Source organism: Gambusia affinis, linkage group LG03 (assembly GCF_019740435.1).
Source record: "Gambusia affinis linkage group LG03, SWU_Gaff_1.0, whole genome shotgun sequence".
NCBI lineage: Eukaryota > Metazoa > Chordata > Actinopteri > Cyprinodontiformes > Poeciliidae > Gambusia > Gambusia affinis.
The window spans coordinates 23,598,399-23,657,083 of record NC_057870.1 but is presented as its reverse complement, the minus strand read 5'-3'; the positions used below and the strand labels follow the sequence as shown (position 1 = coordinate 23,657,083).

At 36.7% G+C, this 58,685-nt stretch overlaps 1 protein-coding gene across 1 annotated transcript; it reads right to left on the bottom strand.

Annotated features, from left to right (window-relative positions):
* Positions 1 to 41,923: 41,923 nt before the first annotated feature.
* gas1a (growth arrest-specific 1a) lies at positions 41,924 to 43,931 on the bottom strand. The gene is made up of 2 exons (XM_044111429.1): positions 43,724 to 43,931; positions 41,924 to 43,627 (listed from the first exon to the last, which is right to left on the bottom strand). The coding sequence occupies exon 2, from the start codon at positions 43,382 to 43,384 to the stop codon at positions 42,599 to 42,601; it is 786 nt and encodes a 261-aa protein (XP_043967364.1). The 5' UTR covers positions 43,385 to 43,627; positions 43,724 to 43,931; the 3' UTR covers positions 41,924 to 42,598.
* Positions 43,932 to 58,685: the final 14,754 nt, after the last annotated feature.

The window sequence follows — 58,685 nt, the reverse complement described above, 5'->3', positions numbered from 1 at the left end:
CAACAAAAATCCAGATTTAAACGTAAACACAGAGACGTGTCAGCGATAAAAGTTTAAATGAGGTGGGCTATAACGCCCCTGTAGTGACTCAAGAATATATAACCTCTTAACTTAAGGGCCTGACATACCATGTTGCATCCTTGAATGTGAGTTGCTTGAACCTGACCAACAATCTCGAGGTCTCCATTTTAGTGGATCACAAAACCCAGGACTGCACAAGGACATTCACTGAGAGCCTTTATGACCCTATTTGGAGTTACAGAATATGAAATGTACAATACACAGGCTTTGCATAAGAACAGCCTCTAGACCCTTCCAACAGTTCCAAATAATGTTCTAATTTTTCATAAGCTGATGTGGAAATCAAAAGATCCCCCATTATTGTTTCTGGTTCCATACAAGCGAATGTTAGAACTGCTGCACAGCTAGATGCTACAGCAAGTTAGAAATGTGTCATTTTAAAACTGCTTTCAGGGAAAGATTATAAGTTTTCTAATTTTCTGTTTCATTTTCTAATCTTTTTTTTTCTTTTGCCTTATGGCAACCACTATGTCCTTTAGTGGTTGCCATAGGTTAATCATGAGCTAACAGTTGCTGTGGTTGCTGAAAAATTTACTGTAATATTGGTGATTAGGAGCTGTTCTATTTTTAAAAAATCATCACTGACAAAGTAGAAAGTTTTTTCCAAGGTAATAGTAGTCAGTGTTCAAATTAAGTGAATACCAATCTTTTTAGACTGAATATCTAAATTTTGGAACGTTGGACAATTTTTCCTGTGATTGAAATCTATATACTATCTTGTATTGGTTGATCATATGAAATCTAAATCAAAAAATTGTAGTCTGTGGTTGGAATGAGACAAAATTTATAAACCTCAACAGTTTATACTGTTGGTAAACTAAGAAGATAATCGTTTTCCTCTTCAGTTTTGCACAAATTTGTCAAAAACCAAAATCCAGCAGCAGTAGTAGCAGCATTCCGAGAACCTCACAATTAAAACAATTTGGATTGCACTATAAATCTATCAAACAGAACATTTCCTGCAAGTCTGTTGTAACTAATGTTATTTTACCAGCTTTTTAATGATGTCTGACATTCTCGACTTGCCGCTGGAGTAAAAATAATCAACTCTTGACACAGTCTTTTTGACAAATCTGAAGTCTTTCTTCCAAAGGCACCTTCACCATCACAGTAGCAGCTAATACAATTCTTATGTGACTGAATACTGTAAATCACCCACGTGCACAACCCACTTCTTTTCATTCCTATGTTTGTTGAAGTTGGCTCACAGCCACAGTTCTGCATCAATCTCACAACCTCATTACAACTGAGCAAAAAACCCATTACCTGCTCTGCCCACAGGGAGCAACACCTTTTTCTTCATCAAGCAGGGTATAAGTACTGTAGTTCACGTTTTACATTAGTTTGTACTGCACCAGGTGATGATAAATCTCCTATCACCGTATTGACTTTACTTTCAGCACGAGCATTAAAGTATTTGCACACATTTTGAAGTTAACTCTTGTACATAAGGCTAGCTTATCAAAAAGGCATTTTCTTTCTGCACAGTGATTCATAAATTATTTAGCAGTTTCAGCAATAAATTCCAGCTTTCACACCTTGCTCAACACTAAGCACAGTCTCTTTCTTATATGCAGCCATCCAGATGTTTAGGCTGGAAGTTCTCCACAGAAGAGGCCCCAGTGCTCTGCAAGGTTGCTATTTATCTAAATTCTACTTTTCTTTTTAACAGCTTTTTTTTCCCTCCTGTTCTCTCAGGGGTGGTTTACTTTAGCCCCAAAGTAGGAGGTGCAAAAAGGGTCGCTATTGCCAGCATACCCACAATTCACCAGTGGTTGACGGAGCTGATGAAGTTGAAGCTGACAGCTGCATAAATCACTGGCTTGTGGTACTAATAGGTGGCAGTGTAAAATCTAACGAAGGACCACCCATGCTGTAGGGATGGAGCAGGAGCATCAAGTCATATCTGCCGTGCGGTACAGTAGAGAAGCGCTTAACCCCCCTGTGGCCGCCCAGGCTGCTCCAGTCCAAGGGACTCTCTAAGCAACACAGGAAAGGCCCGTCTGGCATTTGCTTTGCAGTGATTCATATTTGGCACTTTCATAAAGGTTCCAAGCTGCTGGAGATTTTTTGGGCCCATTGTCGAATGTTTCACTCTCAATCGCCCCTTTTGGAAAAACCTATAAACATTTCAGGGGCAATCACTGAACAGAGCCTGCACTTTTTACTTCTTTTATATAAAGATCTCAGTACATTTTCTTCTCCTGCTTTTCACAGTGAAGAAAAAAGGCAACGCTTTCACCATTATGCCCTGATTTTTTTCTTTTGTTTCTATATTTTCCTTGTATGAAAAGAAGAGTGCTTAAGCTCACTCAGATTTAGAGGTGCTGCTAAGAGAAAGCCTCATTTTTGTGCAGTGGGAGTTGAAAAACCATCACACCATAAAGCAGAGGGAGGACCTTCAGTGAACAACAAAACATCATCTTTGGTGAAGGGGCCATAAAGTTAAACCTTGAAAAATGAATGCAAACCCAGAAACCTTATGACTGTTACATATGCCACAAATATCCCAGCAGTGTAATTATTTTAAAGAAATGTGCTCATCTGGAGTGGAGATTTTCATGTTTTATTAAATCAGAAAGTAGTTCTTCAAGATTTTACAACTTAAACCGTCACACTAGGGATGGTTTGCACTGCAAAAGTATAGGAACCCTTTGAAGATTTTCACATTTTGACATGTTACAATCAAAAGCTTCTATTTTATTCAGATTTTATGTCATAAATTGCATAATGCATAATTCTGCAATATAAGGAAAAAAATACGCAGGTTTCAGACTTTTTATGTGCATTTGTATTCATCCCCTCAGAGTCAATATTTTGAAGAAGCTCTGCTTTGCTGCAGTTACAGCTGCAATTAGTCTGGGTTTGTCTCCACAAGCTTCGCACATCTACAGAATAAATTATTTTCAGGTCTTGCATCAAATTCTTGATATTTACCCATCAATTGTAACTATCTTTTCTGTCATGATGAGAAAAACATTCCTACAGCATGATGCTGCTACCACTATGTCACACTGTAGAGATGGTGTGTTTAGGGCTATGTGGTGTTTTAGAGGGCATTTCAAATTTTAAATTCTGATTTGTACAAATTTTTGGGAAAACATTTATGATTTAATGCCATTGTATCTCAGGGTTGAAGATGATGTGTTCAGATTCATGTGCAGTGTTTGTTTGCATCTATACATACCACATTATATATATAAAACATCTTTAATTTACAGTAAAAAACCAGCAGCTGTGGTTGTCAGAATTTCTCTATATAAATACGGTCTTTACTGCATTAATAAAGCTCAATATGAAACAATCCTTATTGATACTGTAAAATTCTGGTGACCACAGGTGCTGGTATTTTACTATAGATTAGAGATATACATATATATATACATACATATATACATATATATATATATACACAAAATATATCAGCACAATATATATATATATATATATATATATATATATATATATATATATATATATATATTTTTTTTTTTTTTTTTTTTTTTGTGCTTTTTCCATGTAATGTTTGTCTCATCTGAGCACTGTCTTCCACATGTTTGCTGTGTCCTCTATGTGGTTGTGCATCTGTTTCTTGTCAAGGCACTGCACATAATTAACAACAACAACAACAACAACAAAACAGGTTTTAGTTTTTGACAATTTAACAAAGAATCAACTGACTCAACAAAAATATAGTCCAAATCATTGATAATGCAGCTAAAATTTTCTACTTAATTTATTGCTTCTCCAATTTTGCCACAATGAACCCGTGAGAAAGGAAAATACTGACACCCTGATACTCCTTAATGGAAAAATGTCTTGTATGATTCATCCATTACTGACAAACATGTCAGCTTCTCCCTCTTTGGTCCTGATGCACTTAAACTGCTGCAAGGTGTCCTTTATGGCTTGAGGTCATCTGTCATTAAACTAAAGTGTGCCACAAAATGGGTATGGGCTGTGTTTGCTCCAGACGATAAAAGCTGTTTTTTTTAATGGTGCCTGTCTTCACTTTTGCCAAATATCCAGGTGGGCTGACAGAATGTAAAGAAAACAAATTATGTCAGTTGTTATGTTTTTGAAAGATAAAGCTAATGCAGATTTCCAAATTTATAATTTTGTAATAGGATAAATAACTCAAAATCTCAATCTTTCCAAGAATTTATTTTTAATTGATGCTCTTTGGTAATATTTTTTTATGCTGAAGTGACTTTATATGATTACAAAAAATTGACAAAGAGTGATAATGACATGGGGATGGGAGGAAGGTGTGAGTTTGAGCAGAACGCTGTGAATTACCCATTGGATGAAAAGTGATCATAAGGAAAGTTGGGCAAAAAGTCAAACTTTTCAAGGCCAAACTAGATATTAAGCAAAAGAACTAAAACTCAAATTCAAAAACAAATTAATATCAACATGGGTTTTAATGGTGTTTGTCCCATCCAAAACTGACATCACACCATGATTCACACTGACTGTGGCTCTATTTCTTAATGTCATCATGGGAGAAGGTGGCTGCATTTACAGAGCCAAACAAAAGCCCTCTTTGTCCCTTCGTCCACATCTGTCCGGAATCACCCCCCTTAATAAGTGAGGTTAGTCTCTGGAGTTGACAGCATAAATATTAAACTGTCAGATTCTGTCTGCTGGCAGAACGTTGCAGCGTGAGTCACCTCTGAGGTCAGAGAAAAACAACTGTCTTTCTATTGAGTGGGTCAGACCAGAGAAAAAGCAAAGAAGCAGGTAACATGAATTCTTACCTGCTTGAGCCTCATCTTTCTTTTAATATTTGCTGATGCTTCTTTGCAACTATTATAGATTTATAGATTGGGCCAGCACATTGACATGCAACAAGTGGATTTTAGGCCTTCCCTCCAACTTATTTGCCAAGTGTCATGATGTGGATGTTTAGACAGGTTTTCCAGAGGTGACACATGCAAACAGAGGTTGGACTGTTTTGGAAATATGTGATTGTTTATAAAACTCTCATGAGATGTGATTCAGTCAGCAGAATTCTTGTCAAAACAATAAACCTCATCCAATGGCAACAGAGTCCATCAATCATAGTTTGTTATTTCAAAAGTGACAAAAGCTTAACAGGAAAATTATTAACCCAGCTGAACACCCTTTAAGCTTTTTCACATTTTCACATTAAAATCACAAACGCTGATATATGTCATAATGATTCCATATGACATACTAATACAATAAGGTAAATCGCTGTGAAGCAGAATGGAGTAACATAAAACTAATATTGGTTGGCTAATTAGCAGTTCTCTATTAACCAAAAAATGCTTTAAGCTTTTAAAGACTTTCGTTTTACTGTTGAGGTTTAGATTTAATTTGTATGAAAAGAGAAAAGGTCCAAAATTTGCTTTGGGAATTGTCTTTATTGCAAATATTGGTAAATGGACTGAATTTATATTGTTCTTTTCTAGTCATACCAACAATTCAAAGCATTTGTATATATACAACAGTCACATGCACCCAAAAACACTAACAAACACATTCACATATTAATCTGCATATCAGTAGGCCACTTTAGGTTATGTTCCTTGCCTTTGGACTCACTCACATGTGGAAGCTGGAATCAAATCCTCAGCTTTTGGTTTGCAAGACAACTACTCTTACCATTGAGTCAACTTGAGCAACTTCAGTTCTGCTCAACTGAAAAAGTTATATTTCAGTACGAAATGTATTTAAAAGTGTCTGTCTTTAGTATTCACATTTCAAGATGAAATCTTCTCGCTTAAATTTGGCAAGATAATACATTAGCTTATTCTCAGTATTTGTTACACACCACTAATAGCATATAATGATCATAAGAACTGGTAAATTGGAGGATTAGAAGTCCTTTTCTGCTGCAGTCACCCCACCTGATCCTGAGCACCTTTAGATAATCTCCTGCTGAAAAGTGAATCTACAGAGTTTGGGTAGCGCAAGAATGTTTTGGATGAAACGCTCTGTTAGGCCTAATGATTTTCCAGACAAAGCCTGAGGTTGTGTCTAAGGAAATGTTCTGTAAGCAAATCTATCACCGATGAACTTTTCAGATGTGGATGATACCTTGAGAAAGAGAAATACAGCTGTCCTGATGGGCATAAAACCTAAACAAACTCTGCTGACAAGATGGAGAGCTGTGCAAACAGAAGATTAGAGGGGAGATGAAAGAAAGTGGAAGCTGCATCAGTCAGCTGCTGCCAACACTCTGGGCTTTTTTAAGTTCCTGTATCCTGTGAATTTAGCAACTTGAACTCAGTAGAATCTGGCATCTAACATCATTCAGGAAAGTGTTGTTTATTAATTTATTTTATTTCCTTTTTTGTTTTGAAATTTCCATAAGAGACAGTAGAATTGGGCAAAAATGTTTAAAAATAAATTTCAGCATAGATTTTAAAGCATTCAAGCTCCATATGATTTGTAAGTGTTTCAGCTGTTTAACCACATTGTGACTCTGACGACCTTTGAGTCACTACAGATGCTGTTGCAGCTGGTGACACAGAAGCACAAATATTGGTTCATTTCTATTTGTATCTTTTCCAACTGATTGATTTCCATGCAAATGTGCAAATGTTACTGTATATTCTGTTTGCAATCACTGAAATAGTTATTTGCCAGTACAGTGAGGCAGTGATAGTAGTTTTTTATATTTTTTTTATTTGTTCTCCCTGGATGGTGGTTGAAAGAATGTTGATTGCATAAGCATGTGGTTTTCAGTCCAAGTCCTCAAGGTGTAATATCCTTAATGTTTTAGATGAATCTCTGCTGCAGCACAGCTTATTGAAGTAATTGCATTACCTTAGTGTGCCACCAAGTGCTGCTGATGTCTTTTAATCACCGATTAATTTAAATCAGGTGTGTAAATGCAGGGAAGTATCTAAAAATGCCGGACTGTGGCTTCTAAAGGATTGAGGCAGTAGACTCCACTGTTGGTAGGATTCGGTTGGACAAGCTTATCATTTATTTGTCTCCCCAGACATAATTCTCACTGGAAGTAGAAGGTTATGTTTCTCCAGGAAAAACTATTGGGACTTGAAAATCATTGTGAAGTAATGTGCTGACCAGACTAGCAATTCCACTCTCACTTGGTTCACAAATCACTTTCATCTGTTTCATTGTTGCCAGATTCTCCAAAAATCCAGAAAGTGTTCTCGCATCTGCCTCAAACATTTTGCAGCAGCTGTACACAAGTAAGCTCCTAAGAAGTAGAAATTTGACAAATAAAACCCCCTCCAGATGAATGTTTTTTTGGGGGAGGTTTTCTTTGGAGGAGGTGGAGAATTACAACTTAGTATGCATAAAAGCTCCTTGATAAGGTGCCTTCTGCGATGTCATCAGAGCTATGCAAGAAGCTTGATTTTTGTAAATAACTTTTTTTAACCTGAATGTGATGTATTGTTTTATATGGGACACGTAACATTAAATGTGTGTTTGTTTCTTTTTGTGAAGAATATCTGGAAGCTAAATGTGTAAGTTTTTAAATCTCTAAAATCAGACCCTATAACTTTTATTACCATACTTCCTTAGCATTTAAATATACCAAATCCAACTGTTTATCCAAAAGTAAAATAAAAAAAAAGATTCTAACCGTTTTTTTTATTTTTTAGCTGGCTGTTTAACTAGAACAGCCAGCAGTTGTCAACAGGTTCCAAGCCCTACCCAGTAAGTCCATACCTGGCCCTACCATTCCCAGTGCACTTTGCTTCCCACATCCCACCAAATACGCACCTAAAGGTACTTCAGTTTGTGTGACATCACCTCTACAGTTGCTTGTGAAAAAAAAACAAAAAAAAACAAAACAAAACAAAACTTGAAGTTGTGTACAGAGATCAAACTGGGTCCTCTCCTGAGGAGTTCAGGTTTGAGTGATTTATTAGCTCTCCTGATAACTCCTCTTCTTTCTTTAAGTGACAGAAGCTGCTTTCGTGTTGTTTGGTTAGTTATGCTGTAACCCCCATGTCCATGGCTGCATCACATAGCAGCCAAACACAAATGAACAAACAAAGGTGGTTGCTAAACAACCTCTGTAGGCATCCTCCAAGATGAGCAGTGCAGCCTCTGGTCTTCAGGACCCCTAGCTGTGCCATGGGCTGGCTATGCCCTGCCTGCAGAGAAGTGTGACAGAGGGACCTGTCAGCTCTGATGCCTTGCCCAAGAACACGCTGTGACCGTGGTATAATAGAAGCAGACTGAGTGGCCCCTGGCCTGCACAAACACCGCGGCTCCTGCTGAACAATTAGAAAGAGCTTTCCAACAAAGTGGGGCCAACAAAAAATCCATGTTAAATTAGGCATTTAATTCAACACTTGGTCACAAGGGCAAAATAATCAGAGGAAAATCTAAAAAAAAAACCATCATGAAAACAAGAAGAGACATAGCATCATGAACCTGACAGAGGTGAGCTAGATCAACACAGAGATCCAAAGAGAGGTTAATAAATGAAACTTTTATTTTGCAGCAGCAAACAAAAGTCCAAAATCTGATATGAACTTTCAACTGGAAACACGGATATGAGGAGATGGATAATTGCATTTGTCACGGATCTAAGGCTTAAAATTCCTCTGTGCACATCAGAGAGCGAAGCTGGATTTTCAAAATGTCCACTCTTGCTCCAGTTGCTCACTGCTCTCTGTGAAATTAAAAGCACAATTTAAAAGAACAGAGAAGCCAGCAGTACCAACAACAATGAGATAAAACAATAAACTGAGATTCTATTGTCTCAGTTTATTAGAACAGTCATTAGTCTAGTTTAAATAAAGCTCAAGTCCACAACTCTATGAATATGAAATCAGTACATTGTATTTAATTATAGCCCACTTTAGGTTACCCCTGACATTAGTGTGTCAGGGGTTTGATTACACCTTTCCAAGGAGCCCTAGACTGTATAAAGACGAGGATATTTATTTTAATTTTCATGGCATTCTTAGTTGAAATAGCTAACAAACTAACAAAAAGAATAATAAATACCATTCTGAATTAGAAATTGATATTTATGCATTGTTATAGAAAACAAATAAGCCAAGCCTAACTAACTAATAAAAACATAAATAGCAACCATACAAAAGGTACTGGCAAACTACACAGTGTTTATTGGGTAAAAGTTACATTCATTGTTAAAATCCTAATCTTTCATAGGAAAACAAAATCCAAATTCAGTCAGGTATCTGTTTAATTCTTAACAGCTTGTTGGTCTAATAGGGATTTTGAAGCATGGTAAACATGTTTAGAAGAGGAAAATCAAAAGGACTCAAAGTTTTGGAAGTTGTTTAGACATCATTCAAATAGGGAAAGAACTTAAGGAACAGCACAGAATGTGCTGTTCTGTTTATTTCATTGGAACTGTGTGTTTTTGCTCTGTGGTTCCTCTGCCTTTGCCCATCTAGCTGGAAGGAAAGTTAGTTGAGGTCTTAGGAAGAACCGGTATGCCAGGATGTCACCCTTATAAAGCCAACAAAGCTGGCCGCTATGTGACTTGGTTTGGGATGTCTGGAGGACCATCATTTTGATTTGGCACAAATTATGCTTTTTTGACAGTTTGAACATTTATAAAACAATTACATATCTTTACTCAAAATTAAGCAAGTTAGCATAATGGATGATGGTAAGCAAACAATTACTCCAACCACAGTCCACAGGATAATGAGTCCGTGGTTTAACGGTTTGGATCTGAAGTTTTTCTCTGATGAAAGCTTTCACATCTCTGAATAATATTGCACTCACTCTTTCACCTGGACCACACCAGTCAGGGGTCAACCAATCAGCAGCCAAATTAAGATATTTTATCCAGCCAATGAGTTAAGGAGAGGCTTCTGTAGATACTTAGCAAGAGATAAATAATTGACAAAATAAACATATTAAACATTCTTCTTTGTTTTTTCTAAGACACTGCTTGCTTGGAGTTGATTTGCACAATAAAGTAATTTTCAACACAGAAAATAATTTCACAGCATAAAAGCAGTAAAACTTTCACAAACTATGCTGGATAATTACTGTTTTAAATAAATTATAACATGGACAACCTTTACGGTCTTGTACTTAACTAAAGTCGAATTTAGTTACAAGTAGATTTAAATAAACATAAAAAAACAACAGAATAGCAGTTTTGAAACATCAGTAATGAAAGAGACTAGATTTGAGAAAGATTGTTTCTTTAGAGTTTAGTCATTGAGGGATTAGTTAAATTTAAACCATTTAAAATTGGTGGGCCATTAATGTTTGGAAGTAAATCATTACTGTTCAAAGGGAGCAACGAAAGCAAATTAAACTAAAACCTAAATTAAAACCTTAAAAGGCTGCAGTCTTTACCAGCTGATATTGGAAATATCAGAAACCTGAAATTTGTAATCTCCTAAAACCTGTTACATCACTCTGACACATAATAAGATGCCACCACAGGCTTGCATTTTGCTGTAGGTTTCAACATCTCTGCAACAAAAATATAATATATGACCTAACATTAAAATGTATCATCACTTAAATAATACGGCATGGATTCTTTCCCTTTTTTAAAAGGTTTGAAACCATCATTAAAAAAACTCTTAATTTGCAGTTCTGGTTGCTTTATAATTTAATTAAAGCTCTAAGGTATTACACAGGATTTAAGTAGAAAGAAGAGCAGCTCCAGCAGAGCTTGTTCAACATGGGATAATTACAATGGAGGGAAAACCTCGGCAGAGTCAAAGGAATTCTGTCTGATGTATTCAAGAGTGAAAGGATTGCTCGTAATCCTTAAATAAAATTTAATTGCAGTAAGATGTTTAACATAAGAGAGCCTCCGATTTCTATTTATTCAAGTCTCACTGAGTTGGAGGTTTTGAATAGATTACCCTAAACATGATCAAAAGAAAGAATCAGGAAGTCACGGGAGCACATACTGCCACAAAATGCCAAATTATACTGAGGAAGTCACAAAAGAACAGGTGATTTCTTTGACATGATAGATATGCTGTTAGATACACAATACAAGTCTACTTTGAACATTTAAGTTACTACCACAAAATTCTCTGTTTTTATAGGGATTTTCATTGCTGTACATACCTGGTTTCCAAAAAAAACATTCAAAGTGAATAACATGAGAAACCACTTTTCACTGCATTTACAGCTTCATGCCTTTCCCTCCTAAAGAATCATTGCCATTGTATGATGCTGCCACTTGCATGGTCCATGTTCAGTGCAAGTTGTAATTTTTTGCCACATGTTCTACTTTGTGGGACAAAAAAGGTCAATTTTGGTTAACGCTGGTGAGCTTCTATGTGGCTTATGGCAAACTGCAAGTGGAACTTGTAATGTTTTTCCTCTTTTTGCTATTTTTTCATAAAGACCAGATTTATAGGATAAAAAACTAATAGTTGTCCTGGCAACAGATTTTCCCATCTAAGCTAGAGATGATAATAAGCAATATATATATATATTTCAAATTATACACATATTTCAGATTATTATTTGTAAAACATTTTGAAATATGTGCACCCATGATTATACACTGCCTCAAGTCAAGATTACTACCTCAAGTCTTTCACAGGAATCTTTAATATAACACTATACATTGATGTTTGTAGCAGTAACTAGCAAAATGAAGGCACATAAATGCTTTTCCATGACACTTTGTCTATTGCAAAAAGAACAAAGAGGAAGTAAAAGAGATAAAACTTGATTGCCAGTCAGGAATGCATGTTTTCTATATCCTTTGGCAAAAACGAACACTCCTGCCCTTATGTCTCACTTGTCAAGTCACGTTGAGGCATTTATAGATTTTGATTTCTTAGCTTTATTTCCATATTGTATCCTCTAAATCTCCTGCTGCTTCAGCACATGAATTGCCTTTGTTTTAAATGCCCAGCTTAATGTATAAAACCTTTTATCCCACAGCTTTATTTACACTGTCATGTTGGCCAGGCAGCAACTAACTATTTGTTTACTGTTTGTAGGTTTTCTTTGCAAATTTCTTCCAGGTAAATTTCTTATCACATGTTTAGGATATTACATTGCATCTCTCCTTCACAGTATAAGAAGAAAAGTTGAAAAAAAATATCTTTGCATATGTCTGCAAGTGGAACTGACTTGAAACAAAAAGTTTCAAGTCAGTAAACTGAACCTTTCAGCTGTTAGACAGAGACAAATCTGTCCGCAGCATTCAATACTTAACCAGAAAAGTACAGAGCAGACAGAGAGGCATAAAAATGGATGTGTGGAGGAATGGAGGGATAGAAGAAAGGATGTGCTTCCTGCAAAATAAATCATAAATTTAATTTGTTTTGTGTACTTTATTTTACCTTTTCAATTTGCTTCCTTATGCTTTAATGCATCAATAAATTGTTTGTTCATACATTAGTTTTAACTCTTATAGTGCTGTTAAATGTAGATAGACATTTCCAACATTGTTTACATCCAATAAATTGCAATATAACTTCAATCTTTAAATCATAGGGGATGTTTGTGTGGGTGTGGGTGTGGGTGCGTGTGTGCGTGTGTGTGCGTGTGTGTGTGTGTGTTGTTTCATCATTACACAAGTCAAAACCTGCTTTATGCGTCTTAGGCCTTGAAGCTGGGAAGAATTGAGCCAAGGAATGTAAAGAATGAGTCTCTTGCTTTTGTCCTGGTTTTGATTCATCTCCTGTCCTGTATTTTAAAGTTTAATACAAGTATGGGCTTATCATTTTATGTTTGCTTCTACAAAAATTAGTTTCATTGTTTACATCTTAAATATTGTTAGCTTGATATTTCATGTTGTGTTTAGCTGAGTAAGACAAACTGAACAACAATAGTTTAAAGTAGTGTCATTATTAAAATTGTAGGTCATTATAAAAATTTTATTTGCTTACCTTAGATTAGAATATTATTTTAACTACTTATGCTTTTAGACTTGCTTTCACACTTACAGTGAGGCAATTTGCAGTACCTCCTGTACAAAGTTCTAATCAGCATGACACAATTTTTTCTTTAATGAGAAAATATATATTCCAACATTAACACCATTTGGAAGGTAACCTGGTTTCTTTATTCTGTAACAATGCAGATAAAGTTAGTAATTTCACATTTAACTAGCAAGTTTATGGCTAAAATATTTGGGGAAAAAACATGAAACAGTGATGGAATGAGAGGTTTATCATGTTAAAAATACAAAATGTATTTTAGTTAGCAGTAAGTGGTAGATGCTGCACAAAGTTTTGTCAGGTGTCTTTTTGACTAAGCAAAAACAAATATTAACCTTATACCCATAATCAGAACTAAACCGTGTCAGTGTGGTAGAAAGAGCAGCTTGTCAGGGGTTTGATCAAACACTACACTATGTAATAAAAAATGTAGTTCTTACAAACTTCATTAAGCAGGTTACATTTTCCTAAACAATTGACCAGGGAAACCATTTGCAAATTTTTGTCTCGCAGTTAATATGATGTAGTATGAATCTTGAAGGTGGATGAACTAAGGAAAAGGACTATCTTATTTTCCATCAGATATGAAGCTGACAAGGTCAGTTGCATTCAGATTCAGTAAAGCACAACAAAAGTACCTGAAAAAAAAATCATTCTAAAATATGGCCATTTAACCAAAGCTTGACCAAATCAAATGAGTGAAGCAACATTAACAACATCTGACTTTTCCAACTGGTTTCCATCTGCCCGCAAACGAGATTCTTAATTTAGTGAGGAAATGCTGCTACTTTTGTGGCCTTTCTAGATAAAGACGGGCAGATATTGTCAGGGATGGCCCTCGAGGCAGATTGATCTGATCATGTCAAAGGTCTTAAAGCTGCTTCTTGTGATCATCGGCAGCATTGATGGCTCAGCAGTTTCTCTCAACAGACAGATCATTCTGCACCAGCTGCTCTGTCCTGCAGGGTCACAACCTGCGCTGGACAGGGAAGAGCCTGAAGGCGCTCAATCACTCAGCAGGAAAAATCCCATCCATCTGACTGAACGTGGCGCCTTTCTCCATGTGGGAGAATTTAACCGTTGGGTGATTCACATTTCTTCTTTTAACATCAATACGTATTTATTGCAGTGACATTCAATGTTGCTGCTACAAAAAGTGTGTAGAGTTGATGATCAGTGCAACAGAAGAAGAAAGAAGTAGGAAAAGATAAAAGGAGTCATCCAGAGGCATTTCTTTGGAAAGTCTTAACCTGCCCCTGCCTTAAGCTACTCCTCTAAAGAGAGCTTTGATGGGCCGCTGTGCCAGCTTGTAATGAACATCATCAACATCTTCATACCTCCTCCTTCACACCACAGAAACGACACAATGACAATATTGCCAGATGCTCTGTAGAACAAATCCAGCTCTGACAGAAGCCATCTCTCAGATATGATGCAATGAAGTTCACTTTAACATAAAACAAGAACAAAAACATTAATGGAGTGTGTTTTAAAGAAAACTTGACAGAGACATCTACAGAGATTTTTACTTTTTCAGGGAGTGCTGTGAAATCCCAAAGCTTACATCGATTCATCTCACCTTCCTCTCTTGGATTTTATTTGATGCAACAGTTGCACATATAATAATTTTGCTTCATTTTATCTTGACCTGACAGCACATTCATCACCACACTTCTTCCTCTGTTTACTCGGGGGCTTTTAGCAGATATGGTCATTTTTCACTCCATCAGGATGAGAAGAGCGCTGTTACTCATTTTACCCAGCAGCTGTTGCACAGGGATAGTCCCTCGTCTCACTGACCCGTCAGAGAGGACGACCTCTTCACTTGAGATCTTCATTCCCAGGTCATTCGTCTCCACTGACACGTTTAATGGCCGTTTAAGGGGCTGAGAAAGACGCTTTTAGGATTTTTGTTGCTTTTATTGGGTTTTGCTTTAAATAAACAAAATCCAAATTTCTTTGAAACTTTAAGCAGTATTTTGGATTTTTTTTTTGTACTCCTGGGAAAATATATTCACTGATTATTTCAAAACTTTGACTTCCTGGAAATCAACTTACATATCATATTGCTGCTACTGTGGAAACAAAAATCTGCCTACTTACAAATTTCTTTGTCAGTTTTCAAAACATTCAAGTACCGGCACATTTTAATATGAGCTAAACCAATTAACTATAAGAGCAAGTAATTGCCCTCTAAACCTACTAATTAGTTGTGTCACCCTTAGTGACAACTGCCAGCAGGTGTTTTAAGTAAATATGACACTTGCATCAAATTGCCCAGGTACTAAAGCAATTCCATATTCCATGCTTGACAGTAGTCATGATCTTCTTTTTTTATAAAATGCAGTGTTGGTTTTGCACCATATATGCGAAGCACCTTTTTCATAAAATTCAACTTTTATCTTGAAATATTACAAAGTGTCAACAGCAGTTTGGGTTTACTCTAATTTTCAAATCCTCTGTTATGTATTAATTTTATATGAACTCAAAAGCTGCCACAAACATAAGTTATTTTTTGTCTATATTGCTTGTTGAATCAGACAGACCTCAGGCAATGTATTCCTATAACAAAAGTGACTTGTTCCGTGAGAGGGATAATTAAAGGGAGCAGGGCAGGAAGATTACATATAAGTTTTATGGGCACCTCCAAATGACTCAGGAGCGCACTGTGGCACCAGCTGCTTAAATTATCCACCATTGTCACGAAACATTCAAAGTCCTTTTCTATCCTGAAGCACAGCCACCTTTCCCTCTTCCTGTGTTGGTAAGCCTTCACTGGAAATGCTACAGAAGTTGCATCGAAAATAGTTTTTTTTCATCAGTTAAAAACAAAACTTGGTTAGTCTGAATGCTGTCAGAGCAAATGAAGCCACAACAGTCCTCAAATGTCAGGAACATCAGGCATACTAGATTAGCACTAAAGAATTGGGCAATAAATTCAACACATGACATCTCACACTTTGCATCACATATGAAACTTCAAAGGTAGAAATATGGTATTTATTGATGGGGCCATAATTCAATCCTCTTCTAAAGAAGGTCATATTTCATTGGATGGAGCAAAGAGAATAGAAACCAGATGATTTGGAGGTGTGGGCCTCTACTCTAACAGAGCTTTCACTTTTATGCCTGGTGATTGCTGGGTCAGATCCTGATAGGAGTAAATCTGATCCTCCTTAGATCATGGGGTTTAGAGAAAAACAGTCTGTGAATTTTTGAACTTTTGTCTCCAGTTTTTTTGTGTGTGTGTCTCATATTTTTATCACACAAGGTGCTTAGAAATGAAAACGTGTTTGTTTTTTCTATTTCATTTAAAGCAAAGATATACTAAGAAAAGATTTCCTGTTCAAGTACTAAGTTATTTTTTAAAGATACGTTTATGAAGTTTGCAGAACTTGAAACAATGCAGCTTTTGCTCACAAAATAGCACATCATGATATCTTTACTTCATCGAAACAGACATTGCAGGGAGTTTTATTTGATTTACCGAAGCCTCTAGCTTGGCCATTGCCTTCAGCGTTTTGTCTGGGATGTTTTGTATTGAGCTCTACCAAGCAGGAGATTCTATTGAAAATGGCATGCTGCTTGTTTCATAATTTATTTTGAAGTTTTATTTCACTTGTACATGTATTTGAATCGTAAAAGAGCAATATGTAGCTGTCATAAAGCAGCTAAATGTTGCTTCTATCCTTTGTTAAATTTCTTAGCTGTTTTTATTTTTCATGTGGGTTGATTGTTGTGTCACACCAGCAAAAACATGTTTCACTGAAAGTACCTACTTTGTAAGAAGTAAAAGAGACTGGAGTATCTGACTTGTGTGAGGCATCTGTCCCGTCTCACTCTGCAAATGTTAAAGGGATTTCCACAAAGCAAACACTGGTTAGCCTCGCTATTTAGTGTGGAGAGCCACCGCAGCCAATAACTTCCCTCCCAAAAAATAGCTCAGCCTTCTGCTGATAATTCTCCAGTGCGTGTGCATGCGTGTGTGTATGTGTGCACTCTATATGACTTTGCACAGGCCAAGATAGCTGAAGCAGTGAATAATTCTTTGGCAGTAAACCAAACTGGATTTAGTTTGACTATGAGCAGAAGATTTTCTCCCAAAGGAGGGTATGGTGGTTTGACTATCAATTACAGTGGCTTGAGCCCTGCAATCTGAGCTCCTCACTGATTCAGCTATGCTATGCTGGGATGCTTGAGTGGTATGTGTATTCTGCTGGGAAAAAAAGGGAAAAAGCATGTTTTGTCATTTTACTACCCGATAGTAATTTTTTATGAAACAAATGGCATTTGTGAGCAGCTACAGATTTTAAGGAGCTGAAGATTATTGGTGGGTTTTGATCAAACAGGTCTAAAACAGATCAAAACAGGTTTTGATTAAATTATTTTTTCCATGAGATTTATGGATGCAGCAAAATGTCCTCTGTGACATTTTGCACAGAGGAAAATAAAAAACATACTGCAACAGTAGAATTGTCATTTGTCATTTGGCTGCCACCTTTACTTCGATAGTTCCAAAATAATACTTAGAAGTAGCAAATATATTATTTGGTACCAGAAACTTTCCTCAGAGATTTTGGGTCTCAAATAACTCTGAATCTATCACCTGAAAGTCACAGCTAAAACTAAGACTCAGTGGACCAGACATTTTTACAGTCTGTTGTTGTCCAATGTTGGCAAATTGCAGCTTCATTTTTCTGATCTTAGCTCATAGGCGTGGTACTCTCTGTGGCCTTTAGCCCATGGGATTCAAGATTCAACATGCAGCAACAGTATACCATGTACATTGGCCTTTAAACGCTTTGTACTTTAAGTACTGTTGTCTTTTTATTATCTTGAACCAGTCTGTGCCTTCTCTGAATTTGAAGACGACGAGACATTTCTGTCCTTAAAACTGATCTTTGAATTAGTTTAGTTTTAAGCTATGGGAAGTTGGAACTGAATCAGTTTTTGCTTTGCATCAATTTTAAGAACATTAATATATATATGAAGATGTATCTATCAATTATAATTTGTCTTGTTTTATATCTATAGCTTTCCAAATATATATTTTCTCACTATTTTTCTGCATTATGTTGTTACAGTGTGAAATCCCATGTAATTATTTTCTCGTGTGAGTAGCCACGTTTACATTGCTCATTAGGGAATCAGGGCGCGAGAAAACCCCAAAGAAATGTCAGTAGCGGCTCTGTGAAACAGTCATTCACTCTGCAATCTTTGATAGCTCATTGGACAAACTGATATACAGTGAATAAAAGAAGGTCTTACACCCAGCCACACACAAAGACAACTTCCCGTCAGCTTGAGGGCCTCTTATTGTGCAGCTCAGCCATCTGTCTCCCAGCAGTTGGTCCTTGTTACCTGTTGTACTCTTTCTTACTCTGCTCATTCACCATTCCACTCTGAGTGCCAGGATTTCTATTCAGCATCGTCAGTGAGAAGTTCTCAACCAAAGTTCCTCTCAGAAAAAGACCCAAGTCGCTTAGAATTTCACAATCAATTTTTTTCTTTTTTTTGTTTTGTAGATTTAAAAAAAAAAATCATTTGGCTTATTCAGTTACATTTTAGATGTATCTGGTTTATCTTGATCTTTTGAACAATATAAAGTAAAAATGTTTGGAAAATAATTTTGTTGAAGCTTTAACAAAAGATGAGATGGTTACTGAGAGCAATGGGGTACAGATGCTTCTCTTTAGAGCATGGGAGGGTTTTTTAGCCTGTGGCCCCTGTTCAGATGAGATGTTAGGTTTATGTTGAACCCATATGCAGCACTCTTAGAAGTCAGTTGGATGTCCAGACCTGTACCATATGGAATTAGTTAGTGCCGAGCCCTAGGCCTTTTCTGTCTCCGTACGGGACCAGCAATGAGCTGTCGCCTCTGTGAGACGTTTTCCAATCGCTGCAGGGAGCATAAAGCTTCAAAGATTACAGTTGAGTTTTGGGGGTTTTTTCGATGCAAGAACAAAAGCTGGCATCTGATAATGATGAAAGGACTCTGCAAGGTTTAAGAAAGGTATGTTGGGGAATAGTATCAGGTTTGGCTTTGCCACTATGGAGTAAGTAATTTGATTTATGTATTATTTTAAAAAAAGTGCAATTTCAAACTCCGTGTTTAAGCTTCTTTGTCCACTTGGTCCTCATAAAAATGTCAAACCAATTGTGAAAACATAAATTAAGTTGGCAATTATTTGACTATAAACATGCAAATTCCCACAAAGGTCATTGGTCAGACCAGCAAAGCTATGAATGTGTTCTTTGAGCCCTTAATAGCTGTTTGAGTTTTGATTTATTAGAGCTGTTTTTGTTTTTGAGCAAATCCAAAAATAGCTGTTTGGATATCATATTCTTCCTAATGACCTTCAGTTCACTTTGCACTTAATGTGGTCATTATCATTGAATAACAGGAAGCTAATTTTCCTGTTTCTAAACTACCCAACCTTTTCTGGCCAATGACCTTTCAAAATAAGGGGTCATGGCCAATTATAAGCAAACTGCCAACAGCTCCTTAGTGAGTCCAGATGTTGTTGGTCTCAATTAAAGTTACAGCCAAGCAAATGACTGCAGCAAAACCGGAACAGGCACAACAACACGCAGTGTTTGTATTGGCTTCTATGTTTCAGATTATCTTATAATGCTTTCTTCTTTGAGAAGCATATTGAGACTGATATTTGGAGAATATCTCGTCACATTAGTTCAACGTCGCTTCAAATTTAAATAAATCATTTGGTACAAAAATAGATTTGAATACAATATTTAAATGCTATTCAGAGCAGTAAAAGAGAGTTTACATTATAAAAAAAAACATGGATTTAATGAATTTAGTGCATTATGGAGTACTTCCTCAATTATTTGGCAATTACTATAGGGAGCAAAACAAGTAACAAATCAGCCCATGATATCACACCAACTCAAAACATTTAATATTTAAAGTGAAAACAACTTACAGATGTTTAAACTCAAGACCAGAATGGAAAAGACATGAAATTTAAAGATGCTTTCCGAATGCAGCCTTTACTCAAAAATTCTGACTTTCCAGTAAGAAAAATCAACTGGAATGCCCCCAGAGTTGGACTTCCCACTCAGATGGTGAGAGAAACTTCATCTACACTCAGTTAGTCGGATGGAATTGGATGTAGTAAGGCTGACTTTGCATTTGAATATGGCCGTTCCTTGCATCAACAGTAGTAAGTTGTGGAGGAAACATGTTTATTTTATGAATGACACATGTAAGAGTGCATCTAAATTTACTACAAATAATGTCAACTTAAGTTTCGTCATGTTAAAATCTTGATTTTTATGTTAACTGATATGCTGTTATCATAAATGTGATATCAAACCAAACTGCAAATTCTGACATAACTGGAATCCAACAATGACAATTTGATTGGCTGATCTAAATATTTTGGAAACTGATGATACCAAGATTTTGATACAAAACTAACCCTGGATTTGGAAAAAAAAAAAGAAAGAAAGAAAATCTACTGAGGTCAAGTTTTGTAGACCACAATCTATTGTTGATGTTAGAAGTGAGAGGAGAATAATTGTACTGGTTTGAGATTAACTAATTAATCACAATTATTCACTTTTTCGACAAAATCCCTCTGTGCTGATAAATTATCGAATATGTTGTCATGTGAGCTGAACAAAGATATTTCTTGTTTTTAGTATGTTAATTAGGATATTCATCCATCACATTTTACATTGGATTGTGAACACAGACATTGCATTGGAAACATCTGTGCTTGCTGCTGTTTGTTTATTGCTTATGTTTTGCACTGAGATGATATTTTAGGTTTGAAAGCTGATCATCGGTCATTTTCTTTTTGCACAACTTGCACACAACAATAGTCTATTCCAGCGTCCAAACAGAATGTTATTGTTTTGTTGTCTTTAGATGTCGCTAGTATGTGGGCTATATATGGGCTTACCAGAAAAAAGCAAATACAAAGGTTATGCTCCAAACCTTTTGATGTAAAAATAATAATAATAATTAAAGTAATAAGTCATGTTTAAATGCTGCACATAATTTAATGGGATATGGCTTTCTGTCTGAACACTTTATAACACTGTTTCATTCGTTGTCGCCTCATCCTCACATAGATCAGCAGAATATTATGAAATACGACTAGTATTACAAAAGTAAATTAAAAGACCTAATTAAAATTGAGCAATGCTGGCAGATATTATTTATTGGAGTCATATAACCACATTTGATTTCAGAAGCTATAAGCAGAGTATGAAAAATTCCTTTTAATAATTGGTTTAAGTGGGTACAAAATGTCCCTCCCACTGGGTACAGCTTGAGACCTGGTCAGAGTGAAGCATCCCGTTTGGACTGGAGGTTGATCATTTTGCACTACCCAGTTATTTCATGCCCCATAAAGTGGACTGCTGGATGACCACAACTTCAGAAGAACTGGGCAAAATGACCAGCATCCAATTTTCTCAGTACTACTGCTATCGTTGGAGCCTTCACCTCACCAGTTCTTTGTCTCACTTCATGCACCTGATGCGATGTTGGTGAAGTTGTGCCAGAAACCTTTGGATTTCAGCACACATCTTTAAAGTTTTTGTAGTTGATTGATCCCTTCTGTTCCTCAAAAACATTTTTTGATTTATCATATCAAAGTCAAAAAGCTGGACTGAATACTGTTCAAACAAATGTCACAATGTAATGTTTGTGTATTTGAACATAAAAAAAAAAATGACATTGCTGCTTCATTGTGAGAAAAGTACCTAGCAAATTGTGTAATAAAACATATTTGTTTGGTTCCAGTTAATGGTCAGATTAGGTTTCTGAGTGACAAACCTTTGTTGCATAATTTCCAAATCTTCAGAGGTTTGCTGAAAAGATTCGTCTGCTGCATGTTTGTCATGTTAGAGGCTTGCAACAGAACTGCTTCTAGAGTTTAAGCTTTTGAAATGGTACTCCATGAACAATTTATGTGCTTTTTTTATTCAGTTTTTTTTTGTTTGTTTGTTTGTATACTGTGGTTTACCATCCATAAAAATAAAGTCAGCTGAAGGAATCTCTCATGCTATTCCAGAATTTCCCTTGGATTTTCTCTCTCTCACACTTTCTTGGGTTGTCAAAGCCTCCGAGTCATTTGGACCGTCACACCCACCCTTGGCCTGAGTCTGAAATTAATTGCTGACTAAAAAGGCTCCTAGCAACTGCTTTGCGGCGATAACATATCAACAGGTCGTCACTTGTGATATCAGGCAGTTTACCTTCTCTGAATTATAAGAGCTGACAGTAGTAAATGATACACCAACACAGGAACTTACATGATGTCACTGAATGAGCTATTCTTTTCAAAAGAACATACTGTACAATGGGTCGTATTGACACATTTTAAAGCTAGGAAGTACATAGTCTTTACAGATAAATACTGCTCTTGTCAACATTAGAGAGGAAATTACAAAACAGTACAGATTGCTAGCTGTAACTCAGCAGACAGAGTTAGTGGTTTGTTTCACTGCCTTTCAAATCCAAAGGCTGGAGTGTGATTGCAAAATAGACCAATTAATCAGAGTAGTAGATATTACTCTGCATGCAGTAAGAATGAGAACATAATGTTGATGAGTTATGTCTCCCAATAATGAGAACAGCAACCAGGCCCTTACAGGAGCTTCAGAGATCCCCAGCTCAGGAGAGAAAATCTATTGCCAAAGGAAAACATACTTGGAGTTTTCCACAGTGAAAGGACTTTTTTACAGAAATGTAAAATACTGTGCGGCTGTAAACCAAAACTACAAATCACCACGCTGAAACATGGTGGAGGCAGAACCATGCTGTGTTGTGCCAGTAAAAACTTGTTTAAGTTGCAAAAGAGTTGAGGGGATGGTCTGCAGCAGGACAATGACCCTGAAGATAGAGCCATAGCTACAACTAAAGGGATGAGCTCAAACAATATTTTATTAGAATGGCCCAGTAAAATCCAAATAGGAATCTATCCCAAGAATTGAAAGCTGATACTCTGAGATGCTCTCAATCCAGTTTGCTTGAGCTTGAGTGGTTTTGCAAGAAAAAATAGTCAGAAAAATTCCATCTCTGGAGAAAAACCCCCACTGACACCTTGTATCAATTTCCTTTCACTTCATAATACGTTGCAAACGCACAAAGCTACATTGTGGCTTTGTCATAAGATGCCAATAAAAATAAAATACAAGTAAAACATTTGAACTGACAAAATATGGAAAAATTTGAGTCTGAATACTTTTTACAAGATGATCAGCTCCACTTACCTTACAGTAAATACAAAGATACATTTTGAGGGATTTCAGAGAAATGTTAAGATAATATTGTTGTTGCTTTGTAACAACATACCAATCTCATCATTATAGTTTCTTTATGTTTCTTCTAAGAGTACTTAACTTTGTGCCCTATTGTAGAGCGAGTTGTGACATTTTCAGCTACACATCATCTGAATTTCTGCATTAAACTTGAGAAACAAAAAAACTTCCACCCACAAATCTTTGGTGGAATGGTTCCATCTCGGGGAACCATACTGAGTCTGACATCTCTCACTTGCAAGGAGCAGCCCATTGTCTGATTTTTCTAAACTGTCATGGACATGTTAGTCATAATCTTGTTGTTAGTTGTGGGTTTAACTTATTAAAGCAGTTCAAATGTTAATATAACAAAGCAACTAAAAGGAACTTACAAAAGAACTGAAAGATTCACATTTTCTCACAAGCTGTGAATAGGATCAGCTTACTAACAAATGACTTAATGATGTAACTTTGTGGTGAGAAAATTAAACTTTTTTCTTCAGTACTAACTCCAATGCCAAACCAGGCTTGGTGCTTAAAAACTTTATTTTTCCCTGAAAAAAACTTTAGTTTTGCTCCAGTGTTGAACTTATTTTCCTACTCATACTTGATTAAAATGAAACAGAAAAACTGCATAAAACCTCTTTGGTAACAATAAAATGCAGCACATTACTTTTTACACAGTGTAAGTTTAAACACAGACAGGTCATCATCCTTCTTCTGGTGGTGTAGCCACAACCCCCATCAACCTGGGAATTTCTCTGGTTTCTCTGGATGAAAGACTTTCAGTGTCTTGCCTGCCCTAATATTTATTTTTTCATAAATGGACTTTACTGTGGTTTGATTTTCCCACAAAATTAACAGTGGTCATAGAAAAGATAAACCGCTGATGAACCACAGCTTCATTTCCACTTAGAATTCATATTTGGATCAGAATCATTCAAATATAGTGAAGCAGGAAGTAAAAAAAGCAACTTTCAGGGAAGAGGTGAAAGAGCAGAGGTGAGAGCAGATTTAACTAAAAACAAAAGGACAGGTCTGTAGCGGTGAGCTCACATGAAACATGATGCGGCGCAGAAATATTCTCAGCGCCTTGATGATCAATCCATATGCACGGTTCAGCGCCAGAGGAAACAGCCATGGCCCTCATTCTGTCTGGCGAATGACTCTATATTCCATCCCTATACTGGCTGGAAGTCTTTGGCAGAAACGGGGAACACTGAAACAATTGTGCACTGCAACGTTGTTGGGGAAGGGAAAAAGCGTGCTGGCTCAGAAATGCTGCTTAAGGCCATGCACAGATTCACAGAGCACCAGGCAGAAAAGATTTACACACCGAGTGAAGACGGAGACAGTTACACGTTCAAGCCAAGGCAAACCCACACTCGTGTTTATGGACATTTTTTCTCTTGCAGACCACAAGCTTTCCGGCAGTGGCTTTGGATAGGGCCATGAAAACTCTGTTTATGTGTGTGCATGAGTCTGTGTGTGTGTGTGTGTGGGGTGGGGGTGGGGGTGGGGGGGGTGATTACTTAAAAGATTTTTTTTCCATCCTCACTCTCTCTCTAATCAGTATTTAAATTCTAATTGCCTTTTCAGATATTACAGGGATTTGATGTTTAACTACGGTGGAATTTGGGGGGAAATAAGGTCATTACAAATTTCCTACTGGCTTGTAATCAGTCCAGAGCTTTTCTTGTACAGCTGATTATATGTGGCAGGGTGTGCACATGACATGAAATGGAACAAGGAAATGCATATTAAGCAATCAAAAGTTTAATCTACAAAAGCATTTTAGTCACTTTTCATGTCACCCCTTCACTAATTTGTGAGAGGGAGAAATAATAACCCCTGACCAGAACGCCTGCATTCAGATGTTATTTATTAAATTCATTCCTTACAGTTTATCATGAATGGAATATAGAAAATTTATGTATCTCTAATTAATGACATCCCACCTAAAGTGTTTGTAGATGTGCCTGAATTGATGCATGGTCAGTATGAAATGTTGATGGCAACCAGAAATGGTGACATTTTAGCAACTGAAAAATGACTAAAGATAGTGCAAAATGACCAACCTCCAGTCCAAACTGTGACAGGAGGCTGACAGAAATATGGTCAGCTGCTTGTAAGCACTCGCAAAAACAGTTGTGATTTTAAGATAATTGGCAGGAAAATTGAAGATCTGGGATTTACACTGAATAAGAAAATATCACATTTCCTTGACAAGAAGACCTGAGTCATTTTTGCCATTTTCAGTGTCACCACAGTCAAGGACGGGAAAGTTTCATTTAAACACTCTAGTTTGGTCTGAATTTGAGAACCCTAGTTGAATCCTATTCTGTATTCCAAACAATGGAGGCAGAGCAGCCTATAATTTATTAAAATACACCATAGTTTAAGGACATGGGTGTGAAAAAGATTTTCATAAGTGAACACAGCAGGAGGGACGATATATTTGATATGTAGATATGAAATGTAGACACCTAATGTTTGGTTCACACTCAACCTATGTTTTCCTTAAGAGGTACAGGATGTATTGGCATGCAAATTGCAGTTTACATCTTTTAAGTAAATAACTTTTTGCCACTGCTGATTTTATTGACAATTAATTAAAATACTGTGTGTTTTAAAGAAGTATATATTTAAAATAAATTACTGTTATGTTTTATTTTAAATTGACTTAATTCTTCAACTGCTTCCTAATTATTTATTTATTTCAATGATATTTGTAGGCTAAAGATTTGTTATTTTATGTCATACTATTAATAAGGAGTTATTGTGATGAACTTCCAAAGATCTTTCCATTCTGTGACCCTAAACCTGCTACTTTAACTGAAACCATGACAGAAACTGTGACAAAAAATGCCACAAAGTTACTACCGTATAAACCAAAATATTAAAAAAGTTAGAAATGTGAAACTTAGTCTGGTGATGGTTTAAACATATTGGGATAATGTTTTTTTCTTACTTTGTAGTTAAATTGTAGTGTTTTAGAAGATGGCCAGCTGCTAGTGGTTTGGTTGGCCATGGGAAAGCTCTTCCCCCATTAGCTTGTCTCCTGCCCTTAGTCATCTCTCTTATCTTCTGGCCGAGCTCACAGAGGAAACAGCCCTCTGACAAATGGAGAGAAATATTTCTTCATGAATAGAGCTATAGATAAAATCCTTCCCCATGATATCCCGGAGCACAGCCCTTCTCCTCTGGTGCTGCCCTGTACTGTCACTACAATATTCTTTTCTTTGAGCAACTGAACTATTTTAATTAATGTACAATTAGAGCAGTTGGGAGGGTCTACTGAGGCCACAGGGTGCAGCTGCTTTTCAAGACATGCATTTGTCTCCATATCTGACAACACTCATTTCTATCTCAGTTATTTGTTCACAAAGCAAAGTTTCAGTTCAAGTTTGAACAAACAGTTGCATTTTAGTTGTAGTTCAAATTACCCAAACAGCAGGCTAAGGTGATAACGTAAATTTGTCCATAAGCCCATGTTGTTGGCTACACTGTGGTGAAGTGCTTAGCACTGTGGCCTCGCATCAAGAAGGTGTTTGGTTCAAAACCCATCCTGACTTTTTAGGAAAACAGCATACCTTGAATGCTTGTAAAAAATATATGTAATCATTAGAAATAAAGAAATCAATAGTAAACGTTCCTTATGTTCCCCTTTAATTAGTTAAAAGGAAGAGCTCATAAACATAAAAATTGTCAAGATAACAGATCTTTTTTTAAATAATCATTTCTAGAAAAAATAATTATTTATAGATACAAATTAGCATCCAGATAGATATAAACTGACCCATTTTCATTTGCCCAACTTGTTGCACTTGCTGGAACAAAAGAGACACTCACTCCCTCCCCATCATGCAGCCACTCATCTGATCAAAACCATTTTCTCCTGCCACAGGTTTTAAAATCTACTAATCACATCCAGAAAGAAAAAATAAACATATGTGGCCCTTATTAGCCAACAATTGTTCTTGGGTACTTTCAGTATAAGGCAGAGGGATAAGGGAAAAAAAGTCTGAGCCACGCTAAAACAGTTATAGAGATCCAAACCAGATGAAGTCTGTTAGTGATGGACTTTTTTTTTTTAAACTGCTGAAAGGGTAGCCTGGTAAATACCAGCCTGTTGTACTACACTTTACTTCATACAGCTGGTCTGGGCTCTTGGCTATACAGAAACAATTGGTTCCTGGAGGTGTGGATTCTGTTGATGTTTTAAATGTTACGCTAACATTTGTCCATGATTTATGAAAATCTGGAAATGGTCTTCCGTGTAAACAACCATCCTCCACCGTGAAGAGAGAAGAGCCAAGGTGAATGAAGCGGCTGTTGATATTAATTCAATATATGAAATTGTGGTCAACATGAGCTGAATGCCTTCCTTCACTTGCTGAACTACAAATCGAAAACAGCACAGAAAATTGACATCATTGCTCACAACATCTCCTTCTGTTCGCTGATTGGCTGGGTACAAAATGTACCAGAGGGAATTCAAGTCACAGACAGAAAGAACAGATTGTGATGTAAGCAAAGCTTGAATCAAGCAGAGTAGCACAGGAAGGGAATAGCAAGGCTTATTCAAAGTCTAACAAGACTAAATTTTCCATTTTCTGCAGCCATCATGATGTCTCTGGACCCTTCCAGCAATGCTGTTTCTGATTAATGCATTTTACAAAATCTACATTAGTATTTATCTAAAGTTTTTGTAGTATCAGAAAATAAATGAGTTGGGTAGCCATACTGCTTTTTAAAGTTTAGGAATAAAATACTTTATAAATGGGTCTGTAGTTATTTGGACAGAAGTTGGGTTTCCCAAGAACTGGTTCAACAACATGATTAATTGAACAGGAGCAGCTTGAAACGCTGCCAGCGCACTAAGAAACGGTTAATTGGAAATATTTATTCTAACAGAAACAGGTAATTTTGTCCAAACTTATTTTCCATAACAGATTTTTGTGTTGATGGTTTTATAATTCTTGTTTTTCCTCATGAGAATTTTACATCATTGCTTATTCTTTTATTTTTCAAGCAATAATGCTTAAAAAAGGCACAAAAGTCTTGAGGGCTATAATCTCTCATTGCTGTATATTCAAAGTTTGTAAGGAGATAAAGATTATAATGATTGCTTTTGAGCTTAGAGTGGTTTGGATGTGAAAGGGCAGGACTCTTTATTTGATCAAAGTTAATTCAGCTGAGTATCATTAACATGGTTTCCTTTGTTCACAAACTCTGAGTGTCAAAAAGCACACAAAAGCTGCTTATTAGATAATAGAGACCACTGAGTGAAGGAATTTAGATGAGCTAAATCCACATTGCACTGCATGTTCTTGCTTAAAACTTGAGGCAAGGCTTCACTAAAATAAACATCACAAATAATGGCTGGTGTCTGAATGGCTGCAAAGCAAACATTTAAAATATTCTCAGCATAGCTGAAAAGACAAACATGGTGACAAAAGATTTTATCCAATGGGCTGAGATTTTACAAGCAGAACATTAGAAAGTTAAATGTAGCTCTGTGGCCTTTGCTCTTCTCCTATTGAGGTTTTGTTTGTTTAAGAGCATTAGATCCTGGAAGCTCTTCTGGTGCTTAAGAGGGAGGGCAAGCTGGGTGTCAGGGGGGATGTTCCAGCTCAAAAAACCAACCAGTCGCTTTTGTTATTCAACTTTTGGCTTGAGACAAAGAGGAGGATGAGGTTTCATATTGTCTAGGTTTTAATTTCAGTAACTTGAAGTTATGAAACTTCTGCTTGGAACATTTGTTTTGAGTTTATTATTAAAAATCCTTTGAGTTTGAATTGGTAATAAAAAAAAAAAGTCAAAACATTATATTTGGAAATAAGGGTAAAAAACAGTTAACAAAAAATGAAAATTTGCATGCTAATAAGACTGAAGTGAAGTGTTGGAGAAATAAAAACTGGAAGCTCTTAATGGTTTGCTACACAAAGTGTATTCAAATTAAAGCCCTGAAAACTACTGTTTTTAATGTTTAGAATGGCAGTACTGACATGTCAACTGGTAAAGGATTTAGTTCATCCCAAAGCATTTTGATTAGCATGTGCACTGATTATAGTGTCCCATCTTGTTTGTATCCAGCAAAAAATAAGACTGAATACTCAAATGACATAAGTTGTTGAAATAAGAGGACTAACCATAAAGATGGAAAGAGATGGGAGCAATTTGTTGTTTCTAGTTGAGTTGACCAAAGTTATATTAATTAAAAAAAATTTAGTCTTGAGTATTTTTGGGAATCTTCTAAAACCCTCAAATGAGTAAGTTTGTGTGTATGTATTGGGTGTCTTTCATAGATCCAAAAGTAGCTCAAAATGCATTTTGTAAAACTTCAAACAGTTTATTGAAAATGTGAATTGTAATGAGATTGTTCAAAAGTGTATTATTAAAATAATGCATAAATATTGGTTAAAACAATAACAACAAAGAATGCATTATAATTGCTTGGTTTGATGACTTTAAAATAACACAATAATAATTCAAAAAATAGGTGTGACTGAATAAATATAATTTGCAAGCTAGGATAAAAAGTCTCAAGCCAGGTTGTGATTTTTACAAAGCAATTGTTGATATATGCAGTACTGACTTCCGATAATATAAGAGTAAATATGAAGAAATGGCTCATAATCACATCCAGTTACTTACACCCACCCCAAACCTCTTCTATTGTCTCACACTCTGTGGAACAGCTGAGCAGCGCAGAGATTCCTCAGTGTGCCTCACCCACGTTGTGCAATGAAGAGGGAAATGTCTTTACAGAATTAATTTAGTTGACTTCTGCTTATAAATCTTTTTCTGGGACACAAGAGTTGAAACAATATTCCACAATCATACAGTTAGTATTTTGACTTTCAAAACAGTACCAATATATTTTTAAAGAGCTTACATATATAAGCTGCACACATATTTGATGAACTGGATGTTATATGCCGGGGTCACTTTTTCTTCAGTACCATAACTGACCTTTGCCAGATGATGGTACAATTTACACTATGTGCATGATGCAAACACTGCAAATGCTAATTACTCTGTCTGTAATGAAGATATATATATATATATATATATATATATATATATATATATATATATATATATATAAATTTGAGCAGACTTTTGTCTAAACTCATGCATGTTAACTCATTTAAATTTGGGCAGATTAAAATCAACAGAGAGATTGCATTTGCTCATCAGAGCTATTTTAGAAGCATTGTGAAGTTTCAGGAATTTCTGGTTTGGACACTGTAAGCATTGTTTTCTAAATTTGTATAAGCATTTTGCTACTAGTGGTACTAAAGACAGAAGCTCTGACATGACAAACGTAGTGTAACGTAGGCCAGCAAAGACCATCCCTGCTGCTCCTTCCAACAAAGAGCAGCTTCAGGAAAAAAATCAACATTTTTATGCGTTTTGCTGAGGAGACTGCACACCTCATCTCCCAGCAAACGCAGTGTGACTCCAGTGTATAACGGACAACAACAGAAGAACCCAGCAGAACAGCAGCAGCAGGCCAGTTTACACACTTACAGTGTAAGGGAGAAATAGGTTACCCTCTGTTCCATCAAACAGAAGACACAATATATTACAGAGAGTGGTTGCTCTCATTAGCTCAGGTTTAGGACCATCCGGTGCTAAATCGGCTGGATCCAGTCGAGGCTTCCAAGATGTATGAACCTGGTTCTTCCTAAGGTAGAAGGGAAATGAACTATTTCAGGCTGTCACCATAATGTAGTTCTTCTTAAAAATGTCGTCACACAGCTGTTTTTTCTTATAGAAAATAGATGGTTGCTGCAACAATTATGTGTTGCACATTTTTCATTGTTTTGACAAAGTCAAATATGTCTCTCTAATATTTTTCTGTTTTACTTTTTTATTGTTTTCATTTTGCACTGGCATGGCACTAGCAGCAATTTCATGTTGTTAACGTTCAGTCTGAGCTCAACTCATGAAACTCTGAAATGGCGGGATAGAATATATATATATATATATATATATATATATATATATATATATATATATATATATATATATATATAAATATGAAACAGAACTTTGTCTAAACTCATTTATGTTAACTCATTTAAATTTGGGCAGATTAAATCAACAGAGAGATTGCATTTGCTCATCAGAGCTATTTTAGAAGCATTGTGAAGTTTCAGGAATTTCTGGTTTGGACACTGTAAGCATTGTTTTCTAAATTTGTATAAGCATTTTGCTACTAGTGGTACTAAAGACAGAAGCTCTGACATGACAAACTTAGTGTAACGTAGGCCAGCAAAGACCATCCCTGCTGCTCCTTCCAACAAAGAGCAGCTTCAGGAAAAAAATCAGGAATCAAACAGAAGACACAATATATTACAGAGAGTGGTTGCTCTCATTAGCTCAGGTTTAGGACCATCCGGTGCTAAATCGGCTGGATCCAGTCGAGGCTTCCAAGATGTATGAACCTGGTTCTTCCTAAGGTAGAAGGGAAATGAACTATTTCAGGCTGTCACCATAATGTAGTTCTTCTTAAAAATGTCGTCACACAGCTGTTTTTTCTTATAGAAAATAGATGGTTGCTGCAACAATTATGTGTTGCACATTTTTCATTGTTTTGACAAAGTCAAATATGTCTCTCTAATATTTTTCTGTTTTACTTTTTTATTGTTTTCATTTTGCACTGGCATGGCACTAGCAGCAATTTCATGTTGTTAACGTTCAGTCTGAGCTCAACTCATGAAACTCTGAAATGGCGGGATAGATACATACCTGTGCATTCTTATTTTTATAGACATTTCAGTTTTATTTCTTTTGAAAGTTTATGCATTCAAGCAGAATTTTAGTGCATAGTCCGAGAAGCAGACCTGTGCATTTGAAAGGTCAGATAACACAGAAGACAAAGATGGATCTTTATAATTTCTCATAATTGTTTTCTCTACCCTTTTATAAAATAATTTCCATACCAGTATTTTCCTTAAGTTGGTTAACCACTACCAAGCATGCCCGGCTTGGTTTTTTTATGACAAGATAAAACATTGTGGTTTCCCCCTAAAATGATGACAAATCATGTACATGTTGCACACAGACACATCAAACAGATCATCTGCTGAACCTGCATGAAAATGTTCTGCAATTAGTTTGTGTTTTGGTTTGATGATCCTTTGTACCCTGAGGCTACTTGAATTATGAGATGAATTTGCCTGTCTCACTTCATCATACAATGCCAGTCTCTGGCAGCAGCTTTCTAGGTAAAATGTCACAAAAAAGGATAGTTCTTCAAAATCTATTGGATCTCTTATCACAGAGAAAGAAAGAATAACAAATTCTTCACACATTTTTAAATGAATCTTCAAAGAAATGGTTCATCAAGTCTATTTCAAGCAAACATTTAAACTTTTACATAGAAAACACAATTCTGGTCAATACATTTGCCATCATAACCAGTAAAGGTAATTAAAGCAAATCTGTTTTCAGGGATTTCAAGCATAGTTCATACATTTTCATCAGAGTTTAGATCGACATCATTCATTAGCCTGTTTGAACATCTAATAGTGTCCATGTGGGGTTAAAAGAGTTGATTTAAAGTTAACATGTAGCTGTTGTAACATCTTCAGGAATTAAATGATGTTGAAAGGTTGAAACACACTGCACATGTAATTCCAGCCACTGTGTCTAGTGCACCACTAGCCTCTGCTTGACTCCCTCAAATATACAACTTATCAGTGTTGCAAAATAACTGACTTTTCTCCAGAAGCCTTCTGAGGTTGTTGGGATGTATTCAGATCTTTTTAGTTTACAATAACCTTACAAACTAAATCTTTGTGAAAATAGTGGTGTTTTACTCAGATAAGGCACAGAGAAATGCAGCAAAGGTCTGGAGGCCAGGAATCCAACCCTGGAAGGCCGTGTCAAAGAGCCTCCTCACATGAGGCACCTGTTCTATCTCTACACCACTCGTCCCCTGAGACTAATTTTGTAGTAAAACAGGAAGTTGTTATTGGGTTGTTGATCTATGAGACTGACAGGTTTAACTAATAGTTAAAGTCATAGACAAGATACTAAACAAACTTGTATTGTGCAACAACAGTTGCCTAACAACACTGAAGTTGTAAGCAGATTTGAGGTTTTGCATGCGTTAAATGGCAGGGCAATTTCACAGTTTTCTGAAATCTGGTATGCCTTTAATCATCCACCAATCAAACAGGAACTAGAATATTCAGTTGGAAATGCATACAAATCTTTAATCTCTTTGTGGAGACAGAAAATGGATCACTTTCACTGATTGTTTTGACACTATAACCAGAAAAGCAACTTAAACACCGCAGTATTTAGATGGCTGAAATTTACATCCTTTATACTACACTGATTCAGGATTTTTTCCTCAGTTTTCAAAACCAAGAAACATTGTCTAAAGCATTTATTCCAAACCTTACATTTGGTGATATATAATTGCTACGTCCAGTTTTCACAAATTTCCAAACTCCTCTTATTATATCTGCTCCACCATCAAAGGCCACCTGTCCGAGAGGCCCGGCGGGAGGCTGAAGGCCAAATCTCCAGCAACATGTCATATTTATGATTAACATTCCTGCCCGGGTCTCATTTAGCAGCTCTGTCAACAGGTGGACGCAGGGCAAGAGGAGGCTCTCAGACACAATAATTGGGGGGAATTCTGAGCGTGTCCTTCATCACTGCTAATAATGAGACAGGTGAAAGAAGGAGCAGAATATGTCAATTTCTGTCTGTTTTCATCCCCTTCCCAAGATCTTCTCTAGTGAAGAGAAAGATGATAGTGCATGCAGTTTCAGTACATCAGAGGGATAAAATGAATTAAAGACTACAGGTGTCACAAGTGGAGGAAAAAAATGTGTAACTGGTGTCAGTTGACGTCCTTCTTCCTGTTAAGGGCACTTTTCATTTCTTTTTTTTTTTCAAATTAGAAACGAAAACTGAGAAAAGAGGGAGATTTAATTTCTTTTCAAGGACCTGGGGTTAGAAAATCCTGTGAAAGCAACAGCTGTTGTTTCTTTTGCTCCAAACAAAAGGCCAAGGACCCACTGGAAGCTGATATGCCAGTCAGAAACATGTAAAATGAAACGGCTGCAGAGAAATTAATCAGTTCTTAGATCCGTGATAATTTGCTGCTCTATGCAAAGCTACTCCAACAAGCACAGACATTTTAGCCCTTTTGCTTTCACTTCAGAAGCAGAAGAAAAACTTGTACAATCAGACAAAGAACAGTTAATTTATTCAGCTCGGTGGCCAGCAGGGAGGTGAAAAACAAACGAGTAAAGAAAAGCACAGAAAATGTGACACGAATACAACAAAGCTTTGTAAACCTGTGTTTTTGATGCAATTCACAGCTAATAATTTAAAGGGAGGGGAATAATTTATTCCCAAACCACACAGCATAATTTTCATTTAACAAATATACAAACTTTATTTCCAACATTTTGTTTTGAAAATCTGGAAGTGATTGTCTGGCTCATAAATCCAAAGACACATTGAGCAAGACCTTATGCTACTACAACTACAGAAACTGTCTTAAGACCGAATGTCGCTGTCAAAGTGTGGGGAAAAATAGCTTTGCAGTGTGGATGATGTCATCTCAGAGTTTGAAGCCACAAGTTGGTCTCTAATCCAAATATTTACATCTTTCTCTCTGCAAATCCAGTTCTGGAGTCTCATGTTTGACTGTTTTGCTAAATATTCACACAACTCCAAGTCAAACAGACATTCATAAATTCTCCACTGTGTTGTGTCATGGGTTTTAGCATCAGGCTCTCCTGATACTAGCTGTTTGAAGTACAGATAAAAGTACAGGAATTATACATAGTAATCATAAGAACTAGCACTAATAGAGTTCTGAATGCAGCAGCTGCATTCAGAACTGACTCCCCTTCTGTAAATGTTAGACAATTAAAGCCAAGGTTCATTTTATGGGTACTGATTATTTTTCAGGGGGATTTCACCTAAAAAAATCTAAAAATTGTTGAGAATAATTGATTAATGGAAGGAAAATGGTGCATGGTTTCATTAGAATCTTTTTTGTAAAGCAAAAAGCCCAAATCAACTTTAAAGACATCTTCGAATAATCCTTTTCATGGAAACAAACTAATACTTGATTAAATTCTCCCTGTTTACTGGCTCAGATCACAGCATCTGGTTCCCGTATTAACTTTCGATGCTCCTACTTCAGACCAATAAACGTTCTCACATGTATTGTGGTGACAGATTTTGGTTCCTTTTTTATTTTCTTCTCTGTGAAAAGCAACAAAACATCCCAAAAAAGTTACAAGTTAGCAAACTAATCAACTGCTTTGGACCGAACTAAACAAACTACAGGGGTGAAAATGTCCTCAGAATATTTGGTAATGAAGAGAAGCTAAATCTGGATGACTTGATGGTGTTTCTGCAAATTTTTAGGTAAGTAAAATTTGGATCTACGTTATCAGATTCAAACTCATTGATGCCTTTTTAGACTTGTGATGTTTTGTGCATAATTACAAAATCTAAGTATGCTGGAGGCTTTTTCTCTTGGTTATTGTTCCAAGCATTTGTTAAGTTGTGTACAAAGGCATAATCAGCATAATTTTCTTGGTTAGTGCATGTCTTTTTGCTCTGTGTTACTTTTGCTGACAAAAACAACCCTCCCACCACCTTGCCAGAACTGCAGCCTGTTCACTTTCACTCATGATCGTCCCCTCCCCCCTAAGCATACATGCAAGCACACAAATCTTGTTTCTAGCTCCAGACATTACGAACTCCCCGTTTTACGGCCCGCCCTCCTGTGCTGTTTCTATACTGTCCTTAGTGTGATATATATGTGGTTCAAGAAAGAACTCGCTCAACTTTGTGTCTTCACTAACAGGCTCATGAACTGGACTTTTATCTGTGGGCTGAAAGAAGAGTAAACAAGAAAAATAAATAAACCTGACTTTTACTTCTAGATTATGATCTCAATCAGTTGTGCTATATTGTTTTGCATAGTTCAGTTGTATAGTCATGTCCAGTTCTACCACTATGTATCACCACATTGTTTATAACAATCCAGTGCTGGAAAAGTGGGGCACCTATTTATGTTTATATTCTTTCAGATATGAATCCCAAAGATGAGTAAAGTTTGACTGTTTTCAGAATGACAAGAATGAGGAACTGCAGAAGAAGTGGAATGTGTCTGTCCTGCATTTTCTGTTTTCTTGTTCATAGGTTCAATCTTGTTCCCTAAAACAATGCAGATGCATCTGAAAGAACCTCCTGCTCCATTATAAACCGAAGCACAAAGAGAGCTTTATTCCTGACCCTGAATCACCAGTTGCTTTGCTAAACTACACAATTGTGTGCGCGGCTATTGGGGCCTAAACTGGATTATTCATTATGGGTTCAAGTCATGTGAGCTCAGTTTATTAGAAATTCATCACATTTAGAGATGTATGGATTAATATATGTAACACAGAGACAGACAGAGTTGGTGTGGGTAAGACTTTTAAAGACAACAGTGGCTTCTTTCTGCCTATTTTTTGTGCTTAGCAATTACTGGAGAAATACAATAAAGTGGCATCTTATTGTGAAGCATTAGCAACAAGAAAAAAAAGGAAACGGCTAAAAAAACCCAGCCCTTTTTTGTTTGTTTATATTGTATTTGCTGCTTTTGAAATTAAGTGATTGCTTCCTGTTCCAAACTCCACTCAGCACTTCCTCTGCAGCCACTTGTTGGACTTCAAACGCAGATGTCCTCTGCCCTGAACCCCTTTCGGCAGAGGAGTGAAGAGCGGCATGTCGAAGGCTTTTGCATGTGTTTGCTCTGGGGATTTCACTTGAAGATGTTTACAAATGCCTCTGCAGGAAGCTCAGCACAAAAAGAGATCCAAAAAGCAACGTTTAGAAGGTCATACTGAGCCTGTATGGATCATTTACTAATCTGGTGAGTACACAAAAACCCACAGTTACTGAACAGCATATGTATATAAACTGAACTGGACCAACACCCTATATGAAGATGTGTATTTTTTAAGCAGGTTTTGTTTTACATGCTGTCCAAATAAATGCATAACTCACAAAAACACAATGGTTTCAATGTTTTAAGAATTACTGAAATAAAAATGAAGCATCTTGCAGTGCCTTGCAAAAGTGTATTTGACCCTTCAACATACAGACTGATTTTCAAACTTGTTTTTCAAAGTTTATCAAAACAAAGTCTGAAAGTGTGGCATATACATATATATTTAATGCCAATTAACCAATCCTATTTAATAAAATCCAGTGTGCCCAATTGTCTTCAGAAGTCACCTAGTAAGTAAATTATTTATTTTATTCTCAATAGAACTATAACTTGATACCCTTAAGGTGTTTAGTTTAGAAAAACTCAGTTCAGTTCCCCCCCTTAGTGCAGTTCATTTGTGAAGGTGTGAATACTGCAACTACACAAGGGTGTACACAAAAACCACTTTACTGACACCATGTGATCTTAGAAACTCTAGATATAGTAAACAAACTGATAAACAATGGCAGTGCATCTTTTTCATAAAACTTTAAAGATATCTTCTCAAAGTTATCAGAGTACTTCTCATAATTTTTCATGAAATAGTACAATGAAATAAACTAATGATGTGACTAATTTCTCCATGTTTCCTACCAGCTCAAAATCTGCTTCTTGTATTTACAGTTGTTGCACATACCTCAGACCAATAAAGAGAATGAATGTTCCCATGTGGGGTGTGGTAACAGATTTTGGTTCGCTTGGGTTTTTCTCTGTATGAGAAGTACACAAACTAACCTGATTCAGACCAAAGTAAATAAACTATAGCTAGGTGTAAAAATGGTCTTGCGGAACATTTATAAGCAAACAATAAAGACCAAGAAATTGAGTGAAAGTTGTGGAGAAGTTTAAAGCAATGCTCAATCCATTTTTAAGACCTACCAAGACTAAAACTATCCCCCCAAGCAAACAGATTGGGTAAAGGGAGCAATAATCAGAGAAGCAGCCAAAAGGTTTATGTATCTTTGAAGGAGTTCTAGTTGAATGAAACCCAGCCTGATCTTTGTGGCCCACAAGCAAAATGTGAAGGAAAATTAACTTTGGACAACATCCTGAACACAACATCTCTAAGATAACATTTGTTAGAGGCAGCATCATGCTGTGGAAATAGCTGATAAAATATGGTGAAGTTTGAAGTTGAAAGGTGACCAAATCCTAAAAAGTTGAAGGATTATGAACACTTAAATAAAGACTTAAAGTAACGGTACGTTGAGAGACACAACCAGTAACCAGTGTTATGATCCTGACTCTTCTCTTAACTTTTAGGGCTTCCGTTTGTACTCAGGTTAACAAAGCGTCTCGAGCCAACCAACATATTTATGACCTACAGTCTTTGCCAGGGCAGTTCTGTGTGAAGCTCTTCTACTGCCTGCTCTCCACTGAAAGGACAAGAAAACATAAAAGAGGAAATGAATGCGTGAGGGATGAATACGTGGCCCTGGGGGTCAGTTTAATGGAGTGAGACCCCCAGCCCCTATTGACTTCCACAGCTAAACTATTAACTTCTCACAATTCCCATGCTTTGGCCTCATTATTCATTTTCAGGGAGAGAACTTTTTTTCTATTTAAATAATTAGTGTTGCTTTAATTTAAATGCTTGCCCAAAAATAATTAGGAGTTATTTGTTAATTTAGGTTGTAGATTGAGAAGCACAGGAAATACAGAACAGAAATGTACTTTCAAACTTTCCCATTAGAGCCAAAATTGATGCAAACAAGACAGTTTTAATTTATAATTTTCCCATGTATTGTATTTTTTTTGTACACTACTTGTACTTCTCTGTACATTTATCATAATCCAAACATCACTGCATATTTGTAAGTGCAATTTGTTGCTTCACATCATATAGTTGTGAAAATTGAGATTATTTTCTCCAAAAGACTAGAACATGAGCTCCTTAAAAATTCATGTGGCCTGTTGAGACGTCCAGTTAGCTAAGAATCCCACTGACTTGGCTGCACGAGTGTGTGGGTGTGTTTGTGAGGAGGGGGGTGTTATCAATAACAAGAGAAATGGGTATGTTTCTTTAAGACAATCCTATAAATGGTGGCCCGGTCACCGCCTCCTCATCGGAAGGGGGTTGGATGCAGTTTGAGTTTTCCTTGGTGGGTCAAGTGAACCATTGAAGTTTGAATGGGCTGCCATGGCAGATTACTCTGCACAGCTGTCCCCCTACCGTGGAAATTAAGTTATGCCCCTTGTCAGCAAGTTTTGTGTTTTCTCTGCCCTTCCCCCCCTTCCCTTTGCCTGTATACTCCTCTTCCTTAAATAGTTGAGGCCCCCACAAAGGTGCACATATGTAGAAAAAGCCTTCAGATGTGTGGGTAATCATGGGAGAAAAATTCAGATTAGTTATCTTGGTATGAAACCGACCTGCATTCCTTCACAAAGAAACACACTTCCTGTTGCAAATCAGTGCATGTGCATACGCATCAAGTCTACACGCATAAAAAAGGCCCCGCTTTTAAATCAGAGGGCGGCCCGAACTTTTTGTCTCTGTGCTTCTTGGACGGCATCCTGCTGCACTTGTGGCCCCTGCCTGATGTTTTGTTTATTTGTGGGGGAAGTTGTTTGTGTTGTGGTCACAGTGAAAGACAAACACTTCAGCTCTTCTAGCGATGTGTGAACACGCTGAGGACCTCCCCCTACAAAAGCCTGCGAGGCAGCCGGACCTAAGGGCGGTTACAAGCTGAAGGAGCCACTAAAGCTAAAAGCAAACAGAATACATTTTGTATCCCACAGTTTGAGTTCGGCCCTTTTGTAATTTACTTCAAAAAGTCAAGACCTTCCGACTTTTTGAAATCAGAAATGTACTTTCAAGAAGATGCTTCAATGCTTGAACTACTGTTTGTGGAGCAAGATCTGAATATTCACCAGCATTATCAGTTTACAGACTGTGAAAGTATTTGCCCTCTTACATATTTCTTGCGTTTGCTTAACATCAAACTATTTTGATATCAGAAAAAAACAACTTCATTGAATAAAAAATATATATATATTATTATTTTAGATATGTGAAGGGGAATAAGCTGTCAAGTACATAGTGGCCATTTTTAAATGATGAATTAAGTTTTACCAAACACTTTTTTACCTCCATTCTACCTCCATTCTGCTTGACCTATAAAATCAAGAAACTACTTAAAAAGAACCTATATAACAGCATGACCTAGACTACGAGATCTTAAAGACCAATGCACCATTCTTAAATTCATTAGGTTACAGACAACATGAGAAATAAATTCAATCTGGAAAGCTTTACTCCAGTGAACTACAACTAGAGCCAATGGAGAAAATATGGATTAGCTGTGAATCTGTCCAGTCAGGGCTGTACTAATATAATATTAAGAGTGTTTCAACAAATCATTTAAGATGTCACTAAATAATTCCCAATTATATCATTGCAGCTTTCACTTGCCTCAGGATCATTGTTCATAAATAAATGATAAGAACGAGTATTTGCCATAATGGCCTAAGGCTAAACACAACATAGAGCCCTCGCCAAGATCTCCCAAACAGCAATCCACAAGATAAGATATACAGTACCAACAGTCAAACACGGTGGTGGTGGTGTGACTGTCTGGGGCTTTGGTGTGGCTCTAGAATGTACACAATTTGCTCTGAATGATTAACAACAATGCTCGGACATCAGTTTATGACCTTGGGTTTACGTGTACTGTGATACTGCATGGCACATATGAATGGTTCAAAAAAGGACAAAGCACTCCAACAAATTAAGTCTACTAAACATTATTCTGCCAAGAATAATGGAACAAATGTTAAAAGGCTTATGGAAGCCAATCATTGTAACTGACTGATGCCATTTGTTACCACCAAGGTTGGCACAAGAACCCATTTGGTACCACAATGTGAAAAACATATTTTGCATAAATTTGTGTAAGTAAAGGATATAGAGGCAAAGTTTTTAGCTGTCATTGACTTTCAGTGAAGAGCTGAGTGGTTGGTGGCTGTAGAGGGGAGGGTTGTTGATTTATGACGACAGTTGTTTTTGACAAAAGGCAGCTAAATCAAGACATTGCAGGTCATTAGGCTATCAGTCAGCAGGGGGAAACTTAAACGAGTGTGTACCACTGTAGTTACAGAAACAAGGCTTGGGGATAATGTCAGCAACATTTTAAAAAAGGCGAAAAGTCTTTAAAAATGTTAGGAAACAACACAAGGATTTCTAACAAAGCTTTTCATTAGTTTTGTCAAATTATTGTATTTTATTTGATTAAAATTAAGCATTCTAGCTTAGCAATACTACAGCTTTCAACAAAAGCCATGATTACTGACAAAAAGTGACTTCTTCTTTTATCTTTAGCCATTATATAAAGTTTTATGAGCAAAAAAAAAAAACATTCCACACTGATTTACATTACTGTCATTCAGTAGGCATAAAAATGGTTGCTAATGCAACGTAGTGATCAGAAGTGCACATTAAAAACAAAAAAAGCCTCTTAAGTGCTTGCAATACATCCCATCTAAAATGTCCAGTCTTATTTATTAAAGCTAATTAGATTTCTTTTTTGTTTGTTCGTTTGTTGCATCCGGAGCATCAATTTATAAATATCTATGACTGAGTCAAAACTTCATAAGTCATCTAGTTTAACACTGTCAAATGAAGCAATGTGGCACAAATAGACAAACAACTCACAGTCACAAATTTTATCTTCAAGTTTCCTTTATGCCTTCGGGGGGAAAGGATATCATTAAGGCAATAATACAGTGGATTTAGACATTTGCTTTTAATCTAGACTTTGCATCATGAATAAATCATCTCATAACCTAAAACATAGAGGATTTTCTGAACAAATAGCAAAGAAAATCTATATTAGCTATACACATATTTACAGTGCATTTACACCATTTTCAGTCAAAATAAATTCCCTTTAAAGCTGAAATTCTCAGTCTTTATACACATGCTGGCTATTTGGAGGCATGTAATAAATTACTGTTTCACTTTTACTCCTGATCTTATTTACAAGTTACATTAAATATTTGTAAATCAGGTATCAGTGGTGCCAAATGGCAACTGCCTTGTCATATACAAAAATAGTTGATACTTTAGAGCTAAGGAGAAAGACTGGCAGTGCACAGCTGATTAAAACGGGATGACAATCAGTCAGTGACTGGAAAAATTAGGCAATTCTGTTTAGCTTATCTCATAAGCAAACCATCTGCAGTGGTGTCAGATCTTTGTGATCCTTTTTTGCAGAGGATTATCCCGTTATGAAGACGAAGAGAACTCTGTTCAGTTTGTCAGGCTTTTACTATAGCAGGTCAATGAGTGACAAAAGTTTTGATTGCCTTTTTATCGGAACAATAGAAAACCCTTAGACTAAAGGAGGGGCGACAGACCCAAAATAGAAGCCAGCAGGGTCAGACCCCAGGGGCCCGCAGCTGGGAGAGAGGCTCTGCTCCACGGTTCCACTGTACCGTCCGGGTTGTCATCATCGTCCTCCTCGCCGTCCCATCGTCCGCTGCCGTATTCCCTGTCTGTGTCTGGATTGTCGAAGCACAGCATCTTCATGCTGCTCTTAACGAACTCACAGATGGTCCTCTCCGACCCGTCGCACATGCACGTCTCGAGCTTCTGACCCTTGGGGATTTTACGCATGTTCGCGATCACGTTCCGGCAGGCGTTCGTGCAGATCGCGCCGTTAAAGAGTTTCCCGCAGTGGTGCAAGTAGTCCAGCATGGCGGAGTTGCACTGCGCGTCCCTCCCGCACTGCAGCCGGGCTTCTGTACAGCCCGTGCTGGTAGTCCTCGGCAGGCACGGCTCGATGGCCCGCTTGGTGCTTGCGCATATCAAGTCGTCGTCGCAGCTGCAGTCCTCCAGAGCCGGGCCACTTTTGGTCAAGTTGAGCTGAACTAACGAGGAGATGCAGTGGCTGGGACACCTCTTCTTAGCCCCGCTCAGCACAGGCTTGCAGGCCTGGACGTAGTGGTCATATGCGTAGTTGCAAGCGGGCTCGTTTTTACAATTTAGGATGGCTTGCCAGCAGATCAGCTGCCGACCGTGGTGCGGGGAAGCCACAGAGAAGTAGCCAAACATCAGAAGCACGCAGCCAAGAGGCCAAACAGCTCTGGCGAGACCGTGCATTGAAAGATTGGAGTTTGCCATTATGGCTGCTTGACTCGGCCAAACTCAAAGCAGTGTCATAAGTCCATCCATTGATATTGTCCAATCTGGAGAAGTGTTATTTACTCCGGGCCAGATGGTGCGTTATCGGGCCGGTGTGGGGGCGTTCAGCAAGTTGCCACGGTGCCGTGTAATCCCGTCTCCAGAAACCGGTCAGCGCTGATCCACTTGAGCCGGATTCCTGCGCGAACCGTCCGTTATCCGTACATGATTGGGCATGAAAAACTTAAAAAATGAAATACTTAATCAGAAACTCAGACGCGCAGAGAGAGAGAGAGAAAAAAAAAAGTTCCCCCAAAAAAGTGGCAGAGTTTTCATTACATCGAAGAGGAACAACTGCCTCCACTCCAGCAGGTCTCCGTTGTGCGGATCTCCATGAACCGGTGAGAGGAGCCGGATAAGCCCCGAGTGGGCTGGATCATTACTTGTTAGAGGGACTGGAAATAAACAGTACGAGGTGGGAAACAACAACTCTTGTGGGTCTCAAAGTGGTCCTACACTCCCTACCCCTTTGAGCATTTTGTCTTTGCTTTCTCAGCCCCCCTCACCATACATTTGTGAAGTGCGCCTCATTGGTTGGCAACTTGTTGAGGGTTTGTACGTAATAATGGGCGGGAGTTTATGGTGGGAGGAGGTCGAGCCTTGAGAAAACACTCCATGAGGAGAGGATGAATGCGCCTGAGTGTAGATTGAGTGGTGGGAACATTGCTCCTAATTATGTGGAGACATTATTGCGAAACCTTTTATGTGCTCGCTGGACTAACTGTAATAAAACTGAGAACCCCGAAGTCATAATAAGATTAGATTAGCTGGATTAGATTGTAGGCTTATTTTTTTAAAGTTATTATCTACTTTATTATCCCAGTTTTCCTATAATACTCACCAGGTTTCCAGTTTTATTTGCAATTTGGCGGTCAGTGGGTAGGCTATAACAAGCAAAAGTAAATTTTTTTATATCGGAAAAACAACAATCATCTTAATATTTTATTACATGAAACAATAATAAATGTAATTACAGATGTAAGAATACCTTCTTTATTATACTGTGAAAAATTATTTTCAAATTTTGTTATGTTATATTATAACTACATATTTCAGTAAATTCTAATATTGATTTTATGTTAGAGATTAACTCAGTTTAGTTCGTAGTTTTTAAGTGGAAGGTCATTGTTGCATAGTTTCAGCATATTTGACTAATACAGATACAGCATCTCTACCTGCTTTGCACTTCTAGGAAACACAAATATTTGCCCATTTTTCTTTGCAAAGTAGCTCAAGCAAAGTCATCTGTAGCTAGCAACTCCAAGTCATGACAGTTTTTCAGCTGAATTTAGCTTTGTTCATGTAATTATGAAACATAGATTTTGCTTGATCTAAATAATTTCAGAGTGAACCCTAGATAACTATGATGATGATGATTTAGACAATTTGTTTTTCAGATTTTGCATTAAAATGCTAATTTATGTTGAGATTTGTTGTACATCTTCACCTTGGTGAAATTTAAAATAGCCACTAAATGGGACTGAGCATCTCATTTTTACGGAAGAGGATTAGGGCCACTGAAAAAAAAAAAATTATGGCCCTGAAAAAAAAAGAAATCTCAATCCTCTTCCGTACATTTTGAAAAAACTTTAAAAAAAAAAAAAAAAAAAAAAGTATAGGTAAGGAGGAGTCCAGTTGTGGACTGTTTTCTTTTTAGTAAAGTTCTACATAAAATTTGAGAAAACATTTTCACATTATACTATCCCCTAAAGAACACAGATAATCACTTGGATGACATGCTGTAGAATAGAAGATTGAACCCCATAATTTCACAATTGCACTGAACTGTGCAGAATTTTCTCTAATTTAATCATCAAAATCCCATTAACTCCTCCTCAGTTGAGCACACTGTTAGACTTTTTATTGTAATTTTACAGTAACTTACTGGCAACACTGTTGCCAGTAAGTTACTGTAGAATGGTAATTACAGTAACTTACTGGCAACAGTGTTGCCAGTAAGTTGCCAGCAAGGTACTGTAATTACCATTCTACAGTACCTTACTGGCAACAGTGTTGCCAGTAAGGTACTGTAATCACCATTCTACAGTAACTTACTGGCGACTTACTGGCAACAGTGTTGCCAGTAAGTTACTGTAATCACCATTCTACAGTAACTTACTGGCAACAGTGTTGCCTGTAAGTTACTGTAATTGACATTCTACAGTACCTTACTGGCAACAGTGTTGCCAGTAGGTTACTGTAATTACCATTCCACAGTACCTTTACTGTCATGATATTTCACAGTTAATTTTTACTGTGAGTGTGCTTTGCAGTTATAACTGCTTTACTGTAAATGTAGTTTATAGCATAAAACTGTAAATGTATTTTATAGTAAAGCTGGTCTACTGTAAACTTGTTTCACAACATAATGTCAGTTTTACTGTAAATTAAAGTTTACATTTTTTAATACAAGAATATTTTACCATAAACCGAAAAAGTTTCACAAAAGAAATTTTAGTCCAAGTACTGTGAATAAAAACAGGTATTTATTTTCAGCAGATTTGTTGAAATAAAATCCATTTATATATTCGCAATGTCATAAAGAACAATGTCACAATACAATATAATGTGCTATAAAACAACAAAACCATAGAACACACTACAGGTCATGTCAATATTTTTATGGCACATGTATGTAGCAACATGAACATGTGTGCATCAAGTACCAGCCATAAACTATTAAAGACTGACTTTAAAAAATATATAGAATATACTTCATTTAAAAACCAGCAGAGGCTGCATTGTCAGAAAACAGTAGCTTAAATGTGCTCTGTTACACAATACATCACAATAACAGTGCAAGTGCGATAATGTACTATATGGTAGGCATTCATATCAATAAATATTGTTATATCAGATGCATTTCCTACATCAGAAGAACTTTTATTCCATTTGTCAAACAAAATCAGTGGGATCCATCTTGTGGAAGCTGAACTGTAAAGAATAAGACAGACAATGTGGGAGGTCATGAGATGGTCAGGAAGTTATCTACATTTTCAAATCGACAGGAAGGCTGACAAATTAAGCTGACTGTCAATGTCCAAATGCATAAAATCATTGGCATAAAGCAGCATTAAGTTGATAATTTCTTAAAAAAAAAAATCAATTACACTGAAGTGATAATAGAAGCTGCATAAAGAATGAGCAGGACTGGCTTCACTTCAGGTTTTTGGATTGTTTATGGCAAATGCAGTCAGTCAGTCTTCACTAATTCAATCGATTGCGTACTGTATTGAGACCCTGCAAATGTCCCCAAGGAGAATGAAATACAACATGTCATAACAATCTTTTCAGTCATTTTGTTGGTGCTGACGGATTACTGCAAAGGTGTGCCTAATAAACTGAAAACTGCATAATATAAAAAACACCTCAATTAAACGACTACACACTTATACATTTCTGTGATTTAGTAAGAGATGCAGCGACATCCACTTTTTACCACGGACACAGAAAAGATGCAGGCTACTCTAAAGGGCTATTGTGTAGGAATCACATGCCATTTATAAATAATCATTAAAATCATATTAAAAAGCCTAAAGTAAAGTCAGAACATGCAAGATAGGAGGAAAAGACAATAAAATAATAAACATTTGGTAAAATGCTTACCTAGTTGGAAGTCCTCCATTCAAATTCAGCGAGTCGTTTGAGGAAGGTGTTGATCCGGGAGTTGACACTGACTACTTTCCTCTTGACAAGACTTCCCGTCTTGCGGCTTGTACTGACTTTGGCTGTGCATTTGGTACCAACATCTGGATTGATCCTCACAAAGAATCTTTTAACAGAAATAAAATATATTAATTGTATTTTTTAAAATGAAGACATACAATACAGCAATCAGCTATGGTTCTTCATCATCAGTCAAACTGTCATTAAATTTAATTCATAAATGGCTTGGTGTAAAGTACTTACCGTTGTATCATCTCCAGCGTGGTGGATGCTGACTCCTGATACTCCAGATTGAAGTCATAATATGACCCAAAAAGACAGCAAGGACACTGGCAAAGTCATGTAGTTGCTCAGGCTTGAAAAATACCTTCTCCTCCATACTGACCATCCACCGGGTTGCAGACATCAAGCTATTTCCTAAAATAGACAAACCCTTGTCAGGCTAACGCTAGTGAGTAAAAGTACAGACTACCATAACTATTACATACATTGCTACAAAAAATTATAGTGATAGAAAATATTCCTCTTACCAAGCATGATTACCCTTGGTGTAGTAGGTAAGGTCATTTCCATCTCAACAGACATCTTGGTGGAAGATACCTTTGAAACATAAAAGGAAAACTCTTAAATATGAATTACTGGTAGTAATTTATATTTAAAGGGCCAGTTCACCCAGATTACAACAGGTTTTTGAGAACCTCACCCCAGAGACTAGACTAGACTTTACCCCTACATCCTGCTACCACTCTGAAACAGCAGATGTGAATGACAGTTTGTGAGGCTAAACGGATTTTTTAAAGCATTACATTCCACAAATACAGTATCTGAATGGCTAAGTACAATATGGGTTAACAAAATGTTTGTAATTTGGGTGAATTGATCCCTTTAACAAATTAATTGAACAATTCTGATTTAAGATGTGTGTTTTAAGTTAAGAGTCGATATAAAATTACATCAACCAAGATGAAGATTGAGTCCTCTGTTTCTTCTAAATGTTTTATTTTTCTCTGACGGAAGTAGGACATTGCTCTATTCCACAACAAAACCGATAATTAGCTGTGTGTTGATGTTTCTTCACATGAGTACAAAATTCTCTAAATTCTGAAGTACAAATGCTGCAGAATTTACACCTGTACATAGTTGCACCTGTTAGTACTGACTTAACTTTAAATTTGCAAGAGCATGGTTTAAACAGGTGAACAGTCATTATATGGAACAAGAGTTGAAATTAACTTTTTTGTCCACCTGCCACTGTGGCTGAACCAACTCAAAAAATAACAGAAACCACTTGAATGTTTTCCACCTTTGTCCTCATTTACAGACTCTTATACACTATGTTGGAGATGTAATGGTACTTTAGCAGGCTAACTAGCTGTAGCAAGCTCAAAGTTATAGATTAGGTTAGCTGCTCCTCTACATTTCCAGATTATTTTGTGGCTTCAAATATGTTTGAAGAGCTGTCTCTTTACCTGTTGTCTTGTCTTTTCAAGAGTTGAAACTATGTTAGCACTCAGCAGGACAAAACTGCACAGCCACTTGGAGGGAAAAAGCTTGGGAGTTAAAAAAGTCATCTGACAAAAGAAAAAAAAAGAACAACGTTAGAATTCATCCTTGTTGACCTAGCTAATCTGCACTCTTAACATTTGCAAGGTCATGGTTTAAACAAATGAACAGTTAGATGTATTTTTTAAAAAAGGGGGGGATCAATTATCAGTTAACGTTATCTTGTTCGACAAGGATGTAACAACAATGCTAACAGACACTCAGCACTGAGCTTATCTCAACCCAAAGCTAGTCGCCGAGGAAGATTTAGCGGCAAAAGCCAAGCTAAAACCTTCGGTAAAATTAGCACCTTAGCTAACGTTAATTCGAACCAGCTCAAAAATAACACCATCATATTTTTCTATCTTTCACCTCATGCTAAGTTATAGCATTATAGCATGATGCTATAAGTTACGTTAGCTCCATCTAAAATATACACTGGCTTCAGTTCAAACAGTTTTCTAAGTGTTTTTTTTACCTGTCTTGCGAAGAGCTGAAGCAGTGTGAGCCCACAGCGACAGAGCTGCACTTGCACTTGGACGGAAAAAGCTTGGAGTTTAAAACAAACGTCATCAGAAAAAGCGTTGGGCGAAGCCACCCTTGATGACGTAGCTAGATAAACTGCATATTAATGTTAGCTAGGATGTGAAAAAACAAAATACATGCTCTCTTTCTGCCTTAAAATATGTTAACCACTAAAGGAGTAAAAATACAGAAACAGAGAACCACGATGAAACATCTATGATGACCGTTGGAAATCAAATAGAATTCTTACATGGCCAGCGCAAAGACATTATTAGTACAGTACCACTACTGTAATGTGTAAACAGTAAATTACAACTTCAAAACATACAGTAAGTTACTGTAATGCTATGTACTATACCCATAATGCAATGCAAATTACAGTAACTAATTGTAAAGATGTTTTATGTTAGTTTACTGGGCATTTTATGTATTTAGCTGTAAAAAATACAGTAAAGGCTAACAGTGCAAGATATTATAAATACAGTACCACTACTGCAATGTGTAAACAGTAAATTACTGCAACTTCAAAACATACAGTAAGTTACTGTAATACTATGTCCTTTACCCATAATGCAATGCAAATTACAGTAACTAATTGTAAAGATGTTTTATGTTAGTTTTACTGGGCATTTTGCGGTATTTAGCTGTAGAAAATACAGCAAAGGCTAACAGTGCAGTTCAGGGAAGATTAATTGAGATATAATGGGGCAGTCACCAAACATCATGCCATATAATCTGTCATTACAATTTACGTTATGCTAGTTATTGCACCAGAAAATTGGCTGTCAGATGTTGTAAGTAGATTCAGAGATGATTGTTTCAGCTGCAATTTCTTGATGCAGAAGTCATCCCTTCTTTATATCTTTAGATTACTGCATCATTTTTCATTTTCATTGCCTGAAGAAATATTGGACTTTTTATCTTTATAATAAATTTCTCTCATTTTGATTATAGTCAAGAAGCCACAACACAACAGCACATTGATACTGGTAACAGCATTAAACCTTTTTTTGTCATTCAAAGTTATTTTAACCCATTGTTACTTGGTTTAATGGCATTTTCTCTGCACCAGACATAGTACATGTAAAATAGATGGAAACTTTGCACATAGAGAGATGAAAGTCTTGATGCAAACAATCACTTCACGTCTGACTTATTACAATTCACTGATCAGTGTGTTCATTATTGAGCTATTTTTTTCTCTTATGTATACAACTTGATAGACTTGTGTTTGAACTTTTCAAATATTAGTTAACTCTGAGCAAAGATCAGCAACATGGACAGAAACCTAAACTCATGCAGCCCAATTTTAAATGCCAAAAAACCCCCTTCTTTTCCAGGCTTGAACATGTATGCCTGGTTATGTACAGTGACTTTTGGTCACTTCTGTACACAGCATATTTTTACTTGTATGTTTTCTCTGGGCATCAAAAAGGGGTCAGTTAAAGAGGAGACAGTGTTTGTGTTTAAAAATTAAGGCTTTGCGTTTTTCTTCAACAAGAACTCAGATATTTATTTGGACCTCCTCATCAAAATGACACAAGGGTGTGTGTGCGCGTGTGTGCGTGTGCGTGCATTCGCTCTCATATGTGGGTGTGAGTAAAATGATAGCCCACATGTTGACACATGAGCTAGAGGAGACCGCTTAGCTCTCGAGGCTTGATGTGGATGGGGGAGTCAAGGGATGAGAGCAACGGGGACACAAAGGCTGTTTGTATTTCAAACAGAATTCTGATCTCAGGAATGTACCTTTAGGCCACAGCCGTGAGCTTCCCACTGCAAACAATGCACTCAATGTCAGTTACGGCTGGCTAACACAGACGCTGCTGGCGCTATTCCAAGCTCCCAACTCATCCAAAATGATGGATACAGGAAACTCAATACCTCAGGAGTTCATCCTGTCTTTTCCCTGCAGCACATAGAGAGAAACGCTTTGAGTGCTGACAAAGAACTTGCAAGCACCCTTGTATTTTTTTTCCAAATGGTTTTACTATAAGTTTATGGTGAAACATATAATTCTTTTTTTTAATTAGTCATTAATGGTTTAAAATTTTTTTAAAAGAACAAATTAATCTTGCATCAGCTGTAAGAAAAGAAAAGTAAAGAAAAGTTTTTCATCCTGTGGAGTTTCATAAGGAAACAAGAGTGAGATTAAATCATCTAACTCTTTCATCTGAGCAGCTGTGTGTGCAAACCAGATGTGTTGCACAGAAAGCTGAATGCTTTTACACTGAGGGATCAATAAAACCAGAATTCTTCCCGCAACAGTCCAATTAAGCGCTAAACAGAATAAAATTAAAAGCAAGCTTTGCTGATTCTCAAAACATTCAAATTATATTGACTACATCTAATTAATGCATATAATGCAGCTCAGCTGCCAGTGCTAATTAAGTAAAATGAATCTCAGAAATAATAGAGATTTATTTGTGAATCAGCTGTATACATATTGACATTGCTTGGCATTGTACTAAGTATATTCAGATTGTTTTTTTTCCCTATTCATTAAGACAAATGTATTCTGTTTCAACATTAAAAAATTTATACCAGCTAAAAACAGACAGTTCTATATAATGAACAATAAATACCATCGCAGATGAGTTAAAAAAAATCATCAGAAATAAAATGTTTCCTGCTTCACTCCAATACTGGGTATTCTGCAGGTGAAGATAATGCAGTCTAATGTTTTTATGAAACATTCTGTCTGGCTCTGTTGGCTATTTTGACTGGCTTTTGACCACTCTGGCAGTTGCCTGACCACACTGTTGCTCTGCTGTTTCAAGCCTGGAACTATCAGTATTTTTCTAAACAAAGGAAACACTAAAATTATTTTCATTTTATTTCTTTGTGGATTTGAAAACTGGCTCGAAGCTTTTCTTCTCACCTACATTTATCTTGTATGTGAAGCCACAGAAGAAACTCCAGAAGGAGTGATTTAGGTTGATAACTTGATGCATTTTTAGCAAAATGCGTATGAAATTGAAACTATACAAATCAAATCAAGTGAATTGAATTTGAAGAGAGACAAAGAAATAGCAGATATAATGACACATTGGCATGCATTTAAAGAAAAAACTATTCATGCTGCTATTTTAAAAATGACAAGAACTTTCTGTATCCTTCAAATGTGAAGATTTTTTCAGTTATCGAGTAAACCAAATCCCAGCAGAACAGAGAAGTTGAACTGAGCCCATGCTGTTCTGTCTGAAAAAGGAAATATCGGAACACAGGAAATGAGTTGGCAGGAATTATCCATTCAAATTGCTTCCTCTTTGGGATTTCAGACACATGATAATGGCCAGTGATAAGTTATTTGGAACACAACCAAATAAGATTAAGAATTCATTTCCTTCCTGATGTCTGCCCTATTAATTTGCCTCCATTTCATCTGTCCTCTTCCGGGGGATTTGTCTTGATTTGTTCGGTTTGGAACTCCAGAGTGACGCACAAGTGATTAAAACCTTAATACTTGGCAGCAAATGGCAGAAATCTGTAAATACACAGCCTATTTGTAGTAAGTTGCAAAAGCCCTGATCTGTTTGTTGAACACAGCTGAGCTGGAATTTTCCCTGCAGACTTGAACATCAACAACACATGCTCTCGTTCAATAAAATTAACACCCATATACATATAGCTTAGTTTTTTGGAGGAAATTAACTTCATTGATATTGGTTAAGGTTCATTTCAAAGTAGCTGTTCGGGTTTACCTGAAACTATAAGAAGTAGATAGATCTTGCATCCACCAGACAGGGTAAAATGTGAAGTGAAGTGTTATGGATAGGAGTGGGTGATCCTTTAATCAGTGAGATTAGAGTCGTCCATCATGTCAATTAGGCAAAGATCCACCTGACCCTCTTATCACAGTTCACTGCCTGTAATTCAGACAGGATTTACCAAAATACATTTTTAAAATAAAAGGGTTTGCATAAAATATATATATTGTTTAGATTTTCAACTTGACAATTAAATATCACATATTTATTTTGATGTAATTTTTTTTTTTTAATCCCAGCAGTATTCTCTCTCCCAGCATCACCAAACTACATGCAAATCCTCAGAAACTGACCTCATGTCAAAGCTGTAAAAGGAGGTCTGAGTCAAGCGAAGGCAGCCCTGAACACAGATGGTAGGAACAACGTTTTAATCAACACTTCAGGAAAATTACACCCAGTCACTCAGAAGATTTAGCAAATGGTTTCAGGAAAAATATCAAACCCAGTAATCTCCTATTGTACACAAGCCTATTCATTTTGACCACAGCAATGTTTACTTAGGAATGCAAGTAAACAAAACCATAATAACAATTCCTCATGTTAACCATGTATGGTCTTATATAATAAATTTGAACATGCTTTCTAATGAGGCTTAATGTCAGACTAAAAGTACCTCAATAATAATCTTTAAACAGATACTACAGCAGATGATATTTTTTTATTAAATTCCCCATTTCTGCATCAAAAAACAAAATTCTGTCATATTGTGATCTTAAATGTTGTACTTTTGTTGAATGTAAGCAGAAAATCATCAGAATTATTAGAAATAAAAGTTTTAAAATATTAGTTTGTGTAAAAAAAAATATTTTTTTTCAATAAAATTGGAATTTATTAATTATCTATAGTATACACACAGCTGTGGCTGTGGCCTCCCTTTTGATTGTACTTGAACATATCCTATCACCACTTGAATCCTTGCGATTGTTGTTCCTGCTTTGACAAAGTATTTCTTAGCAAAGGAATAAACTATTTTATGCTGCTTTTGTCTGAAACACACAATGATAAACAGATGTAATACTCTAAATCATAACACTTTAACTACGGTGGTTTTAGTGCCAGTAAACATAATAAAAATACCTCCATTTCTGAGTTCATTTGCAAAAAAAATTTCATACAGCTTGCTTTTCATGTATTTCCTTGAAAAGCATTCATTTTTAAAAGCTTGTGTTGTGCCCCTTTGCCCTCTCCTTATTCATAGAAACTGTTGTGATGTCTCAACTCCTGGCGTGGAGGTGCAAAATGGATGGTTGAAGAAAAAGACTTGAAGAAGGTGGAGCTCAGTTTTCAAGCTAATTCATTACATTACGTCCATAATTGGGCTGAAGTATGCTTAAGAGTATTCACCCGAAAAGACCTGGGTTAGTTTCCACACAGCCTCCACAGACAGCATATCACACTCGCAGCTGTTGCAACATATGCTGCTCAGAGCCTGTATACGTGGCTGTTTATACAGGCTCAAACGCCTTTCATATCACTGCAGACAAACACCAGCACATATGGACCTACCAGTAAAAGATCTAACCTCCAGCATAGACACATGACCCTAATCTTCCAAACACAGCACAGTAAAAAATAATGTCACAGTGTAAAGAAACAACAAAGCAAATGTATAAGACCACAAGCGCTAAAAATTTCCTGCCTGCTGCTTAGCTGCCTTGTAGGAATGATGGATACATGTGACAAAAGTATGTTGTGCACACAACCTACTCAACCACAAGCTTTATTATATCACAATTAAATTTGAGGAAATGGTACTTTTTAAGATGTAAAAGAAAATATGTGGAAAAAATGATCTACATTAACATTTGGTAATCATGAAGTCTCAAAGTCTTGAGACTTTGTGTTATCTTTGCAACATTTTCTCATAATGAGTGTGCATATATAGCCTCTGACTCTATAACTCTTTCCAGACTGCTAGATCTCAATTTCTTTATTTCTCATTTGCTCCTGAATTTCTTTGGATCTCTGCATGATGTCAAGTTTTTGATGTACTTCACTTTGTCAGGAAGGTCCTACCTAAGGGTTGTCTTAATTAAAAACAGGTGTGGCAGTAATCAGATCTCAGTGTGGCTAGCCGCTAGAGAAAGGGAAAGCAGGTGTGATAAACCACAGTTGCGTTATGATTTAGCAAAGGACCCAATTAATCTTTCACACAGGACCATTCAGGTTTGTTTTTGTTTCTCCCACAACAACTAACATTTTTATTTAAAAACTGCATTTTCGTATGAAAAACATGCAAAACAAATAAGGACTTCAGGAAGGGCGCAAATGCTTTTTTCACACCACTGTACTGCAGAGTAATGACTTTATGAACAAAAAGTTTTTTGGAATAAAGTATAAAATCTTAAAAAGCCCATTTTTATTACAAAACTTGGCACAAATCAGTAAATCAGTTATATGTTATTTATAAAGCCCTTTACTAATGCAGCACAAATTTAATTTACATAAGATAAAATAAAAAAGAAATGCAACATTTAAAAAGGCAAATAAATGCAATTTTTTGGGACAACTAGAATAAGATGAAAGTAGAATTGAGGAAACTTAATCACAATCTTTATGTACTACTCATGTTTCATGTTGTGAAACATGAGTAGTACTAATGTCGAGGTGGCACGTATGTGTAGCACATAACACATGTCTATGCATTGAGCCTGGCTGTGCATAATTCCTCAACTTATTCAAAGAAAATCTCTTGCGGTCAGTCTTGGATCAACTTGTGTACACTGCAGTCCCAGATGAAGAAGAATTTCAGAGCGCAGGCCCAATATCAGTGAAAAAAAAAAAGTTCCCCACTGCCTCTCCCTTTGGCACTGCAGTCCACTATAGAGATGTCAAAAAGTGAGGCAGGGAATTTGAAACCATAGTATGTTCCCCATTTGGCACGTTCCTGAGGCCCAATGCAGTTATGAGGCCACTTCATAGGAGTGTAAACTGTGTATTTAAAAAGCCGTCATTGTGGGACTAACATTGGCCCTGGCGTAGGCTGTTAGAATAACTGAATGACACAATGGTTTCTTTTCTAAATAAACAGATGTGGGCAGACTGTTAAAGCCTTCATTTTTTTCTCTCTTCCTCTTCTTCTCTTCCCCTCCTCCAGCCCATCTGTAAGTTGCCTCACTCACTTACTCGTGCTCTCTCTCCTTTCACTCTCACTGCTTAATTTTGCCTCGCTCTGCTCTCGATGCACATGTCTAAGAAAGGCAAAGGGCCGATTTCCTTCTGCAGCTGTTCAGCACAGACGGGCCTCTATTCCCGCAGTCTGCAGTCAAGTGATACTGGTAGGCTGCTCAGGCTGATTAATTGCTTGTCATACTTAACTCCTGCAAGACCACTGCCCCCTATATATTCCCTCAACGCACACTCTTTCCAACTCTTCCTCCTCCCATTCTGCACATGGAGGAAATGAACTCACCACAATCCTACTGGCACCAGATTCCCACCATATGAGCGATTATTCATGAAAGATTACTGTGAAATTCAAAGAGCACTAAGGCTGCATTATGTGACTTTGAGAATAATGTAATGTAATGCTTCATAGCTCACTTTATTATTAAAACTCAACATCAGTACAAACACCAGTAAAATATTTCTCTTATCTTCTTTGGATTTTGATGAAATAGTCAGCCTGTTGGAAAGATTATTATTGCAATCAATTCCCACACAGATGATAATACCAAGGACGCTACATGTTGCATGAAGCAACCTGAACTAGCACCTAGTGACAGTAGAGAGTCGATCCCATCAAGTCACTAAATGTGGGGGATGAAAAACAGAGTAGCCATAGCTAATTGATAGCTCTATCATTTGCTCTATCTAGGCTGCGTCAAACACAGGAAGTTGGGGTCAAGGGAATCCCTAGAAAGAAGCATGAAGTCCTTCCAAGAGATTGTTACAAAAATGCATGGCCAGGTGTAATTTCTAAGAAGGGGAAAACAAATGAAGAGCATAAGAACGCACAGAAAGCAACATGCAGAAAGCAAGATTTTAAGCTTGCAAGACAAAGTGGTAAGTGATTAGTATATCTTTTAGTACTCCAAGCCTACAGCACCATAAGTCAAAGTCTAAGATTTAACAGAAAGAAAAGTTTTAAGTTAACTTCAAACTGATTAAAGACAGCCAATGTGTTTGCCTCATGGACAAAAATTTGGTTCAAGATAGTATTAGTTTGTGCTAAGCAGTATCATTGTATGATATTGTGACAGACTATATGAGAAAGGATTTGTAAACAATGAGAACAACGTTGACTCAAGTTTAAAGTACTTCATTCATTTTTGATTCATTCACTGCCCCATAAAAAAATAAAATTCATTAAACGAGTCAAACCTAGACTAAATCAGTCAGCTGATTTAAAACAGCTTGAAATTAATATGACCTTTTCTCTACACATATCACTTTTACAACTACAATAAGCAATATGTTTTTTGTTTCAGTCGTTGCTTTGTTGGTTAAAAAAAGGAAACATTTTATGTTATCTATTCTTGTTTAAAAATTTTGTGAAAATACAGTGAAACTGTGGTATTTTTCCTCAAGATTATAATACTGAGAATCTTTTCCTGGCTTATGCCTGAAGGAAATTGAAAGGATAAAAGACAAATACTTTTCAAGCTTGAGAATGACTGAAAAGTTTCTTAACCAAATTAAGGTAAACATATGAAGTATATGGACCTCTTTTATCTTTCAAAGTCTGAATACTGAGATAATTTTTTGCTGGTGTCCCAATGACGTTGTGCAGGAACGCATTCCCAGCTGGTTCTGCAATGCTGATAAGGCAGCATGACTGCCTAGTGACCAAATAAAAAACATATGTCTCACATAGTATCAGAGATACCTCAATCCTCTGTGAACTCTTGACTGCAAAAAGGGGATTATTGGATAACACTGATGTAACCAGTCCAGAGAGCATATGCTGAGGATCAAAAAGGGGCCAATCCATCAAATTAAAGCACTTTATTTTTGTGGTACATTTGGAGAATTTTAATATTTTAATTTTAATCCTATTTCCATTTGCAGCTGCAGTAGTGGAGCAGTTTTCTTGCAATATTGTGGCTCTGCTCCAAGTATGAACTGTACACAATCTGTGGTTGCTTTTCACATCTAGAAATGGTGTATTGAACTAAGTGATGCAGCTCAGACAGCTGAGCAAGGAAGAAATCTAAAATAAGAAAAGCATTGATTCAGTTTCAGTTCTTAAATGGGTGATATGGCTTCCTGCCAAGGGCGGCATAGTGGTAGGGGTAACACAAATTACAGACAGAAGACTTATCCATCAGTTACTCCCAAAAAAGTATGATAGTTAAACCCCACTGAGCTATGATTTACTCTGGTTGTTAAAACAAAAACTGTCCATTCTTAGCTGAACCAGAAGTCTGAACACATTTTCTTTTCTGTTCCGAAGTTGACATGTTCATCTACTTTATTATCTAGAAAAATTCTTTGCAGCACATGTAATGTTCCTGGAAAGCAGTGTTTAATCTTATCCACTAAAATGTGTGTCATAATCACCTTAGTTAAAAGTAATCGTTGTGCAAGAAGACATCTGTGATAGAGGATTCAACACCAGTTCATCATGATGAGCCTGGTGTTTATTGACTACTACTGAACATTAAAGTCTTACTCATAAATTTCACTTTTTCCTTCCTGAGTAGGAATCCTAATGTTAAACAAGAAACACCTCAGTGCTGATACTTTGTCACAACATACCCTGTCAGTGTCAGCTTTCGACCGATAACAGCCAAGCA

Coding starts and splice junctions, on each gene's coding strand:
- gas1a (XM_044111429.1), bottom strand. CDS start 43,384: ATGGCAAACTCCAATCTTTCAATGCACGGTCTCGCCAGAGCTGTTTGG.